The sequence below is a fragment of the Adiantum capillus-veneris genome, chromosome 28 (assembly GCF_014529385.1).
Source record: "Adiantum capillus-veneris isolate H3 chromosome 28, ASM1452938v2, whole genome shotgun sequence".
In the NCBI taxonomy this organism is placed as follows: Eukaryota; Viridiplantae; Streptophyta; class Polypodiopsida; order Polypodiales; family Pteridaceae; genus Adiantum; species Adiantum capillus-veneris.
The window spans coordinates 99,670,065-99,742,153 of record NC_140958.1 but is presented as its reverse complement, the minus strand read 5'-3'; the positions used below and the strand labels follow the sequence as shown (position 1 = coordinate 99,742,153).

The following is a 72,089-nucleotide window of genomic DNA, read 5'->3' as shown; positions in this document are numbered from 1 at the left end:
ATTATTGTTTCTTGGTGGAATAGCATGGTTTCCGTCTTCTTGTTTGCCATTAACTTCCACATAGATATCAGGGTCTCGTGCTGCTTTGCCCCGCAAAGCCTCAGCACGCTCCCGATTTGAAATTTCCAGATCTTCTCTTACTCTTCGAATCAGGTCTTCTTGCTCCTTTATCTTCTTCTCGTATCTGTCCATGTCCATAATCAACCACTTGCTTTGATACCAATTATCACAGGAACAGAATAATAGACCAATTCTCACAGGAACAGAATAATAGAGATAGACAACAAAAACAGAGGAAGAAATCTTTGTATTGATAGTGTTTGATACAACAGAGGAGCAAAATATATGGGCACACTCCATTGTACAGAGCTCGAACCTCCCGACCACCCCCGAGCTTCAATTCGCTTACATGCAGCATCTCCCTCGCACTCGCACTTGCACTCGCAGAAGAGAGATCGGTGAATGATCCCCAAAACGCACCACCCGTCCTTCTATTCTTATTTTTTTTTTCCTCCAAAAGCATGCGACCTCTCAAAATAGCCACTTTTCTATTTTTGGCGTTCGGTCGACTCGACTTGCGCGCCAAGTATACCTGCGAGAACAAGGTAAAAATGTGATCGCGAAGCGATCCATAAAGGTTAGATTTTTGAAACTTTTTTTTAAAAAAATATTTATAAGTCCACAAATTTTTCAGTTGTCTTCAACTGAACATAACTCCCAAACGGAGCCAAAATAGCCCAAGTCCGTCCCACAGAATCTTGTTGCCCTCGCTGCGCTCTTCGACGGCTATGTGATGGAAAATTTGCATAGCCTGCTCTGATTTGCTGAAAATCAACCTGCAAAACAGCATTTTCTACAAAAACGATGCAAAAACAGCAAATCCCACTTTTTTCTTAATCTTTGGCCCTCAATGAGCATCAAAACATCAAAATCTCTAAAGACTCAAAGAACCAAAGTTTTTCCTTATAACGCAAGCTTCAATCGCTTCATACATCACTTTTTCAAAATCCCACATTAACACCTTCGAAAATGCCCCAGAAAGTGCCTTCAGGATCAAAAAATTTTATTGGACGAAAACAATCCACACATCCTTCTACACAGTGGACTAACTTTAAAACGACCAAAACTTCTTAGAAAAACAAAATTTATTACTAAAACACCTCAAAATCAAGTCCTGTTACAGTGATAGTAAGAGTTGGAAGACCAATGAATTTCTTGAAACCTAGTACCAACTAAAATAGCTGTAAGATTTTTTTTTTCAATAAAGTGATGATAGAGCTTGACAAGGTGATAATGCCAATCTGTGATCAATCCAAGATTGAGTGGAACCCCTAGAGATGGCTCGAAAGTAGTCTTTTTTGGAGACCCCATTCTAAAGGCATATATCATGCATTGATGTACGGGAATAATTGGTCTAGCCCCCTGAATAGATAATGGCTGAAAGAACAGTGGGAGGAAGTCATGGAGAACTTCTGGAAGACAAAGCGGCCCTAATTTATGAATATTATTTTGTGGAAAGTGACGTGGGTGCTATATCGACGGCGAGTGCATTTTTTTAATGAGCTTTTATTTTTGTGCTTTTTAAACTTTGCACAATTTTTTGAGAATTTTTGAGCCCTTTTCTAGAGAAAATATACATGTTCTAAACAATGTCCAAAACCATCGACAAGTTTATACACAAAAGAGAAAACGGATTATCAACACAATAACTGTCATAAACCAAAAATACATACACATATATGTATAAAATGCTGCATCATCAAACATAATCAGCATTACCATGCCAACATTGTGTGATCAAAAACTTGAAAGCATGCTAGCTCACTAAATAGAGGGAGGGGCAAAATGGGGCTGCCTATTTTTGATGTAGAAACTTAAGGGTTCATAGAACGGGGAGTGCAATATGAGGTTGACTAAGTATGAAGGAAACATCCATCATGGTTAGTGCAGGCTGATGTATTACCATGTGCTCCTCAGGTTGCAGGCACAAGACATACACATAGACATGATACATGTAATGAATGAATTTTAAGGTATCACCCTTTTCTAGCATGTACAACTTGGATCACCTTTGATATGAACATCATAACAGGGAGCTCTCCTCTTGATACTTTTATCCCCCTTGCAATCCGCTAGATCATAGGGGCAATTGAAACCTCCTTCACCTGCTTTTTAACTGCCTTTGTGTGCTCCCTATCATGATTGCAGAACCATAGCCATTGCTCTATGTTGTCTTTGTAGCATCTTTCTAACTGAAAGCATGGTGTGACTAAACGTATACCATGACTATTAAGAGTGTTACCACAATTTTTCCTACCCACAACACCAAAACACATCATATTAGAATAAATCGGCATTCTACACAAGGCCCATTGTTCACATGGAACATTAGCTTCCTCTACATAGTTTCACTGCTCTGTGTTGCTTGGGAAATGATCATTTTAATGCATATAGTCCTTTTCAATCTCCTCTTCTTCACAATTTCTTGACTCCATGGTTTTCAAATTTGATATGTCATGGACGACCACAAACTTTGTGCTCTGTTTTGACTCCATTGCATATTCTAGACGATGAGAACTAATACAAATGTGTGTATCTCTCTTCTTTCATTGCATGGTTTCCTTGTCATCATGCAATGTGGGATCTTCATACATTGGGGTCCATGTGAAATCTCCTTGCACCACCCTTGCAATGAAAGTTGGACTTGGAGTTTTTTGTCTCTTGATTCTTGAGAGCATAGATCCAAGTGTAGGACCCATGCCTATATAACAAAATGTCAAGAATCCCAAATGATCTTCACATTGTATATGAGTTTAAGACATCGCCTATTACATGAATCGTATAGGAAAATCTTTCTTCTTTCCCCTTCACCAACCCACTAGCTAGCATGGATGCTCTCAAATAAGTTTATACTTGAAATTTGTTCTTGCTCCCATGGACTTTTATTAGCCTATCCATAGAACTCTAGTTGAGTTATTAGACATGGTTTTTTAGGATGACAAAGAAATAAAATATAAACTGACATTCTTTTTTATTTTTTCCCAATTCTCAATTGGTTGTTCCCACCTCTTAAACCATCATTGAAACGCCTCTAAGTTTTTTTTTGGGACATGAATCAACCACCATCTTTGGTATGCCTTGCTTGAATTGTAGCCTCTACTATAGTTGTTGAGAGTCTCCACACTTCACACATTCCAATGTGCTCATTTTGCTTGTGGTGCAGGCACAAGTTTTTCTTGTGTACTTTTGCAAGCTTTGCTCCCAATGGAAAAGGCAAGAGCGCTCTCTACCTTCCATAATATTATGTGGGCCTCCATTGTACACTATCCTCATCTGACATGAACCCTAAAAAATCAGGTGGTTCTTGCCCACATTGAGGCATGGTAGCATTCAAACTTTCCCAATACAATACCTAAGACTCCTCATCCTCCTCTTTTTCTTTACAAATTGTGATAACCTACAACATTCACATGTTCGACAAATATGAGGCAAATGTTAGGACAAACCTTTTGGAGGATAAATATTTCATATTTCCAATCATAAACAAACTTACCCTGGATCATACACGGAACATGACGTTGTTGCCCATCCATCTACCCTATGTGTATGATCATAGTGAACCCAAGAATTACTTAAGTCACCTTTCACAATTTTTCTCATTCAATTTACTAGATCCACACTTGATGGAGGAACTTTTGTAGACATCTTCAAAAGGTTACATTTTTCTCTTCCAATACCTTATCCTGATAATCTACTAACATGGAAAAAGGGAAACATACAGTGTTCTTGCAGCTGCAAAATATTGTCATATCTTTCACCCATATGAACAGATTACTTTGCCTTTTCTTTCGTTATTAGACCTTTAAATCTACATGCAATATCCATATTAATGTGAATGAAATAACATACCAAAGAAAAAACATAAGACACATGAATAGTAACTTGCTTATATTCAATCCATGCATACTTGTTGTTTTGCACCAGTGGCATTATCTCCTCCAAAAAACCAAGTAAATCTCGATCAAATGTGACTTTCTCACCTTCTCTCGTTAAAGATTCAATTAACATTTGTCGAGCTACCAACATTTTTATTTTTTGTGGTCCACCTTTCTCTATCTTTAGAACTATCCTAACCAAGTTCTGCACTTTTGCTATATTGGATCTTGAGGTACCTGGTTGAACACTATGCTCATGATTTGCAACATGAAGTACCATTCCAATCATACTCTCAACTAAAGGGAAAACATAGTAGATCACGGTCTTGCATACATCAATGCATGTCATGGTTTTTGGCAATAGTGACAGTATATTTTTTATTTGCCTTTACCTGCAGGATATCCCTTGCTTACCTGCCTATCCAAATGACCATGGAAACAGATCTTATCAAACTTCTTCTCATTGATGTGAAATGGACAAGACAACTAGTGACATTGTAGATTCCCAAGGCAATACCTTAGCCTCACTATACAAGCTATTATCATGTTTTTTTGGGATGGTCGTGTCCAGAGATGACTATTATGTTCTTTTTCCATCCCTTTCATTCTCTTCATTTTCCCAAAATTTGTAGGAAACTTTAAACACAAACAACCATTATAGGTGGTGGAATTTTAGTTTCCTATAGAGGATTTCCACACATCTTTAACAGCTTCTTAAGTGGAGGTGCCCCTTCTCCATTTTGTATCCATTGAACGATGGACATAGATGGCCTATCTTCTATGTCTTCAAATTCAACATCAAGATCCAATACTTCCACACATGCCTCACCATTTTCAAGTCTCATATCATCTAGCATTTTTGTTGTTTCCTTGTCACAATTTATCTCCATGCTCTCATTATATATACATAAGGACACTCTATAGCGCAATAATAGATATTTGACTGACAAAGGACCTTTTGGAGCTATATATGGATCACTCTACTCAACTTGGTCTCACCTATATATTTGTATATGGTGTGTCTCTTGTCTCGTCTCTCTCTCTCTTTCTCTCTACATCTCAACATGGTATCAGAGCAGTAACGATCATGCTCCGATTCAATTCGTGGTGACAAAATAGTATGTGTATGCGATTCGCATGTAAGATTCAAAATTGCTACAAATTTTATTTTTGAGCGTTGCTTCTTGTTAACTCTGGTTGTTTTGTGTTAGGAAGAATATGATTAGTGTTTTGTGTGGTGTTTATTACTAATCAATCTAATCGTTGATTACGTTTTCTTGTTGATGACACCCTGAACTTCATCTCAATTTTTGGGGGGTCTTCTCCTCAAATTTTGGAGAAACGGAAAAAGCGCAATGGAGCGCAGCGCAATGGTACCTATCATCCAAAACTTGTTCGTCAATGGTACCTATCATCCAAAACTTGTTCGTCTTCTTGAGATCTTCGATTTAAGTTATAGGTTTGCGTCAATCGTAGTTCGCAGCAGAAAGTTATGTTGTGTTTACTGCAATTGAGCTTGACGCAGCTTTCTTCGTCGTGCTTCTTCCTGAAGCGTCTGCGATCATTTTTCTAATTGGCGTTAACTTTTTTGAGAAAATTTAGCTTTTTTCTATTCATATTGTGGCCTTCAATCTTGCGTCTCACGCCACTCTATTTTAAGGACTCTTTTATTATTAACGTCTCCTTTAATACCCTTCCTTTTTTTTGGGTGATGTCTCTCACATCTTTGGACGTTCCTTGAGCATCCTTCTTGCGTTTATCGTTGATAAAATGTAGTCCTCATATTTCTCTCATTCTCAATTGCGGCCTTAATCATATATGGTGTGCAGATTCTACGATCTTATCGTATACGTCTTCTCACAATAGGATATGGCTATGACTATTCATGTCAACGGCTTTCCTTCTAGCCAGCGTTCTGTTCCTCCTTTCCAAGGCCAAGGATTTCCAGACTAGAAAGCAAAGATGTTGTTAATTCTTGAAGGCGATGAACTCTCTGATGTTGTTCTTGGAAATCGTTTTCGTTCGCCTCAGCCTATTGATACGGATAATGATAACCGGCTTATCACTGAAGGGCCTATATTTGAAGATTGGAATGTTGCCTATACGGATTGGCAACAACGTGATAAAGCAGATCGTCAGTATATTCTTTCTGCTCTTATTGATTCCCTTTTGCTTGATATGTATGAACTTCCTACTTCCCACGATGTATGGAAGTACCTTATTCTAAACTTTGAGAAGAGATCTATTATAGAAATAATTTATTTGAGAGGGTTGCTTAACAAGTTACAATATGAAGTTGGTACTATAATTTATTTGAGAGGGTTGCTTAACAAGTTACGCGACATATTGAATCTTTCAAATCTATTATTAATCAACTTGCTGTTGTGGGTGATCTTGTTCCACAAAAGAAACTGATTACACTTCTCCTTGATATGGTGAAGGAATCTTCTTATGATACCATTGTTACTATTCTCTCTAATAAATATGGTCTTGATTTCGACCAAGCCTGCATGTCTTTAATTGAATACTCTCAACATCAAGAATTTCATAATGCTAGTCACGATACAACTATGATTTCACAAGAGGAGACTGAGTCACAACAGATGGAACATGCTTTTTATGCTCGAAGGCGTCCATTTCAGCGAGGAAACCGTAGAGGTGGCCGTCGCTGTAATATTTTCTCTCATCTCAAATTTCCTAATAAGCAATGTTCTTACTGCAACAGAAATGGCCATACTGAAGATGACTGTTGGGCACGTCAATATGATGAAGAAACAATATTACCACAAAACAACCACGTTTATCTAGGGACTCTTCTTCTTCTTTTTGTGAATATTATGGACGATCTTATCATCCGACTCACATGTGCTATAAGCGTCGATTCGACACAGATCATAAAAGAGCATATGCTACTCAACATTGTACCAGAAACAAGCTGTGTCCTATGTTTAGTTGCTCCAAATAGAATACTTTATGTACGTGATGGATCACTTTTTATTGTCGATTTTGGTGCTATAGGAAATATGACATATCAGTCTAGGTGGCTCCATAACTATCATCCACTACCAGTTCAACGTGTTTCTTATCTTGCTGATGATACTACTTGTCAAGTAAAGGGTATTGGAGACTTATATCTTGGTACCTTATCTTCTTCCACTCGAATTTTGTGAGGAGTATTACATGTAGCAGATCTTCAGCGTAATCTTCTTTCAGTTTCTAGACTTGTTGATCTTGGTCTTTTTGTTGGTTTTGATCATACCAAATGCCGAATTGAGAAAGATGGACAAACTATAGCCACTGTTCCTCGAAACGGTAATTTGTTTGAACTCTCTCTCAACGATGTTGTAGAAAATTTTGTCACTGCTCTAGGTGATCATGATTGCAAAGTATGGCATCACCGTTTTGTTCATGCTAATTTCTCAAAACTCCTTGATCTTCAGCGTCATGATCTTGTTCATGGCGTGTATCTTAAAGCCCATCCCCATATGGGAATTTGTGAATTTTGTGCTCTTGGAAAACACAATCGTAAACCCTTTCCTCTTTCAAATACAACTCATTATCATGACATATTTGATCTTGTTCATACCGATATATGTGGACCTCTACCTTCTTCGAGATCACAATATCGCTACTTCATTACTTTCATTGATGATCTCTCAAGGTATGTTTCTCGAGAGTTTGTGAGTTACTGCGCTGATAGTGGAATTCATTATGAACACGTTATTCCATATTCGCCTCAACAGAACGGCGTTGCTGAACGAAAGAATCACACTATTCTCAATGCTGTAAGATGTATGTTGATTCTTTCTGGCTTATTTCGTGTTTTCTGGGCTGAAGCTACTTTGATAGCAGTATATATTCAAAATCATCTCCCTACTACTGCACCCTTTGGTAAGATACCCATCACAGCATGGACAGGTGACATTCCTTTTGTATCTCATTTTCAAACCTTTGGATGTATTGATTATATTCATGTTCCCAAAGAAACACGAACAAAGCTTGATGCTCCTAGTCTTAAAGTTATTTTTATTGTATATTATGACACTTCCAAAGGCTACAAATTCTATGACCCTTCCTCCAAGAAAGTAATTGTGAATCGTGATGCTACTTTTAACGAACAGCTTATGGGAGGCTCATGGTCCATGGATGATTCTGATGATACTAAATCATTGCTTTAGGCTTTTCCATTTCTTTCAGATGATGAAACTCTTCGTATAGAGCAACTTTCCTCTTCACAACCATCCATTCCAAATGTTGCCAATGATGATATTGATATTTTTGTTGATTTGTCTATTGATTTTGAACATGGCTCATGTCATGTTTATGATGACGATAGTGTTGATAATGCTTTTTCTACTTCTGAATACGATTCTCTTATCTCTAAAGGTACATGGATACTAACTGAATTACCTCTTGGTCATACAACTATTAAATGTAAGTGGGTGTATAAGACAAAAGTAAAAGCAGATGGATCTTTTGACAAGTTCAAGGCACATTTAGTTGCAAAAGATTACTCCCAAGTAGCCGGTGTTGATTATCAACAAGAGACTTTTTCACCAGTTGTTCGCATTACAAGTGTTCGAGTTTTATTCACATTTGCTGTTCAATTTGATTTAGAAGCTCATCAAATGGATGTGCGAACTTCTTTTCTTAATGATGACTTGGAAGAGGAAATTTATATGGAATAACTAGAAGGGTTTGTTATTCCAGGTAAAGAAGACCTTATTGCTCAACTCCATAAGGCACTATATGGTCTCAAACAAGCTTCACGAGCCTGGTATACAAAATTTGATCTTTTTCTCCCCTCTAAAGGATTCATCTCTTGCTCTTCAGACCCGAACTTATACATAAAATTCCAAGGTAGCAGTTTTGTGATTCTTACTCTTTATGTGGATGATACCATCCTTGTTTCCAATGATTTGGGATTTCTTCAGCAAGTGAAAAAGTTATTGTCTTCTGCATTTGATATGGTGGATCTTGGAGAGATTCACTCATGTCTTGGCGTTCAAATCCAACGAAACCATACAAAAGGTATTTTATTCCTTCGACAGTCAAAGTTTATTTCAGATACTATTCAAAAATTTGATATGGAATCTGCACATTCAGCCAACACACCTTGTCTTGCAAGTTGTACGAAGAACACTTCTGACAATGGCGGTCAACTTGTCACAAATCAACCTTATGAAAACTTGATTGGATGTCTTCAATTTGTTGGCATGAACACTCGTCCTGATATTCTGGTTGCTTCTAATTATCTTGGACAACATCTTGCATGTCCTTCTCTTAAGCATTGGTCTGCTGTAAAGCCTGTATTGAAATACTTGAAAGGCACGACATATTTTTGTTTAGTCTATCGACGACAACTCACATCAAATTCTATGCAATCTCTTTCTCTTTTGGGGTACACAGATGTAGATTGGGCAAGCTCACATTTATCTATGCGCTCTACTAGTGGAAATTGCTTCTTTATAAATGGTTGTCTTGTTTCTTGGACCAGCTAGAAACAACGTTGTGTTGCAGTTTCTACGACTGAGTCAGAATATGTTGCGGTATCACTTGCAGCTCGTGAGTTTATTTGGCTTCGACAAATGCTGGTTGATATTGGTCACTCTCCTCTTTCTAGCACACCCTTGCGGTGTGACAACCAAAGTGCTATTAGTCTTGCAAAAGACTATGTTCAACATAATAAGTTAAAGCACATTGCTGTCCATTATCATTATGTCAAGTATGAAGTACACAAAGGAACCATTATGGTTGAACACTGTCCAAGTGACCAGATGATTGCAGAAATTTTGACCAAAGGCCTCAACGAGTCATGTTTCATCCTCTTGTGCTCGGAGCTTGGAGTTTCTTCGGCCTCACTCATTCTAAATTAGCTTCTTTGCTATTGTAATAGCTTTGTACATATGACATTGTAATCTTTTAGGTACTGTGCACCATGCACACTCCACATTTGCGTATTGTGATCTCTGAGTCACTTGAATATTTGTACATAGATGCACAATTCACTTTCACATCATCATCGCTGGTTCATATTTTCACATTGTATAGGGGCTTGGGTTTTTCTCTTGAACTCCCCAAGGGTTTTTTCATCCAAACCTAGAGACCTTTGTTTGAGTGGGGGTGCTGGAGCTATATATGGCTCACTCTACTCAACTTGGTCTCACCTATATATTTGTATGTTGTCCTCAATATGAATCAGTCTCTTGTGTCTCTTGTCTCTTGTCTCTTGTCTCTCCTCTCTCTCTTTCTCTCTACATCTCAATAGGACCATCAATCAAGTAGTGTTTTTTGCCTTCGTGGTCACAATGTAGAGTCATAGAAAGCTCAAACGAATGGTATTTTTCTTGAATAGTTGCATGTAGTCCATGAAAAAACATGAAGGAGGTAGCAACTTTTGAAGATAATGATTGCTTAGGAACACTTTACCATTGTGCAAAGGAATATCATGTGTTGCCGTGTTACCAACAATGTGCCAATCAAGCAACATAGAGCTTGGAGCAATGGGACTCATAAGAGCTGTGGAGCACCAAAAAATATGGAAGGAGAAAAAATAAATGTGAAAGAAAACATGTCAGTTCACATTATAAAATAAATGGAGAGATCTCACATAATAAAATGAGTGATTATGTGAGAGGAATCAAAAGTAATGGGAATTAATCGTGTGGCCGTCAACTCAGAGAGTGACTCACTAGATTTATTTCTCTTGGTTAATTGAGAATTATATGGAGCTAAATTATTCGCACAGTTGATTTAATAGTTTCTTTGTGTAGGATGAAATAAATTTAATCAAATGCTCCATTCCATGGTCATCATAACATTATTGTTCCATATTGTGGTGTACCCAAATGTAGAGCAAGATTGAGACTAAAATGAGCCTGCCTTTCTCCCGTCTGGCACCTCCTTATATTAGCTTGTAAAGGTTACATTCCAAGAACACTTAGAGGTGTCCTCCCACACTAGGTGGTTGGACACACGACCACACACCACACCTCCCCCCTTAGGGAGAAAAAGATGGACATCTTTTTACAAGTTTGTACTGAGAAGGGACTCAACATAAAGGGATCAGCTCCAACGCCTCATCTGGGGGGAGTGATCATACAACAGCTTCGGGGCTAAGGGACTGAGCTTGGGGAGTGGACTCGACTAGAGAGAGAACATCATCATGCCAAACACATCAAGGCATGGAATGCGTACATCTCGCTTATGCAAACATTAGGTTGCTATCCCAATGTAATGGACAAGACGAGGAAGGACTGACTGAGGATTGGGTGGGAAATTTTTGCGACATGCATCCCTTCCCAAAGGAGCTTGGTGTGATTTTGAGTTTATTTGAACAAAAACTGAAAATTCCAAGAACTGAAATCAGTAGCAAAAGGCACCTCTGCAACCAAGTTGCAGTAACTCCTTTTGTCGGCGCAATGTGAGTGCATTGCATGTTGCACTTGGATCCCAACGAGCAACACGGGACTAGTAGCGTAGGAATGGAGAACATTATTGTTACAAGAACATGCGCTACAAGAACTGTTACAAGAGCAAGAAACACGCCAAGAAATGAGCTGCCCCGGTTCTTGATCTTATGCCCTCCCCACGAGGATTGCTGCATGAATACTCCCCACAAGAGCCTTGTTGGAGTACAAGCTGAGTTTCTGCAAGGAGGTGGGCAATTCCAGAGGAATTCTGGTGTGCTGCCTCATGATGCACTTCAAGATGAGCAGCGTGCGCAGAAATAAGAGATACGGCAGCATGGCCGGAATGGTGGCACAAAATTTGCAGATCTGTTGCATGCCGCTACCAAACTTGAGTCACGTGCATCAGATTATCGCCAAGGCCTAATTCCTTGCACATCACCATTCCCTGAAAAAGGTCCTGCGTGCAAGGGAGAGGGTGCAATGAAGTGATAGTGGGACATAGCAAGAAAGGGTGCAGTGATGGGGCTGGCAAGTGTTGCACATGTTTGCCCAAGGAAATAAAAATGAATTTACGTAAATAGTGCAGGAGCTGAGTCGAGGAAGTTGAGGCTTCATTAAGGATGTTGATGTTGCAGTTGACGACCATCTAGGTACTAAGGTAAAGCGCAGAGCAACCTTGCTAGAGTTGGTGATTTTGCCCTTGTGCGTTGTGTCGATGACACTTGGTGTCGGCAGGGACTGTAACTGTGTGACAGGAACAGGTGTGAGGACTTGTGGGCGCCTCCGAGCTCATCTGAGTATAACTGGGGTGGGCCGGTTCCATTTTTTTATGTTTTTTGTAGCAGATTTCTCCTTCTTGTGAGCAGCGAACTAGGGCGTAAGAGCTCAATCTGGCTCTGCTACTTAGCTGCAAAGATGAGCGATGCCAGAGCTGGAAAAGAATCTTAGCAGCTTGGGTTGTTCGTAGGGCCGATTTGGAGGTGAGCTTGAAATCTTCCGACTCTGGTTGTAGAGTACCACCTTCGAGAAGGTCGATGGTGCTGTAGGGGTTGGAGATGCACTTGAGGATGAGTACTCAATAGGCTGGGGTTGTGGTTCTACGTCCTTGAAATAGGACAGAACAGGTGGACATTGTTGTGGACTAGAAGATTATACTCGTACATGGCAAAGCCTACCCAGGATCAAACGTGAAGTTTGCCATGGCATGAAATCAAGAAAGTGAAAAAGAAACCCAAGAAACCCTTCTAACTGCCCGCCGCCTCCAACAATGTGGTGTACCCAAATGTAGAGCAAGATTAAGACTAAAATGAGCCTGCCTTTCTCCCGTCTGGCACCTCCTTATATTAGCTTGTAAAGGTTACATTCCAAGAACACTTAGAGGTGTCCTCCCACACTAGGTGGTTGGACACACGACCACACACCACAATATTAAAAGCATCAAAGTGGACAACATGACATGTAATCATATTCATTGACAGTTTTCTAAACTTAGAGTTTCCTTATAGTAGGATGCACTCTGAAAAAGCTTGACAACATTCAAGATACTTAGAGTTAAAGCTTTTTAAACTTCTTTCGTGACATTATGAGTTTTCTCAGGAATGACACTTACAAAGGGTCACACCATACATTAGTGGTATGTCTTTAAGAGATATTTTTCTCACTCTATTTTTTTTGACAAAGATTGACTTTACAAGGAAACTACTTGGTATAAACTTTTTCTGTAGGAAAAGATCATTTGATCTATTGTATGTGACACATGCCCTCATGATATTGAACTCCTTTATGCTCCATACATCCTCACAAAATCTGCATGAAATCAATAGTTTATCAATAAAAAGTAATCACTAAGAGCTCTTTAAATGAACTATCAATAGTAAATTTAGCTACGGTTTACTTGGTTAAATAAAGAAGACCATGGTTATTAAGAAACATGTTTATAAATTCTCTTGCACATTGATGTTTTAAATTGACTCCTTTGCAACCTAATCTCTTTGCAAGGGAAGTCAATTGTGTTGGCTTCATGCTTGGTGCAAGTTGTGCTTCCATCCTCAATACATCCTAAATTGTATTTTTTCCTTCTTTCAAATTGTATAGTACATTCATTTTACTCTTGGCACTTTTTGCAAAACATCTCTCTGTAATTGTTGTCATGATGTCTTGTACTTATTTTTTTGGTGAATCCTACCCACACTCAAATTCATTTGTGACCATTTCAAATTTTCATCTTTCCATTAGGTCTCCCCAATCTCATAAAAATAAAAATTGTTTCAAAACATAGTAAGTGCATAAGTGAAGGGTGAGTTTAGGAAATGAAAAGACACATGAAGGTGGAAAGTCAAAAGACGAACAAAGGTGGAAAGTCAAAAGACAAATGAAGATGGAAATTCAAAAGACCCTTTGTGTCCATATAAATAGGTGTTTCTCTGCTCTTTCATTTTTCCTTTAGCGTTTTCTTATAAGTTCTCTTTAGCGTTTCTCTCTCTCTTTTTGTCTCTCTCTCTCTCTCTCTCTCTCTCTCTCTCTCTCTCTCTCTCTCTCTCTCTCTCTTAATGTTGTATTCATCTTTCTTAGGTAATATTGTTGCAATTCTATGTGCTTCCTCGTTGCCTGTCGTTACGTGCTATAGATTAATGCATGGTTTAGAAGCATCCCTATCAATGTTAAATAATGGATGACCATCAATCACTGAAATTTGACTATAATAATCAGACCCAATAACAACACCCACATCATCCACACAATGGGCACACATTAGATAAGGTAAAAGGTGCCCATATGAATATCTCAAACTTTGATGGAAAGATGTAATTATTAGCAAGAGAAACCCAACATCGCTACAAGAGGTTCTTCACACTTGTGATGGCCTTAGCGGCGAAAATACATGGGGATATTTTTATCATCAACATCACTATAAGTGTCGCTATACACGCAGCAAAGAGAATGTCACTATATGCGTCTATATTTGCATCGCTATATGCATCTCTATATGCATTTCTATATAGAGATGAATATAGAAACCATATAGCAACGCTGTAGGTTCAAAAGTAGCGACGCCCATGAATAAATTTTTCTATTGGCAAGGCATACATTAGCATGCCACCCCATCAACCATTTTGAACATAAACATTCCAAAATTAAGATGCAAAACTGACAAAAGTATATCGATGGAATCAAATTGACAAAAGTAATAAACTTACAAAATTATGCACATCATAGTCAAAATCACTTGATTGTTAAGCTTTGATCAGAATGTACTAGCTACAACACAATTGTCATTATTGGAAAAATACATTGTTGGCCAATAGTTACAAAATTGACGTACACACATCATCTCCTAATACACGCTGTGAAAAAATAAAAGTACTGTTATCTAGCTACGGCTACTTTGACGTCAACTAATATGACGTCTCATCGTGTCCCAACAGCATATCTGTTGCAAAAAAACAGTAAGACTTTTTGTAAGTATAAATATATAGTGACAAAACATTCTAATTTTTATATTATTATTAAAATTTAACAAATATAAGAGTGTAAAGTTAAATACTAACCAAGCCGGAGTGAGAACTTAGAATGTCCATAAGGGGCTTTAAGTCCTTTCTGCCCGCATACTCACACTTGTATGGTGTGGGGTCACATCCAACCATCAACCACTATTCAAAACATACAAAGAAAATGTTATGTTAGAATTTAAAATTACAAATACCCATAACTACCAAACCTAAAGGGCGATGCAATAACACTTACAAAGTGGGCCTCAAATGATGCCCATTCGCTGCTCCCCAAGTGGTGTGAGCTCCCTGAATCACTTGGTGTGAGCTCCCTGCATCTACTCACGCTCTGGATGCCTTCTTTTGTTGCTTCCACTTGTCTGGATTCTCACGTGCTGCTTGCTTTTCATTCTTCCAATCTTCTTTGGCCAGTCAATCTCGCCTGCTCCACCCATGTGTTATGTGGAGTAGAGCTATCAAAGTCACGTTGCTCATGCTGGATGAGGTGAGCATAAGAGTCGAAGTCTATTAACTTACAATTAGTGGAGTGTCATAGAGTCCTACACTCACACACAGTGCATAGTAAGATGAGAGCACATATCCTCGTCAATTAGAAACATTCTTAAAGGGTTTCCCGCTTGCAAAGCCATGTCATATGCTTTTATAGCTACACCATCTTTCTCAAGAACCCATCAAAATCCTTCTTGCACAACATATTGTTTTCCATGCATTTCTGTGTATGCATAAATAGGATGTCCCATCATTGGACATACGTATTAGACACTCTTTTTGCTTCCACCTATGCACCTTGAGTGGACTACAATAGTTGAATCAATGTTCCATCATGATACCCTCTTATATTTGTTGCCTTTTTAATTCCATATCTGTCATCACAAATAATCCCTTGAGTACTTTATTAATATTTTTAATGCTAAGAAGTATCCAATAATGCGCTTATCCCAAAGGCAATTTTTTCCCACTGGGTTTTTTCGCTTTGGTCATCTAGATATTAGACCCTAATTTAGAACCTCATCGTTCTACCTCCCTTGTACATACTTTTCATAAACAAACAGCAACCTCATCTCATTATTCTATTACAACCGACAAATGCAACATCATCTCTCACATCAGACATATCTGGACCAATGAAGATACTGTAGAAAATTGAACCTCATCAACAAACTCAATCACAAACAAAGACAATTAGCCCACCAACAACCAATCAAAACCTTCCACAGCATCCATGGACACTTTTCAACAGTGCCCGAGGAAGAGCACTAAAATCAGAAGTGGGGAATGTTAACTGAGTCAATGTTAGTTAACAGAAGTGGATAAAGACCAAAGATGTAGGATACACAATGAGAATGAAAACAAAAAAAGTAGTGAAGATTGCACTTACACATTTTCCCAAAATGGTCATATATTATAAAATTCCTATTTATTTCATGTCATTGTAATATTTTAATGTGTTTACAAGCTCAATGGGAGTTCCAAGTTGTAAAGAACAGGTGAGTTAGTGTGCCTAGGTAGAAGATTCAATAAGTGGTGGAGCCCTAAAGGCCTTGGGCGCCCGGACATTGCATATTTTTACCCTAGGTATATAAGGCAGTGTGTAAAAGAAATTAGGGTTGTCAAGCTCATTTGTTGAGAGCACTCTTTGGTGAGATCTCTATGCATAAACAAAGAATGCATGCACATACACATTGAGAGAGAGAGAGAGAGAGAGAGAGAGAGAGAGATAGAACAAAAGAGAAAATATGAAATGAAATGTTATATTAAGATTTATGGTTAGGTTAGATTTAAAATTACATTTAAAATTAGGTTAGAGTAACATTTAAGGTTAAGTTAGGTTATATTTAACTTATATTAAAAAATTATGCTAAATTTAAAATTAGGTTAGACTTAAGATTAGGTTAAATTACATTTAGGTTTATATTGAGTTTAAAATTAAGTTAGATTTAGATTTAGGTTAGATTTAAAATTAGGACAATATTTAAGACTAGGTAGGTTACATTTAGGTTTAGGATTTAAGATTGAATTAGATTTAGGTTTATGTTGATCGAGTTTAAGACTACATTAGATTTAGATTTAAGATTAAGATAAGATACGTATTTAAGTTAAATTACATTTAAGTTTAGGTTGGATTTAAGATTAGATTAGATTTATATTTATGCTACATTAGATTAGATTAGATTTAGGTTAGATTTTACTGCATGTCAATAAAGGCTTTGTCCAAAGAGCAAACACTAGGTACACAACAATATGTATATTCCCATCAGAATCTGACACCTATTAACTCACCCACTAATCATGTTCAATAAGCTCAGAATCACCATATGTTCAATTAAGTTAGATTAAAGATTAGAATTTGAATTTAGTTTTTATTTAAAGTCTACCTTTGGGATTACAAACAAAAATTAATGTTATGCAAATGGTGAAGCTAGCCTTGCGTTCTTACACGACCGGTTGAAGTTTCGACCTTCCCAACTCTCTATGGATGGGCAAAAGGTGATCCCTCTCTTCTTCTCTCTACAGATAGGCAAACAGTGATCCCTCTCTATGGATACGATATTAAGTTGGAAAGATTTCAACAATATGATACTTAGATTAGAAGCCAACATGTAATGTGCTATGTAATCCCTTGAACAAGGATCTGCTATGAAGAGGTGTTGAGATGTTGTTAATTGCTACAACCAGAGAAGAGGCAAAGGGGTTTTGTCCACTATATGCACTATCATGTAGACGTGGGTGTGTAGATTTCTCGTACCAACAAATATAGGCATTGACCAATAAAGACGAGACTATAACCCGGTGGTTCTAATCTCCTTGCACCTCTAGACTGAGGTGTGCAGAGATCGGATATGACTAGAGAATGTGAGGTAGTTTATAATGTGAACAAAGGGAGAGAGAGAGAGAGAGAGATAAAAGATGGAGGATGCCAATAGAAGATTGAATTTTTGTCCAGGTTATAATGTTTTTACATTCATTACAAGTAGCGAGGAGGATGTGGGGCCGTCCAACCGAAACACCTGTCTCTCACAAAAAGGATCTTATGTCCTTGTAATTAATGCAAGCATGCTATGCGACGGACAAGACGCGTTTCTTTGCAGCACATTCACGAATTTGGCGCCTTTGATCCATCTATTATAGATCGAGTTGTTGCCAACTATAACTCGTCGAACTCTGACGCTTATCAACAGGAAGCAAACTTGCAACCCAATAGACGTGTTCGCAGGCGCTTTGGTCAAGCAGCATACATGAGGCCACAAGATGTAGCCTCTGAGAGCTCGCAGGATGATCATCCAGACCACATTTTCAACGAGGCAATGTTTGAGCCCGAGATTGATGAAATGATCGAGACGATCATGGATTCAGAAAGTCTTATCTATGATGATATGAAAAGTGAAGCCGATACGCCATTGTGTGATAGAGCACGTGTGTCTAGATTGAAGGCGCTCCTCGTTCTTCTCAATATGCAGGAAAAGTTTGGATGGAGTGACACTGGCATCATAGTGCTTTTCAAGTGATCTATTATAATGTCTTTACTTCAATAAAAAACTTTAGATGTATAATGATCTGATAGATTACTTACACAAGTGTATTGTATTTTTTTGGCTGTATAGATTGCTCAAAGAGCACATACTGCCAGCTTCTGATAATGTGATGCCATATTCCAAAGAGGAAGCAAGAAAGATCTTGCAAAACTTGGGGATGGATTACAACTCGATTCACGCTTGTCCTAACGACTGCATTCTTTTCAGAGGGGAATACATAGACATGGAGAAGTGTCCAAAATGTGATTTAGAGAGATATCGAGTCGATCTCCACGAAACAAAAAATCCACAAAAGGTTTTGCAAAATTTTCCTCTGCTTCCTCGCATCAAGCATTTCTTCAAATGTAAGTCCATGGCCACTCTAGCATCATGGCACGAGGAGAATAGATCTTCGGATGGTGTGCTACGGATTCTTGCAGATTGTGCAGCCTGGAAACATATAAACGATAGATGGCCGGATTTTGCCAGGGAATCTCAAAATTTACGCATAGACCTATCTATGGATTGTTAGGCAAAGGTGGTGTGCCTCACCATGCTTTGCATGTGTCCCTCGGCCAGTGTCCGACCTCCCACATTCATCTCCTTATTCTTTATACATACAAAGAATATGGAGTCTCACTTACATTCTCACATGGTGCTCACACAGTGAGATTTGGGAGCTCCACCCCACATCCTGTGTCTTTCTATCTCTCTCTCCCTCTCTCCCCTTTGCACTCTCTGCACGCGCACTACATACATGTACTCACAATCGGTATCAGAGCCATCTCATTCGTGAAATTGCTTCCACGCGCGTGCACACTTTCAAGAGTGCAAACATGGTTTCGACTTCGATATTGGGAAATTCAGCTTTTCAATAGCCACATGTGCATTCAGTCTAGGTCCACATGTGACACATGCTCTGTATCCGCTTGTTTGAAGCCCTGCATGTATACACACGATAATAGATAAGCTTGAGAAAAACCAAGATTTACAGTGTTTGAGTTTGAGTGTAAATCACCTGAGCATTCTGTTAGTCCGGGATAGTCATACATGGTCCACATTAGAATGCCTCTGATCAAAGCATTCCATCAACCTGTGCAACAGTCCGCTCATATCCACCACTTCTATGCCAATCCACAATTGTTGTAGCTCTTCCAATAGTGGACAAAGATACACATCCATATTCTTCAGTTTATACCGTCCTGACACAATCAAGCTTAGCCATAGGTGCCCCTTCTTCGTAGTCAACCATGGGGGAATGTTGTAGTTGACGATGACAACGGGCCATGCACTGTAAGATGTTAATCTTTGACCAAATGGATTTACGCCATCCATAGCCAGGCCTAAGTGCAAATTTTGAGCTTCCCTGGCAAATTCCGACCATGTTCTGTTCATATGTTTCTAGGCTGCGCAATCTGCAGGAATCCATAGCACACCATCCGAAGATTTATTCTCCTCATGCCATGATGCTAGGGCGGCCATGGACTTACATTCAAACAAATGCTTGATACAAGAAATCAAAGGAAAATATTGTAAAACCTTTTGTGGAATTTTTGCTCCGTGGAGGTCTACTCGATATCTCTCGGAATCACATTTCGAACACTTCTCCATGTCTATGTATTCCCCGAGTTTGAAAAGAATGCAATCTTTACGACAAGCGTGGATCGAATTGTAATCCATCCCCAAGTTTCGCAAGATATTTCTTGCATCCTCTCTGGAATCTTGCATCACATTATCAGATGGTAGTATGTGCTCTTTGAGCAATCTACACAGCAAAAAAAATGCGGCACACTTGTGTAAGTGACTATCAGATCATTATACATCTATATTCTTTTATTAAAGCAAAAACATTGTAATAGATCACCTGAAAAGCACTGTGACATTAGTGTTGGAGCTATATATGGATCACTCTACTCAACTTGGTCTCACCTATATATTTGTATCTTGTCCTCAATATGAATTAGTCTTTGGGAGCGTACATGGTGTGTCTCTTGTCTCCTCTCTCTCTCTCTCTCTCTCTCTCTCTCTCTCTCTCTCTCTCTCTCTCTCTCTCTCTCTCTCTCTCTCTCTCTCGCTCTCTCTCTCTCTCTACATCTCATCAGAGCGGTAAAAATCATACGCCAATTCAATTCATGGTGACAAAACAGTATGTGTATGCGATTTGCATGTAAGATTCAAAATTGCTACAAATTTTATTTTTTGGGAACTGATTCTTGTTAACTATGGTTGTTTTGTGTTAAGAAGAATATGATTAGTGTTTTCTATGGTGTTTATTGCTAATCAATATAATAACTCACTGATTACGCTTTCTTGTTGATTTATTTTTTGACACCCTGAACTTCGTCTCAATTTTTGGGGGTCTTCTGCTCAAAATTTGGAGAAGCGGGAAAAGCGCAATGGAGGGTAGCGCAATGGCACTTTTCATCCAAAACTTGTTTGTCTCCTAAAGCTCTTCGATTTGAGTTCAAGCTGTTGGTTGAGTTTTGGTTTGGTCAAAATTTCAAAAAATAGTTTTTGCGAATCAGACTCCGACAGCATGAGTTACATGCACTCGAAGTGGATGGCTTTTCACTTAAAAACTGGCGGCGGATGCACGTGGGAAGACAGCAAGTGGGCCGACTTGATGGTTTTTTTTAACAATGGCATGTTTAGAAATTTTGGAGCTAGCCTGGGTAATAAGATCCAATCTGTGCTTTACGGCGCTATATTTGGTGGGGGGGGGTCACCCACTACACCTCCGAGAAAATGACTCAGTTTGGTGGCAAAGTAGAAATCTAGGTTTGGACATGGGGAAGCTGGGAAAGTTGGGGAGAGCATGCCATGTGGCAATGGACTTAACCCACATGTGGGGGGTTCAGGGTATATATACTAAAGGAGGACTAGTTTATGGTGTACCAAATGGTGAAGGAATGCACTCAAGGCCTTGCAAGGAGGGCTCGTGGGCATTTTGGGGAGCTAGGGGGGCCATGTTGAGTTCCCACCAGCTTGGCCAGGTGCTTGGAATTAAATTTTGGTCCCCTAGACACTTTCCCCACTTCCCCCTTGGTCAAAATCACCGACATGGAGCTTTCCTTTCCCAAAAGAGGCCAAAAATAGCCCAATTAATAGGGGAAATGAAAGAGAAAGATGACGGCCGAGAAAAGGAAGAAGAATCCACTTCAATAAAGTGGAAAATACCCCCATTATTTTAGCTTCATTTTCCTGCACATCCTTTTTTTCTTACACAGACTTGTTTTTTGGAGCTTTTGAGAGACCTTCCATCTTCAAAAGCTGGTAACTCTCTTGCGGTTATCAAATTCAAGCATATGGATGCTCTACGGAGATCCTCACGACATAGGCTTCATCTTTATGGTCTCAATTTTCTGAAATTTTAGGCATGGTTTGAGTTAGGACTGTTTCTCGCCCATCTTCATAGGTGTTCGACTTTGGTGTATTCTACCGTCATACAGGGTTTCTTTCCAACAATGTCACTCGTGCAGAGCTATAGAGGCACTTGGTTTCCTTATCGTTTGCACGCTAACATCATTTTGGTTCCCCCACTGAGGAGAAATCCTCGTGTGCTCTAATTTTTACGAAATTCGTATACCATGCAGACATAAAATGTAAATGGGATGTGGGTCCTTATGGACAACCACCTGTATATGTGGTATTTGTGGACAGCAAGTGAGGCGGTCGTTTAATTGGATTGCAGTCTTTGTGAGGATTGTGACGTTGTTTGAAGCTGAGCACTGGGGGCCAGGTTACCCAGTGTGAGGTGGATTAGGTACTGGAGCGATCCATTGACATCCCTTGCAATTTCGATGTCACATGTAAGTGTTTGTGTGGCAATCAAACAGTAGACGAGTTTCCTAAGTTGCATGGATTGCCTAGCGAAAATGCGCACTCTTTTATTGAGAAATTGGAAGTTACTTGCTTGCTTCGGGGCATACAGGGTCTGGCTATACTATTACGGCTACTGCAATACAGTTTACAGGATGAAGCAAAAGCTTGGCTACAAAATTATGGAGAGGTGGGACATGCACAAACGCTAGGGATTGTGTTGGACTAGAATCATGTGAAGCTGGTGTTTTTGGCACAATACAAGAATGTCGAAGCACTTGATGAAGTTTGGCATGAGATTTTGGGTTACACTCAGAGGCCTAATCAGAGTGTGGATGATTTTGTCATGCATTTTACCCGCTCACGAAGGAAATTTGGAATGGCGGCCTCTACACCAAAACAAAATCCATTGCACCACAAGGGAAATGAGATGAGGGCACCACCTAGTCTTGGAAGCGTGGACTAGGACCGCTACACAAAGAGAGAGAGAGAGAGAGAGAGAGAGAGAGAGAGAGAGAGAGAGAGAGAGAGAGATCACTATGAATGAAACATTAACCTTAATGTGTGTACAAGGAATGGATAACTTCAAACACTCCCAACACAAATAGCATGTAGATTACCAAACAACCACTCAAGGATTAGCCAAGATCACGTCAAGCACTCTCACACACATATAAAAGATTTCTCTTAATTAACATAAATAAGAAGAGGGTAGGTTACTAGCATGAAACAATTTTCACTCTAGAATGTGCAAGAATAGAGTGAATGAATGAGCTTTTGGGCTCATGGTGAGTGATACAAAGACTCAATGGGGCTGAGGGAGGCTTAAAATTACAAAGGGGAAGGCCTCTTTATATAGGAAAGAGAGTGATTAAGAGTGAGGTTAAGATCCAAGTGTAATTTGTACAAATGAAGCTTGATTAGGGACATTCAACCAATGAAGAAGCTCCTTCCAAGTGATTTGTTGACCAATTTGCAACTAATTAGCTCCATCATCACTTGTGTTGTCTTCACTCCTTCCTCCATAGCTTGATTCCAAGAGCTTCCTTATTTTAAAATGTAAAGAATCTACATAAAATCAATACATATCTAGTAATAATAGAAAGGGGTTGAATGAGAACTTATGAATTGCAACAAGATTAAGCATGACTTGCGAGGTGAGGGGAGGGTGAGAAGACTAATGGCTGATTTTAGAGAAGATCTCAATGTGGAAAAGGAAGGGTGTGTGTGTGTAAAGGTAGAGGGGGTGGTCTCCACCACAGTTGAAAAAACTGGCGTCCTCCATTTTGGCCATATCTCCTAGACCGTAGATGCAAAAATTATAAAAAAAATATGGTCAGAATCTCCAGCTCATCAGCTACAACTTTGATGAAGACAAATTTTCTTGGATCGGAGTGGAAGTATTTTTTTAAAATTCAGTAAAATCATGTGTCTGGTTCCTCCCTTTACCAAGTCTTCCACTTGGGTCCCATCTGTTTGAATCATCATATGGCTCCAAAGCCATGATGATATGAGCCACTTATGACCCTTGAATCATGGGTGCATGGCTTCACAACCACATCATATCTTTTCTTTTCACATTTACATATTTTCCCTTCCCTTTACCACTAGGTTCTCCCTCTACCTTTCACCTCCGGTGAACTAGTTAAGAAAAAATTCCTATCAAATCATTTTTTTTAATTTTTCCAAGAGGTTGCTCCCACTCCTTCTTTTATTGTAAACCTCTAGAAGCAAGGAAAACCAACAATAAATTTGTGATAGACTCGGATCATAGCCCCCCCAAACCTGGCTAGGGGTATTTATGCCTCTAGCCTACTTTCTTTGATCTTGAGCTTTAGACGCCATCCATTTGTCCTGATCTTGTGCACTTTACCATCAATGTCTTGAAGTCTGTAAGAGCCATTTTTGAACTTTTTGGTGACCAAGAACGGGCCTTCCCATCGAAAAAGAAACTTTCCATCCTTACGAGTGTCAAAGCGATTGTCATATCGAAGCACCAGAGATCCCTTTTTGATGTCTTTGGATGCTAGCTTTTTGTTAAACTTTTCTATGCGCTTCTCTGCTTCTTGAGAATAGTGGTTGATGGCTTCTTCACAATCCAATTGCAGCCTCTCTAGATCCATGATCCTTTGATGTACTTTCTCCTTTTGAGAGCCTACCTGGCTACCCAATATTCGAAGACTTCTTAACTTCACTTCAATGGGCAAAAGCGCCTCCTTTCCATAAACCAAATGAAAGGGTGTGTACCCTAATGTGGTTTTGAAGGAGGTTCTATAGGCCCATAGAGATCCATTCAGGTGTTTGTCCCAATCTTGGCGCCTGGCATGTACCTGTTTGGTGAGAATTTTGCAAATGATTCCATTTACCTTTTCCACCAGACCATTGCACTGAGGGTAGTAAGGAGTAGAGTGTTGATGCTGAATATTTAGCTTCTTCATCAGTTCTCCTACCAAGTCTTCTCTAAACCCTGGTCCTCTATCAGATAGTATATCAAGAGGGGTGCCAAACCGGCAACAGATGTAGTCAAAGATGAATTGACTCACATCCTTAGCAGTAATTCTATTGGTCGGCATAGCCTCAGCCCATCTAGTCATGTAGTCTACTCCCATGATGATGTACTCTTTACCTGACTGAGTGCGTGGTAGAGGCCCTATGGCATCAATTACCCACTTCTCAAAGGGCCCATATACCTTTATTGGGTTCTGAGGTTCAGTTATGAGCCGTCATGGTCCTGCTTTCTGATATTCATCACATGTTTGACACCAGTATTTGACATCACGATGAAGACTTGGCCAAGTAAACCCAGCTTGTAGAACCTTTCTACTAGTGACGTCGTGTGCAAAGTGTCCTCCGCACATATCATCGTGACAAGCTTTTAAAATCTCTTCAATTTCACTCTTCAAAGGCACTCTTCTAAGCACACCATCCTTACCAAGACAATACAAGTCATCATTTACTATGCGATACCTGGTAGCCTTCCTAGCTAACCATCGCCTTTCCCCTGCATTCAAGTGTTTAGAAGCCTCTCCTTGCTCCAGAATGTGCATAATATCTTCTAATTTCTCCTTGCCTTGCTGAAGTGGACGTTTGATGGCCACTGCTCCCACTATTGACTCAGTTAACATTGATGATGCTAGGTGGTCTGCATCCTTGTTCTGGTCTCTTGGCACATGATGTACTTGTGCCTCCCTAAATCTCCTCATAAGAGCTTTGGCTTCTCTCATTTTAGTAGAGAGACGGGAATTTTTGCAAGCCCATGTACCTTGCATTTGCCTTACCAAAAGCATGGAGTCACCAAAAGCGTTTAATCTCTTAATTGAATTATCGAGGCACCAACAAAGGCCATGAATTAGAGCATGATATTCTACTTCATTGTTGGAGTGGACATCTTCTAGAGTGATCCCTTCACCATGGATCCTCTCTCCCAATGGAGATAAGACCACGATGCCTGCAGCTGCCTTATCCTTGGTTCTCTTGTATGCTCCATCAAAGTAGAGGCTATAAGCATTGACCAAAGCCTCTGGAGCAGGAGGTGGTGGAAGTTCCTTTCTCTTCAAATGGAAAACTTTTTCTTAGCACTTGTTTGTTAAAATGTCGGCTAAGCATGCTCGAGTTGTTCTTTCAACCTGTATTGTATAATCAAACTCTTGAAGTCGCACCACCCACTTTGCTATTTTGTCAGAGATTTCCATATGTTGTAGTGCATAGGGAAACATATCCTCCACAGTGATAATTACAAACCTCTTCGGCAGCAAGTATGGCCGAAACATGGTTACCGCAAACATGAGAGCTAACACTAGCTGTTCCATCAGGGTGTAGGCCTTCTCTGTGTTTTCCATGAGGCGGCTAGCAAAATACACAGGCCTCATAAAGGATGTTTTTGGATCTTTTTGTAGGAGGGCAGCACCAATGGCCTCTTCTCCCACACTAGGGTTTACAAAGAATGTTTCTTCCCAACAAGGTTGGAGGATTAGAGGGAGTGACCCTAACATTTTTTTAATCTCTCTAAAATGCCCATCACTTTCTTCACTCCAAACAATCGTCTCTTGACGAGTCAGCTGTTGTAGAGGAAATATCACTTGGGAGAGTAAGTGTATGAATCTACTCAAATATCTTAGCTTTTGCAAGAAAGAGATTAATTGTTTGATGGAAGTTGGGGAAGGTAGATTTAGCAATGTTTCTATCTTTTCAGGATCTACCTCGATTCCATCAATGGACACTACATGCCCTAAGAGTGTATCCTTGCTTTCCCCAATGTGACATTTGTCCTTGTTTAGTTGTCCACCCATCTTAGCTAAACGAGTAAATCCTTCATCAATCTTGCCGAGATGCATATTTTTGGAGCTGTAAATACAAAAGTCATCTATGAAAACCCTTATGGACTTACCAAAGTAAGGTTGGAAGACCATGTTCATGAATCGTTGAAAGGTGGCTGGAGCGTTGGTGAGACCAAAAGGCATGACTCGAAATGCAAAACAGCCCCATGGTGTGATGAAAGTAGTCGTTTTCTGGTCCTCCTCTGCAATGCGTATTTGAAAGTAGCCAGAGTAGCCATCACACACTGTGTATCTCTCATGGCTTGCTACTTCATTTAGAATCTCATCTTGAAATGGGAGAGGGAAGTGGTCCCTCTTTGTTGCAGCATTTAGTGGCTTGTAATCCACGCACACTCGCCATTTACCATTCTTCTTTGGCCTCACCACTACTCGGGAGACCCATTCTGAATCTTCTACTGGGTATATGAATCCTGCTTCTAAGAGTCTCTTCACCTCGGACAACAGTGCATTTTGTTGCACAACTCCTAATATTCTTAGTTTTTGTACTACTGGCTTGCTCCCTTCTTTTAGATGGATATGATTCTTCACTGCAGTGACACCTGTAATGTGAGTGTAATCAGAAATGAACAATGATGCATGCTTCTTGAGAACATTTACATAACCCTCCTTTTCTTCTTCCTTTATATCCTTGGATAACATCTCCTCTAGGCTGGCATCCCACACATTCTCCATTTGGATCCTTGGGTTGTCTTCTGATGAGGTAGTTTCCTTTATGGTGACGCCCATGACTTCGAGAGTGCTATCACTCTCTTCACTTGAACTCTCTTCCTCGTCCATGGATGAGGAGCATCCACTTGAGCTCCACTCATCAGCTGACGTCTCTAGTTCAAGGTTCTCTTGTTGCCCATTCTTCAAGTTATAAACCACCTTCCGACTATGGCCACCCATGCGAGGCCTCTACTCTAAGTTCATGTTTCCCAATCTTGCCTAGCTCCTATACTCATGAGCCAAGGTCGTCCTAAAATAAGGGGGTATCCTTCTCCCTTTACTGGAATCACATAAGCATCAACCTCTGTAGTGATTCCAAAAACAGAAACTCTCAAAGCTTTCACTACACCCACACAAGTGACAGAGACATTATTGGCCATTTTTGCTCTAAAGTTTGATGATTCCATTACTTCTAAACCCAATTGATGCATTAGCTTTTCTGTCATGACACAAACCTCTGCTCCACTGTCAATGTAAGTTTTTGGAATCCGTTGTCCCTTGATTTGAGCCTCCACCAAAGGCACTATATCCTTGAGACCATATGCTTTGATTACACTTACTAGCTTACTTCGCTTTGCCCTCGTGCTCACCATTTTTTACCATTGTCGTCGAAGCTTTGGGGAGATATGAAGTAGTTGTGGCCAAGTAATGTTTGGTCCTTGAGAACTCACATCAGCTGTCAAGTCATAAGGTTGTGTCCGAGATCCCATAGGGAAATCAGAGATGTCAATTTGAGACCTAGTACGGGTCTTTCTCTTCTTGGCTTCATCTTTAGTTTCCCGAGATGTACTTGCTTCATTGCTTTCATCCTTGCTTGTTTCTTTACCTACTTCATCTTGGACACGCACACGTTTGATAGGCATTGTAGCCACTTCATCTATCTTCATCTTCCCTTTAGCTATTTCTTCCTGGTTGCTTCTGCCCTTGAGGACCTCCTCTATCCTTATGATGCTCACATTTGGTTGAGTAGCAGGGGCTTAAGCTTGAGCACGCGGTGGCTACAAAATTTGAGGTTGCTGTTTCTCTTGTGCTTGAGCTCTAGCACGAGGAGGACTTACTTGTTGTCGAGGACCTCTGACAGGGTAGTCATATCTTCTGGGATGAGGGCAATTATACATGCCGTGGCCATTTTCCCCACAATTGTAACACAACATTTGCCTTACTTGACGTCGCATTGGTGGCCGATTCCCACCATTTCCCTCAATAGGCCTTCTTGCACCCTGCACAAGGTTTACTCTCAACCCCTCTAGCTGGTTTGTGAGATTGTTTATTTGTTGGAGCATATCTTCTTGTTGACCTCTATTGAGGTCTGGTGCATTAGGCACATTTGGAGGTATGTGAGAATCTTCCATAGTTGTGATATTGCCTCCCAAAGCTAGCTGACCAGTTTGGGCTTGATAGAGAATCTTTCTATTCTTTTTCCTAGCAATTCTTAAGGCATCTTCAAAAGCATTTGGAAATTTGCTCTTTACCTTCTCCCTTAGCAAGGGGTACAAACCTGAGATAAATCGATCCTTTTGGAGGCAATTGGGAGCTCGCTCACCAGGGTTTAGTGAGTCTGACCATTGCCCCCAAAGTTTCAGAAAACCTTCCTCATAGGTTGCATAACCATGAGGGTCAACTTGATGAACGGCCAGAAGCCGTTGCCATAGTTCTTCTGCCGAATTGGCTCGTTGAAATCTTTGTAGGAAAGCCGCCTTCAATCCCTCCCAATCAATTCTTTGGGTTGGATCTAGAGCATGGAACCATACCCTAGCTTCTTCTTTGAGCACCAAAGGAAAAGCTCTCAATTTCAATGCTTCGTCATCCCTCCTAGAGACAAGGAAAGCCATCTCCAAGTTATCCAAAAAATCCCCAGCATTTTCCCCACTACGCCCAAAAAAATTTGGGAAAGCCATCATAAAAATGGGTTGCCTTCCTCTCAATACAACACAAAGATGAAAATGTCTAGGCCCAAATCATATCTTATTAAGGGTAGAATAAATGGATTGATAGATACATTAATCTCAGCTAGACGACGAGGGCCTAGTAAGTTCCTTATGATGTTTTGGAACCTAAGCTTTGTGCTAGCTATTATATGCACAGTTTGTCTAGCAAGAGGTTGGAGAGGTCCATATAAATCCCTATGATTCATGGAGTATGCTTAAAGCAAGATGAAGATGTGAACATCAAAAGATACATTATACTCCAAAATAGGAAATATTATAGGGTCAGGGGACAACAATATCTCTCTCAACCTCTCAGCTCCAAAATAGAAGACCAGTCTTTGTTGGAAAAAAATCTTTCTATCAATGCGCACATTCACCCTAATATTCTGAACTGATTGAAAGTTGTAGAAAATGGGATTATTCATTGGTGCATTAAATACAAACTTCCATGAAGCACTTCATTGAAGTTGAGTTCTCTTGGATCCCACCATTTGAGAGATGCGAAGAATTTGCTCACCAGTGAGCCTAGCTTTGGTGTGACCATCTTCAGCTTTGTAGAGTTCGATCATCGGGTTCAATGGCTACCCTCTCAACCACCTTGATCCTTCTTGCTAGTAGTCGTTGGAGTGCATCACCATATGTAGCCTCTTGCCAATACGGCACCCCATTGATGTGTAGCTCCCCCTCCAAAAATTTGTTAATACCCGATTTTGAGAGTGCTTTCACCACCTGGAGTCAAGGCTTCAAAGGAAGTGTCTTCACACTAACCACAAAGCACTCAACACAATGCTTTGACCTAGGGACTTGATGACTACAAGATTTTCCTTGAAGCAAAGAAGGGTGTGTGTAGTTAACTCTCTTTACCCACATACGTGCCGTTTGTCGATAAAGACGTTTCTTTTCTCGAGCTTCTTGGGGAGACCATAGTGGAAGTCTCGGAGAATTTGATGGATCTTCCTTCATAGGATTCACAGAGCGCTGCTTGAGAACTCCTCAGTGGGAGCACCAATTTATGACAAAGGAAATTTGGAATGGCGGCCTCTACACCGAAACAAACTCCATTGCGCCACAAGGTAAATGAGATGAGGGCACCACCTAGTCTTGGAAGCGTGGACTAGGACCGCTACACAAAGAGAGAGAGAGAGAGAGAGAGAGAGAGAGAGAGAGAGAGAGAGAGAGAGAGAGAGATATCACTATGAATGAAACATTAACCTTAATGTGTGTACAAGGAATGGATAACTTCAAACACTCCCAACACAAATAGCATGTAGATTACCAAACAACCACTCAAGGATTAGCCAAGATCACATCAAGCACTCTCACACACATATAAAAGATTTCTCTTAATTAACATAAATAAGAAGAGGGTAGGTTACTAGCATGAAACAATTTGCACTCTAGAATGTGCAAGAATAGAGTGAATGAATGAGCTTTTGTGCTCATGGTGAGTGATACAAAGACTCAATGGGGCTGAGGGAGGCTTAAAATTACAAAGGGGAAGGCCTCTTTATATAGGAAAGAGAGTGATTAGGAGTGAGGTTAAGATCCAAGTGTAATTTGTACAAATGAAGCTTGATTAGGGACATTCAACCAATGAAGAAGCTCCTTCCAAGTGATTTGTTGACCAATTTGCAACTAACTAGCTCCATCATCACTTGTGTTGTCTTCACTCTTTCCTCCATAGCTTGAGTCCAAGAGCTTCCTTATTTTAAAATGTAAAGAATCTACATAAAATCAATACATATCTAGTAATAATAGAAAGGGGTTGAATGAGAACTTATGAATTACAACAAGATTAAGCATGACTTGAGAGGTGATTAGAAGAGGAATTTTGATGGGTTTTTGAGCTTGAGAGAGAGAAGGAAGGAGGGGAGGGTGAGAAGACTAATGGCTGATTTTAGAGAAGGTCTCAATGTGGAAAAGGAAGGGTGTGTGTGTGTAAAGGTAGAGGGGGTGGTCTCCACCACAGTTGAAAAAACTGGCGTCCCCTATTTTGCCCATATCTCCTAAACCGTAGATGCAAAAATTATAAAAAAAATATGGTCAAAATCTCCAGCTCATCAGCTACAACTTTTATGACGAAGACAACTTTTCTTGGATCAGAGTGGAAGTAGTTTTTAAAAATTCAGAAAAATCATGTGTCTGGTTCCTCCCTTTACTAAGTCTTCCACTTGGGTCCCATCTGTTTGAATCATCATATGGCTCCAAAGCCATGATGATATGAGCCACTCATGACCCTTGAATCAAGGGTGCATGGATCCACAACCACATCATATCTTTTCTTTTCACATTTATATATTTTCCCTTCCCTTTATCACTAGGTTCTCCCTCTACCTTTCACCTCCGGTGAACTAGTCAAGAAAAAATTCCTATCAAATCATTTTTTTTAATTTTTCCAAGAGGTTGTTCCCGCTCCTTCTTTTATTGTAAACCTCTAGAAGCAAGGAAAACCAACAAAAAATTTGTGATAGGCTCGGATCACCGCCTTTGGGAAAAATGGGCCCGAGCATTGGGAAATGAAAGCCCTCCCACCATGTTAGAAAAGGACCATTTTGTGGTAGTCTTGAAGGAGAGTTTGAAGTTTAAAGTTGAGTTGAAGTGGCCTACCACTTTTGAAGAAGCAGTTGTAATTGCCTGCAGGACAAAGTGGAAAGCTCAAAGACTTAACGAGTATGGGAGAGTGCTCTATGGACAGGTTCATGGTGGCCAAAATGAGGAGGGCCAGGTAGAGGCTGAAGTTCAACCTTTGCGAAGGGCTGCAGACACGGAGCAATTGCAGCGTAATATGTAGGACATGATGACCATGATGCAAGAGTTACGGCTCAATGTCCTCGGAGGTGGTTGTGGTCGTGGTGGTGGTAGAGAGGTGGCCCTACCATATGAAGCTCAACCTAATGCCAATGCGGGTCGTGGACAAGGTGCTCCTCATCCAGCAAGAAGATTTATCCCTACTTATTATAATTGTGGTGAACTGGGACATATCAACACTCATTGTACAAAGCCAAAGAGAATGGGAGGTGATATGTACCCACTTCCCCAGCAGGTTTGTGACAGGTCTAATGATTATGCCTTGGATATATGAGAGGATCGTGGTGTTGAATAAGAGAATCAAGCTTCAACATCAGGTGGTCACGTGGGTATTGTGCAAGTTGAGAATAAAGAGGCATATATGATGCCATTGGGGAAGCGGGAAAGGGCACCAAATGGTGCTGGCCCTAGCAAGAAGAAAGGGAAGGAGAAAGAGGGTGAAGATGCAAAGACCAAGAAGAAAAGGAGACCTCATAGGAAGTTTCAAGTAGCGGATTTTCCATTGGGAGAAGGTCACACAGCTTATAGTCTCAAGGAGGGTCTGATTGGGAGGAAAGTAAATTGTACTTTTGGACAGTTGATGAACATGGTACCCAAATTTAAGAGGCAGTGGAAGTTGTTAGTAAGTCGTTAGTGTTTGGGACTAGTCAAAGGTTTGGAGATTATGTTTTTAATGATGAAAGTTATGGGGGAATTTCATGTTATGCCGGCGGGTTTAGGAGCTTTTCCTCTCATATTGGGATGACCATGGTTAAGAGTTGTTGGTGATGTACAAGATTGGGGCAAGGGCACAATCGTTGTGTATAGCAAAAAGGGAGAGAAGAGGTTGTTTGATATGATTATCAAACAGCCTCTCGCATTAGAAGAGGTGTCTGAAGACGATGAATCTGAAATCACCAGTGAGGTAAGTTCAAAGGATTCAGATAACAGCGCTACTTCAAGTTCCAGTGACAAGGGTGAGGTGTCTTTTTTGTTACTAAATGAAGAGGAGAAAGAAGATGGTGAAGTGCTGCAAATTTCAGAGGATATAAATGCATTAAGTCGATTGGAGCATCTTGAAGAGTTAATGCAGCCCAAGCAGGAGCTATCAGTGAAGAAAGAACTTGTTCAAAATATGGTAAGCATAGATTTGTCACAAAAAGAAAGAGCAGAATACCTGATGATGTTGGATAAGTTTTCAAATCTTTTCATTTCATCATATCAAGAAATAAGGGGTTTTGTTGGGGACCCAATGAAGATTGAGTTGATAGAAGGAGCAAGGCCAGTGAGACATAAACTAAGAAGAATGGGTAAGGATCAAATGAATGCTTTAAAAGAAGAAGTGGATAAGATTTTGAATGCAGGGTTTATTGTTCCAGTAGATAATGCTGAGTGGGTCAGCTCTGTAGTGGTCACTCCCAACAAGGATGGGTGTTTGAGAGTTTGTGTTGATTATAAGCCATTGAATGCAGTGACCAAGAAGGATCCTTACCCGTTGCCTTTCATCGATTAACTCTTGGATACAGTAGTTGGTTTTGAAAGGTATAGCATCTGTGATGGTTATTCAAGATAATTTCAGCTTATCCTTGCTCTTGAAGATCAGAAGAAGACTACCTTTATCACTCCATGGTGTTGTTTTTACTTTTGTTGCCTTCCCTTTGGGTTGACAAACGGGCCTGGGGATTTTGAGAGAAAGGTAGATTGGGTTCCTACCCCGTTCCTTGGGAAGTTTGTCAAAGGTTTCATAGATGATTTTTGTGTGTACAGGTAACGCAAGGAGCATGTTCAAAAGCTGGAGATGACTTTTGCAAGGTATGATGAATGCGGGGTCAGTTAAACCCTAAAAAATGTCATTTGGCACAGCCAAGGGTGAAGCTTCTTGGGCATATGATCTCTGAAAATGGAATTGAAGCAGATCCAGGGAAGGTAGAATCTTTTCTAGAAAATCGAGGGAAGGTAGAAGCTTTGCTATTGCTGTCATCCCGAAAAGTTCATACCTTTGGCATCACAACTGCTGTATCCTTTACAGCAAGTGGTAAAAAATGATCCTTTGGAGTGGACACATGACTATGAGGATGTTTTTGACAAAGTTAAAGAAGTGTTGAGCACCTTACCTGGCATGCAAGCCCCTGATTGGGAGAAGGAGTTTTATTTAACCCATCAGTTGGAGAAGATGTTATTGGAACTGTGTTGTTGCAAAGAGGGAAAGAGTGTCTGTATATGAATCCTATTTAAATGCTAGCAGGGTGAAAACTCCTCATGAAAGAGAGTACTCAGAGGTTGAATTGGTGATTATTAGCATGGTCTATGCATGTAGACGGTTTAGACATTACTTGTTGCAAAAATTGTTCACCTTTCTCACCAGTTTTTCATTGCTTCCTCAATTGTTCAATAACTCAAATATATCAAAGGCAGTGATGAAATGGGTTATTGAGCTGCAAGAGTGACAATTCACTTTTCTAGTGGAAGAGAGTACTGGGGCTACTTGGCATACTTACTCACTTATAAAGAGACTCCTGTTTTGGTTAAAGAGGAGGTGGTCCAAAGGAAAAAAGTGAAAACCCCTGCTATATCAAATACTTCACTGCTATATTTTGATGGCTCTTATCGAAGAAGTCATGATGCTGCTTCTGGTGGGGTTGTTATTTATGATGCATAGGGAAATCCTCTAAGGACACAAGGGTTAAAAATCAATGCAAAGAGTAATAATGAAGCGGAGTATATGGCTCTTGAAGGTGGGTTACACATTTGTCTACAATTGGGAATCAAATGTTTGCAAATCAAGGTGATGCGCTCCTAGTGGTAAAGCAGGTGTTGGAAGTATGGAAGAATAAGAATCCTAGATTGAAGAATTTATGCTTCAAAGTGAAATCGCTACTCAAAACGTTTGAGGCATGGAGCTTGCAGCATGTTGAAAGGAATCAAAATGAAGAAGCGCATGAGGCCGCGCAAGCAATGATTACTTGTGTGTTTGTGTTGAAAGCGGATTCCCCTTTGTATCATGGAAGAGAGGTGGTGTCAAAAGAGGTGGATTTCTTATTGACCGGTCTCTTGCCTGAAGATTTTCCTTCATCTAAAAAGTATGCTTTTATGAGAAGAGCAAGGAAGTACAAAATGATTGGTGATATGCTTCACATGAAAGGAAGTGATCTGGTGTTGCGTCATGTGCCTTGGAAGGAGGAGATTGACCAAATTCTAGAAGAAAACCATGAAGGGTCTTGCGGAGGTCATTTTTCTATGAAGATTATGCTTCACAAGATCTTGCAAGAAGGCTATGTTTGGCCTAGTATTCAACGGGATGTCAATCACTAGTGTAAATCTTGCTTAGCTTGTCAAAAAATGGGAAAAAGGGTTCTTAAACCCGAGCTACGGAAGACAATCATGTCTAATGAAGTGTTTGAAAAATGAGGCCTCGATGCTATTGGGCCATTACCCACTACAAGTAAGAGGAATGTGTATATTTTGATAGCGGTGGATTATTTATCACATTGGGCAGAGGCCAAGGCTGTGAGGAGATGAGAAAATTTGTGTATGAGCACATATGCTGCAAGTTTGGGGTGCCATTGGAGTTACTATCTGACAGAGGGCCAGGGTTTAGAGGTGAAATGTTCGATTTCTTATGAAAAAAGCTTGGCATAGAGCATAAATACAACACCCCTTATTATCCGCAGTGCAATGGACTTAATGAGAGTTTTAATGGAGAATTGGTGAAGATTATGACAAAAATGACTTTAACGCATGCCAAAACTTGGGACTCAGAGTTGCCTTGTGCGTTATGGGCATATAGAACGGCAATAAAAACTAGCAGGGGATTCTCACCATATCACTTAGTTTATGGAGAAGCCTTGATGCCTATTGAAGTGGAAATCCTTGCACTCAAGGTTTTTTCATTGCAAGATGAAAAGCAACAAGATGCTTGGCAACAAAGGTTTTTGGATTTACAATGTCTGTAGCTAGACAGGCTTTTGGCCTTGGATTACTAGCAAGAAACATGTAAAAGGGTGAGAAAAGAGTTAATGAGTGCATGAAAGATAAGAGAATTGAGAAAAGAGATCTTGTTTTGTGATACAATAGTAAATTGGACCACACTTTCCAAAAGAAGTTTCAGATCAAGTGGGAGGGTCCTTTTACCGTTGTGAACAAGTTTGATAATGGGACATATCAGCAGGCTGATTTAGATGGTACACTACATAGCTACCTTGTTAATGGTTATAGACTAAAGAAGTATTTAGCATGGTTCATGACTATTGTGACAAATGAGATTCTATCAATGGAAACAAAGAGTGTGAATGCACCACAAAATGTGGATGAGGTTTCTGGGGACGAGCTGCAACAATTGTTCACTTTGGGAACCTCTGCTTGTCATGAATGATCAAGCAGGCTAGGGGGGGTTGACATGTTATGTCAGTCATTTTTTGGATGAGTACAAAGGCCATAAAGGATTCTAAAAGAACAGCTTGTTGACCACCCTCATGTATATATATGTACATAGTGCTTCCAGCTTTGAAAGTGTCCGTGTAAAAAACCCTGTGCAAAGGCTTGGTTTTGGTCAAGCTGCTGGTTGAGTTTTGGGTTGGTCAAGCTTTCAAAAAATAGTTTTTAATGAGCATTCCTAGAAGTGTACATTGTAGTGTGTTTTCATTTGCAATAGATGTTAAGAGAAAAAACCATGAAAAGCAACAAATATAATGAATACAAAATTAAAATAAACCAATTGTTTCAATGTAATGTCAAAAAACAAATAGCATTTGTCTTGTAAACTGATACAAATCTCAATCTCAAAACATATGATACTAGCCACCTACTTAGTAAGCTTCCCACATGGGATTTAAGGCACACATATGAAATGGATTGTTCTCTAAATAACAAATAATGCATACTCTCAAACCACCATAAGAACTTCTCATTAAATCAAAACACATCCATTAAAAGATTAATCTTTTTGAACAAAACAATTATATGTGATATGAATGCACGTCTATGCTTAAGCAAAATGCAACTTTTAAAAAAGCACCATCAGTATTTAATTTTGAGTTTGCACATAAAATATAAATCCTAAAAATTTCGCCAAAGTCTCTTTTGTACAGAGACCTCTTTCCAAAAAAAAATCAATACACCCTTTTCTTGGGGGGATGTTCGCAATATTAGCCTGTGCATAGTTTTTTTCATACTCATATGGTAAATTTACCACACTTTCATACTCAAACATTAATATGTGTAAGATATGATCAAATATATTTACCATTCTTTCTGTCTACGACAAATTGAAATTTAGACTCAACAATAGCCAAAGAGGAGCGCAAGTTTCTCAAGGGAGTGGCCGGCCAATTTCAAGCTGCAAATAATACTTAAAGGTCACAAGAAGCATGTTCTTTTTTTCCCCATCAAGTACAATCCATATTAGCTAAACAAGAGCTCAACTCAGATTGAACAAAATCTTTTAGACTCTTTAAGTCCTTTTTGAGCGCAGGTTGGCCTCAACAAGTTGGACACATTACTCTGACCTTACAGCATAGTCAACGTCAAGTATGGTATCCGTCATATAGAATGCCTTGGGGATCTAAATCATACTATATTCCAAAGTCTGATAACCGTATGCATCCCCCATGTAGTTTCCATAAGGAAAAGTGTAGTGATTGTCTCATCTAAGGGCTATGGAGTGCCTGGCGAGTAGCATACATGAGAAAACAAGGTAGGGGATGGGGCAAAAAGATCATACTTGAGAGCCTAGCATGACAACGTCCTTGTCCAGAAACAGTGTAAGATGACTAATGAGCTTGAAGCTTCCCGTTAGCCATCGTCCAGCAGGAACATAGAGTTGGGCACCCCCCTTATCCTCAAAAGAGTTGAGGTCAAAGATGGTATTTGTAAATGCATGAGTATTAATGGTAACTCCATCACCAACTGCACTGAATTCGGTGATGGTGACGCTATGAGGACCTACATTTCCGCCCAGCTCACTAATGCACACATCAGTAGTTATGTCACTACGAATTCTTGGAAAGCTTGTTGTGACCTCGGATATGTGCAAGCAGGCAAAGGAACTAGTGGTGGCCCCAAAGAGAAGTAAAATCTAGGCAAGGGAAACCCCACCAACACCCTACAGTGTAACATTATTTGCAACTCAAAGATTCATTAAAAGGTGTACACTATAAACCAATATTAGGCTCTTGGGAGGTGCGCCTCCTTTTCAGCGTAAGAAAACCATCCTAAAAACTTTTCAAGTTCAGCCATCTGAATTTTGAAGCTAATTGATTAATTTTATACACCTTCACAAGTTCAAAATGAATCACAACTGCGCACCACAGTACATCGTTGCAAAAGTAATAGGTGAAAGGCATTTCTCTAGGAACACAAACATTCAAGAAGACTAATGTATTTAAGGTATCTTTGGTTTAAGGAGATTACAAAGCATGTACATGTACAGAGTAAACTAAGGCCAAAAGCAATCACCTGCAGATATGAGATTGCTTTTGAACCTTGCTCAGAAGATGTATTCGTAAGAATATCCTCCATGGCTCGAACCATGATTCCGCGGTCGGCAGCATCTTCCTCCCCAAGCTTGCCAAGGGTGAATGTTTTACCTGTGCCTGTTTGACCATATGCCATGACAGTGCCATTATACCCCTCTAGCACACTCTGCAGGCAAAAAGAAGAGGGATGCCAAGTATATACAATCAAATAGAGTTTTAAACATAACATACAAAATATCTTGCAAAACAGGCCACTATCACAAGCCAAACCAACATCTAAGCAAATATCTTTAGACACGAAGAACAAGCACCCAAAGACTCTATTTCCTTGTCTATAACACTATCTATTGAAAAAAATGGGTTGAAAATGACAGGGGGAAATGGCTTTGCCACTACTTCATAGACTCGTTTTTGAGGCGCCGTAGGTATGGCCTTAGGGCGGGGAGTCGTTGGAGATGAATTGGAGTTCAAAGAAGGAGGCCTTTCTAGTCACACCATTCCTGTTCGTGCAGATCCTCTTGAAACGTTACCACTGGAAGAAAATGCCATTTACATCTTAGAGAGTGCAAAAATACTTCCACATCCCTACTAAACAAAAGAAACCTTATTGCTAGAGTGTGAAGAAACTCTCTCTCTCTCTCTCTCTCTCTCTCTCTCTCTCACCAATTAGCACCGAAGGCTCATGCTAAATCACATCATTGATGGAGACTCGAGAGCTAATTTACAAGAATAGATTAGTTGAAATAATGGAAAATACTCCAGTCTGGAGAGTGGATGTAAAATCTTGTACTTCTTGTTGTAGCCACTACCAACCACCCCGTGAGACCAATCACCCACCTTCCCCTGCATTCATGTCACTGAAGCCCAGAATGTATAATCCTTACCTTCTTTCTATTGCAACTGCTATCAACATTGATTCAACAAGCCAAGAAGACCGAATCACAAGGAATCCACATCATCTATTCATTGAGGTAGGCTGACGACAATTTTTCAAGAGGGGATAACACAGGAATAAAAAGCAAAGAAAAAATAAATGTACAAATAAGAGAAAGGGACGAATGAGGTTGCTACCCTCAAATACCAATGACCTAGTATTGACAAGTGTGTTGCAGAGGGTAATATACTGATACATAGCAACACTGAAGCTAGCTTTGTGCAAACAGTTGATGAGTACCTTGTGTGTCGTGCCTCAAAATGCAATAGAAAACTTGTCTTCAATCCAAACTTTTCCCGAGTGAGAAACAAGTCATCCGACCATTTCCAGTAACAACACGTAACAGACCTCATAGAGAAAGACCTTATCGATGCAAAATCCCCTCCAAGCCTACAGTATGTACTGCAGTTGTATCCCCAATACCATCTGAACCTTGCTTGACCTCGTCAGAGCAAGCCCCTTGCATACAGTGTACTAGATGTTTTATCAAGCCGAAACCTGAAAAGTAAACAGATTGATCAAGCACGGAGCACATCTATTTGTTGAGCATAATGTTCAATCACTTACAATAGTTGTCCAGACTCGCTTTCCATTACTCCGTAGCAATCTCTCACAAAAGCATCACAAGGCTTGCCAATTGTAAAACATAAAACCACATATGGCCCATAATTAAAGCTTCCTCCATACATCAAGAAAGGAAGAATCACAGAGAACTCGATGGGATAGCAAAAGCCTAAAACTCATTATAAGTCCTTGATCTCTACATGTAGGCTCTTGCAAACTAGCTATGAGCTACAGATTTATTTCAGTGATTATGAATCTTCATTTTTTAAACTATGTAAAACCAAGAAGGTCACAAATTTGATAAGATGTAAAATGCGTTGGCTTTGAAGCCAGTATGAAGCACATGTATTCTTCAATCAGCATAAAGCTGTGCCCGACAGGTTTGTTAGGTCCTACATCCACCTTAGCACTAGAAGCAAGCTGACCCCAAGCCGATCCACGTGGTGCAATCTACATTTCTTCTTTGCGATTACCACACAGACGATGCAAAGCATCCGCAGCCACATAGAAGGCTCCTAGCCTGCACGCTGTCCCCTAAGCCACTCTGCGGAGATGGAGAGGCGTGACCCATCGGTGGCAAAAGCGCCAAGTGTGAAGACAGCAGACCCCAATACTTGCGTAAACTGGTCTCTGTCAAGACTCAAGAGTGAAGCAGCACACGTAGACCACTCCAGAGTCCAAGCACCAGAAATTGCAAGGCGCACGAGGAGGCGTGAACTCATGATCATGAAGCAACAACATAATTTTAAGAGCTATAATATACAGATACCTGTAGAAATCGTGAGGAACTTGGGCCAGCCTCCCCGCTTCCCTTCCCACATCTCAGAAGAGTGCCGCTTGACTTCTTGTATCGCTGCTGCCTGGACAGAGAACCTCTGAACTCACGTAGGTCGGACACAGTGGACAATGACACCGCTGCCACGCAGCTCTAAGCTCGCATAGGTTGGAGACTCAGACCACAACATGTTGGCGACGCCGCTGATACACTCGACGATGGACAGTTTTGAGGTCAAGGCAGCGACAGCAAGTAGGACGACGGCAAGTGCGACTCCTCACTCCTCTGGATTCAGACTTCAAGCAATAACATCACCAGGCCTTGGGCACAAAGCTAACCGGCAACACAATAAATTTCCAGAGTAAGCAACATAGAGGAAAAAATGGTTATTGAATCAATTATGCCCGCATTCAAGTAGACACGATAGTCGTCTTCACCAAATGCTAGTGCACAGTGTACAACGCCCGTGCCACTGTCGTCTTTGACATATTCATCCGATAGTAATTTAAAGGCTATACTGGAAAGTTCCAAAAAATAGTCAAAAAGAGGCTGGTACCTGCAAAAAAACGGTGCCTTGTTAGTGCTATACAATATAAGGATCAATCACACCACTAACTTCAACTTAATGCAGTGTACCTTTTTCTAGCTAGTTCTGAACCACTCATTCGAGTCAAAATTTTATAGCTACCCAAATCAGCCTTCTTTTTGCCATACTTTTTATCAGAAGACTTGGGATTGTCACGGTTGACAGATCTGTCCATGACCTTAGAGACATCACCATTTGGCACCTCCACTTTGCCTTTTCAAACAGGTAGCTGAGATAGAAGACTCTCTGCAACAATGTAAATAGCCCTAGTCACCTTGCATTGAGCCTAGCAGGCAAAAAGACACAACTATAGATCTCATTATTTAGCGATTAGAAATAGGATTAGTATCAAAGTGTTATATTGCAGTACAAAGCACTTATGTACAGCTCACTATACTTCTCATTGTGCACTGCCAGCACAAAGAAACCTGGAAGAGCCGCAGAAGCACAATATAGGAAGCCCATAAAATCGTGAATGGAACAATGGATTTCAAAATGATAGCAATTATTGAGCACTTGCAGTTTGAACCAGCAAGTAGGAACTTCCAAGGCCACAAGGGATTGTGCATAAACAAGTGAATAACTGCTATAAAAAACATATATTTCATATGGACCAAATACATGGTGTGTGCTCATGAAGTGAATGACGAGAAAGTTGACGTCGGGCAAAGCTAAGCTCTAAGGCTTGCCAATGACTATAGGAACACATTATGCACATAAATACTTCAAAAAAAGTTTCTAAGAGTAAGGAAATCTCAACACAATGCCATCATCTTGACGAACTGACAATTCAAGAGAAACAATATAGACGGTATTTATAACGACCAATTATTTGCATGGCTGACCTTAACATAAGTAAAGTTCGGATTAACATACATGGCTAAATTGCTTGGTAGAGTCCATGGTTTCGTGGTCCAAGCTACCATTGCTGCTCCGTCTACATCATCCAGCAATGGAAAACTGATCATGATCGAAGGATCAGATACATCCTGAAAAGGCAGGGAGAAGCGGCCATTTATAGTGAAACAAGAGCAAGACCCTGAATTTGCAGCATTGAGTGCAAGGATCATACCTTGTAATTTAACCCCACCTCAAAGTTTGAAAGGGCTGCGTTACAACCTACGCTGTAAGGCATTACCTGCATCAAAACACATAGAAACGCTTACATTAAAATATAAAATTCACAAAGTTCCATGATACACAAAAAAAAGGATTTATTAAAATTTGGTAATAAAGGCCTAGACTTTTGATAAACTCGATCTTAAACTTCAGTTAAATATTATTGTTAATAACAATGCAAAAGACAGTTCTGCAGAATGGCCTTGAGTTGGTAACATAATACTTATTCTAAATTCACGCTGCAATATGACAAAAAACGAGGCAGAGATTGGTAAGGGAAAAGAAGGCATACAAAACTACCCCCTCACACTATTAAAAACAACCACAGATTATTTAAAACACTCTTCATTCTCCACTCGGTAAGGATTGCAGACATTAATAACTAAATGCATACCTTGAAGCCTCGGTACACAAGCCCTTTATCAAAGAGCTGTTTGAAAACCCAAACACTTTCCATAAACTGGGGATCTAAAGTTTTATAGTCATTCTCAAAGTCAATCTAACATCCCATACGTGTAACGACAGTCTCCCACTCTTTACTATATCTCATCACAATGGCTCTGCATTCTTCATTGTAGACATCAATTCCCATATTCAGCACATCCTTGATGCTCTTGCTATTAAGCTTTTGGTTGATTTCAAACTCAACTAGGAGTCCATGGCAGTCCCAGCCAAACCGGCGAGTCACATGGCAGCCATTTGCTGTTTGAAACCGTGTAACAATATCCTTTATTGTCCCAGCTAGTGAGGCGGTCTGGGGCGGGCAACAAGAAGAGTGGCCTCCAAGCACTCTTCTAGGCTCCCATGCTGCTCAATTGGGTTGGGGTTGGGAAAAAACAACAAACACACACACAAACCCGCAACCTAACCCTACACAAATTTGGGGCACCACCTAGTTTTAGATGCGAACTAGGACGCGTAGAGAGAGAGAGAGAGAGAGAGAGAGAGAGAGAGAGAGAGAGAGAGAGAGAGATAGTGCTCGGGCTGCTTTGAAACGTATCGGCAATGATCAAGCAAACACAACTATATATTTAAGAAAGAGAGAGAAAGGGGGAGGGGGTGCTTGTTGCATTAATACCTTCTTACAAATCTGTCATGACAAATCAAAGTGAGATTAGTATTTGTTCAACATAGCTTGCGTAAATTTCACCACAACACATCACAAGAAAAACCACCCCAAGCACTGTCTTAAAGCCAGGGGAGTCCTCTCCACCCTGTCGCCCTCTTACAGTATGTGGGATTTATGGCTAGATTGATGACAACACCAGAGACAAGCTATCAAGAACTTAACAAAAAACACCAAGACACTTATGCATCATTGTTGTCCATTACTTCACGTTGGAAGGGAGACAAAGTATCCAAGCTTACTTCAAATCCACCCTCCTTGATTCAGCGAATGTTGGGCTTACACTAGTAGGAGAAATGATAGATTTCCTACTCTCAATTGAATGATCACTCTCTCTCTTACAATGGCATAGAGTTCCCTTGCTAATCCCCTATTACAACACATCCACATGCATAAGACAATGAGCTTCCACTCAAGAGCTCCTTCTAGAGAGGTTGAGCTTCGCTTCTCAAGCTATAGCATAGTGCTCTTGCTTATGGCTCCCCCCTTTGTGCTAGCTACACCCTCCTTTTATAGCAATTTTGAAGGCTAGGGTTACTCCTCTAACCATGGTTGGGTTAGATTTTCAGCAATTTATCTAATTTCTTTTGCTTGGAATTATCAAGAAGTTGGTGGGGAAAGAGAGAGGAGAGAAATGGAGGTGATAGGACTTTTCATAGTGGGTTAGTGTTAGTAGAGTTAGTATTAATTTACAAATGGAATTGGATATTTACAATGGGAGTATCCATGTAGGATACAAATAAGGAAGAAAAACTCTTAAGAGGTAAGAAAAGGTGGATTTCTTACAAGGTTGATGCTCCAAGTGTCTTGAGTAGGGTCAATTTTGACGCTTGTTGACGGTCCACTAGCTTTGACGGTACATTTTTTCTCCACTCTTGACCTTCCTTGAGAGACAAGGTAATTGAAGCTGAGTAATCAACCACCATGATGCTGTCTTTTAAGAGAAGAGGCTGAATTTTGTGGTTTTTTTATAGATATGGGTAATTTGGAGGAGGAAAAATGAGACTAGGTGGTCAATTTTGGAATGGAATTGTGTGTGGGAGGTATGAGTTCACCATGGTTTCTCTTATTCTTCAAGGTTGAGGAGAAGGTGAGTAGGGTGCAGAGAGGAGTGGTGAGAGAGGTGGGGATGATGAGTGGAGAAGTGTGTGTGAAAGAGGAAAGTGATAAAGTGGAAGAGAGAGTGTGGCTGCATAGCATGGGAAAACTGGGGTCCACTAATAAAATCATAGCTCACAGCTCGTAGCTCAAAAAAATATGAAAAAATTTGAGGCAAAAGTTCAGCCCACGAGATACAACTTTTGTTTGTATCACCTTTTCAAATTCGGAGAGCAAGTGATCTTTAAAAATTCAGCAAAACCGACCATGTTTTTCCAGTGCACAAGGTCCTTGTGGGGTCCTTCTTTGGATGATTCTTTTGAATACCTCCAAGAGTGAGCCCTCCATAGTGCATGTATGCATGCCACCTACCCTTGACCTTATTTGGTAGGTCTATAATTTAAGATATTGTTGAGATTATGATATAAGTGAATAGTACAACTAAGAAAATCAAATATTGAGGGGTCTAAAAAATATGTACATGTCAAATATAAATAATATAAATGGAAAAAATATAAAGGGGTCAAAAGAAATCTCTCTCATTATGAGGCTACCATAAAAATATAAATATTTTTGGTGTTTTAATTTTTTAGAAAAAAAACAAAATAGATGTAGGAAGGGAAAAATCACAATAGTGAAAAAATATACACATAAATAAAACTAGTTTTTTTGGATTTTTGTTGGGATGGAGTTACACCAAAAATAAGAGAAGCTTGCATGAAAATATTTCTATATGGAATAAAGAGTATGAAAAATGGTAAGAAAAATTGTGGTAATGGTGAGGCAATGTACAGAGCATAAATAACACACACCTCGGTAGAAATATTTAAATAAATATCAAAATAATTATGAAAAAAATCTTTTATTTAGGCCCTATATACAAAGAAATATTTACATACGCATGGGCCATAATATACTTATTTTTTTATTATTATTATTATTTTTGGCTCAACTAGCCCAATGACTAGCTAATTGAGGGTTTTTTAAGAAGATATGGGAAAAGTCCTGTGACTCACGCACGCCTATGTACAGTGAAATGGTAGGGATAGCCACAGTGTTTGGGTGATTTTGGTAGGGTGAGGTAACTCACTGTGGCAATTACAAAGAGCCAAAAAATGGCTATCATTAGCCCTCCCCCTGGATGATGGTATATTCATGTATCATCATAGAGCATCTTTTCCAAAGAGAGTGCTTCAGAGTCCTTGACGAGATCTTTATTGTTTGGCCCCTCTGAATTTTGGCTAGAGTTACACTCAAGCTTCATGTAACAATACTTACATGAGACAGTGGCCTTTTGACAGATCTTTGGTAGATCGTTTGGTAGAAGGCGACTCAAATAGGGCTTCAAGCGATACCCGTTTACTTTCCTGGAGTGCTCTTTACCATTCAAGTCCATAAGCTCATAGTAACTTGAATTGAAAGCCTTCTTGACTATGTATGGCCCTTGCCATCTTGTTTCAAATTTGGCATCAAAACGATTATTGAGTCGATTGTCATACCTTAGCACAGGATCTCCTTCATTAATGCCTTTGTCCTTTAGTTTCTTGTCAAGCTTCTCCTTCGCCTGCGTAGCTTTCCTCTTCTAGCACTTGTATGCTGCTTCTCTTTTCCACTCAAGCTCAGCTAAGGTAAGAAGTTGATCCATCCATGCTTCTTTATCATCTTGTGCTGATTTGCCATGAAGTCGCATTGTTGGAATGTTTAGTTCAATTGGCTGTAAAGCCTCTTGACCATAGACCAAGTGAAATAGTGTGAACTCCGTGGCTTCCCTATATGTGGTTCGATATGTCCACAAGGCACCATCCAAGAAGTCATCCCATAATTTTGTCTTGTTTTGCACCATCTTTCTAATGGTTCCTACAATGACACCATTAGCCTTCTCCACCAAACCATTTGACTGTGGGTAGTATGGTGTGATATGATGATGTAGAATGTGAAGCTCTTCACAAACTTCTGTGAGCAAGCCCTTCCTAAACCCTGGACCATTATCAGAAACAATCTCCAAAGGTGTGCCAAATCTGCAACAAATGTAATTGTACACAAACTTGCTAACTGTCCTCTCATTCACTCTTGCCACACTTTGAGCTTCCACCCACCTAGTCATATAGTCTACAGCCACTAGAATGTAGAGTTTACCATTTTTTGTCCTAGGCAGAGGACCCATAGCATCAATGCCCCACTTTTCAAACGGTCCATTTGCAAGCACGATTTGCCTTGGACCATAAACCAATCTTCTATTCCCATTTACTTGACAATTGTGACAACTTTTACACCAATGTTGGACATCCACATGCAGACTTGGCCAAACATACCCCGCAAGCAAAATCTTCTTCACAGTTAATTCTTGGGCAAAATGACCACCACATGCTTCTTCATGCAAACCTTTTAGAATGGCTGGAATTTCCTCAATAGTTGGTACTCTTCTGCATACTTGATCCCTCCCTCTTTGATAGAGGGAGCCTTCTAGGAAGAGATATGCGCTTGCCTTCTTCATGAGTCTCCTCTTCTGAGCCTTCGTGAAGTCTTGTGGAAACTCGCCCTCCAAAATGTAGCTAATAATGGGAGTCAATGACTCCAATCCCTGGTATCTCGGTTGCTTGACATTTGCTGCCACCATGATGACCTGCACTTCTTTCTCAACACATGTAACTACTTGGTGTGCAAGTAAATCGGCATCTTCATTCTGTTTCCTAGGAATATGATATAGTTGCACTTCTTCAAATTGATTAAACAATCTACGAATGGCATGAACTTTTGTCCGTAAGCTTTCATTCTTGCATGCCCAAATGCCTAAAATCTGTTTAACAGTGAGAAGTGCATCCCCTTTTACCATGAGACGTTGTATACCATGGCCAATGCATATTTTTAAACCATGAAGTAGTGTGTCATATTCTGCTTCATTGTTGCTAGCTGAACTTGGTAGATTGAACTTCTCTTTCATGACCACCTCTCCACTTGGGTTGAGCAACACTAGCCCTCCCCCTGCTTTTCCTGTGGCTCGACGAAAAGCTCCATCAAAGAACAAGGTAAAAGCATTAGGAATACTTTTTGGTGGTGGCAATGGTAGGGTCTTTACTTCAGGCACCTTAATCTCCTTTTCATGCACCCTATAAGTGAGAATCCCTACCAATTGTGCATGCACACTATCTTCTACCTTGAAAGAGTATTGAAACTCTTGCAACTCCATAATACACTTTGAGATCCTAGTACTAAGATTCATTTGAGATGACACCCAAGGGAACAAATTCTCTGCGATGAGGATTACAAAAGGTTTTGGGAGCAAGTAGGATCTAAACTTTCTCACCGCAAACATGAGAGAAAGCATCATGAGTTCTGCTTCTGTGTAGTCTCTCTCCAAAGCATTCATGACCCTACTAGCAAAGTAGATGGGTCGCATCCTTGTACTGTGGGGATCTTGTTGTAGCAACACGGCACCAATTGTTTCCCTTCCAACACTAGAGCTAACAAAGAATGTGTACTCCCAACAAGGAGGCATGAGTGTTGGTAGCTCTGACAAAATGACTTTAATGTTACAAAAATACTCTTCAAGCTCATCAGACCATGCAAATTCTACTTGTTGTGTCAACTTTTGCAAAGGATGAAGCAATTGTGAGGCTAAGTGAATGAAGCGTGACATATACTTCACCTTCTGAATGAAAGAGATGACCTCCTTAAGACTCTTCGGTGATGGGAGCTCAATAAGAGCCTTTGCCTTTGAAGGATCCACCTCAATGCCTTTATAGGAAACCTTGTGACCGAGCAAGATCACTTCATCCTCACCTATGTGGCACTTGTCGGGGTTGAGTTGCCCTCCCATGTCATAGAGCTTCTTTAAACCTTCTTCTACCCTTTGTAGATGCAATGATTTTGAGCTATAAATGCAGAAATCATCAATGAACACCCTAATTGACTTTCCAAAGAATTCTTGAAACACCATGTTCATGAAACGTTGGAATGTTGCAGGAGCATTTGTCAGACCAAATGGCATGACTCTAAAAGCATAACAACCCCAAGGAGTGATAAATGTTGTTTTCAATTGATCTTCCAATGCGATACCTATTTGAAAGTAGCCTGAGTAGCCATCACACACAGTGTACTTCTCATGACCAGCTACCTCATTTAGTATCTCATCCTGAAATGGGAGGGGAAATTGATCTCTTTTTGTTGCCTCATTGAGTGGATGGTAATCCACACACACCCTCCAATTGCCATTTTTCTTAGGAGTGACAACAATAGGAGAGACCCACTCTGAATTCTCCACTGGATAAATGAAACCTGCTGCTAGAAGCTTTCTTACCTCCTTGAGTAGAGCCTGTTCCTTTATAACTCCTAGCCTTCGTAGCTTCTGAGCTTTAGGTGTGGCCTCAGGCTTTAACTCAATCTTGTGTTGAATAAAATCTACCCCATGCACGTCGGTGTAGTCTTTAGCAAAAAGCATAGGAAACTTCCTTAGCACACATTTGAACTCCTCTCTTTCATCCTTTGTAAGTATTGTTGATAGCATACCTTCCAGCATCCCTTCATCTTGAACACCTTCGTTCTCTTGAGGACCTACCTCCTCCAAGCCTTGACAAGAGGTCTCTTGGTTGCTTGGCTTAAACCTTACCCCCATGACTTCGATGGAAGACTCCTCTTCAGTAATGCTGCCGCTACTTTCTTCTTCTGAAGTGCTATCGGTCCAACCTTCTTCCGTCTCACTTTGAGATGATTCTTCATGGAGCTCCTCTTGGCATTGCTCCTTCATGTCAAAGACAACCTTCTGATGATTGTCATTCCTGCAAATTAATTTCCCACTCTCCCAATCCTTCAAAGCTCGCATTTTCATTAGCCATGGTCTTCCTAGGATAAATGGATAACCACTTCCCTTGGTCGACATAACATAAAAATCCACCGCTTTCTTAATGCCAAAGGCCTCTACAAAGACATTTTTACAAATGCCTACACACCTAGCCTTGCTATTGTTTGCCATCTTGACTTTGATTTCAGGTGTCTCCTGGATGTGCATGCCTAGTCTTTGCATGAGTCCCTCTGTCATGATGCAAATTTGTGCACCCCCATCCACTAGACCTTTCCTAACCAATCTTCCTTTGATGTAACAGTATAGCACCGGTGTAATGTCCTCATTCATTTCAGCTTGTGCAATTTTTACAACAGGAAAACTCTCTTTTACCTTTCTCCTAGTGCTAACTACCTTTGTTAAATCCCTCCTAACTTGTGGGCATAATGCAAGAATTTGAGGCCATGAAATATTAGGACCCTTACCTCTCATGTCTTCTAACAAGTCGTACGGAGCCATACCATGTCCAAGAGGGAAGTCTTGGAGGTTGATACAATGTCGAGTCCTCTTGGTTTCCTTGGTTTCCTTTGCCTTCTTGCCTTGTCCATGGTCACTTTGTGATGTGACTCCTTCTTTCCCTTTACCTTTTCCTCGGCCACGCTTAATGCCATTGGCTTCCATGTCAACCTCATTTGAATTTGTCACCTCTACCACATGCACATTTGGATCTGGCAAAGGTGGAACTCCTTCTACCCCTTGTGGAGGTGGTCTTGGTCCATTTGGCCTTTGTAGAAGCCTTGGTTGTTGACCAACTCCTTCTCCTGCATTCATCACTGGGTAATTCAAGTTAGGTCTCCCTGGCTCTCCACGGGGCCAAGGACAATTATACATCCCATGTCTAGACTCTCCGCAATTCCAACATTGCAAGACTCTCCTAGGTCGTGGATCTCGCTCTTCAGACTTCTTTGCTTGTCCCTTTGGACCTACAGCTTGTGCAAGGTGAATTGACAGGCTGCTTAAAGATTCATTTAACTTCTCAATCACTTCAGCCATCACCTCAGGAAGCTCCATAGATGTTGATGCTTGTGACTTACCTTTGGGTCTAAGACCTTCTATTGGAACCTCTCCCCTTAAGCACTTGAGTTTCCTATACTTCTCAGCAGCCCTAGTTTCAGCTGCATCAAAAGTAGTAGGTGCACCCGCCTCAATTTTTACCTTAAGGTCATGAAAGAGTCCGGCTATGAACCTCTCCTTCTTTAAAAATTGTGCACCATCACCAGGGTTAGCAACATTTCGTATCCATAGAGCCCAAAGACGTAGAAACTCTTGCTTGTACAAGTAGTAGTCATCTAAGTCTTTTTGCTTATGAGAAACAATGTCTTGCCATAGTTTTTGAGTGTTTTGGGGATCAAAGAAGTATCTCTTAAAACGATTCAAAACTTCTGTGTAATTCCCCTTAACTTCCTCAGGCAAAGAGTCAAACCAAGTACTAGCATCTTTCCTAAGGACCACCTCAAACATTTCTACACGTTCTTGATCGGTTACTATCCTCTTGATACGGCAAGACATCTTGAAATTTGCTAAAAATAATTCTACATCCTCTCCAGGCTCTCCAAAGAAAAGAGGATATCCAGACATTTGGCGTTGGCTCTCCATTATTATGAAAGATTACAACACGAGTTACAATAAGGGATACAATAGAGATTTAGAACCACTCGCCTGCAAATGAAGAAGTAAGAAAATACCACTCTAGGTTTTCTTCTTCAGCTATCCAAGCTTCAATGAGGTCTTGATTTGTTTGATCAAAACAAAAAGGTAGACTGTTGATGAGCTCTAAGAAGGGTTGAAATTCTTCAAAGCTAAGGCGATAAACAGAAATCTCTAAAACTTCATTTTCTGGATCCAAAAGAGCAACCACGTCCCAAGTGATAAATTGCACTTGTTCTACAATTCCCAACGCACAAGCGGTTTGTATAAAAACTAGATCTTCATGCTCGTCAAAGGCCGTGAGAAAGTAGCAATTGACTAGGAGCTCCTTTCCTTCGAGTTCCACACAGTCGGAGTGAGGCAACCTTCTCACAATTTCATAAAGAACATCCTCATCAAGTCCAATCACTTTTGCAAGATTTAAAGACTCCACTTGTGCTACAAAATTCCTGGACAAAAACTCCTTAGGATTATGGTTAAATCATTCAAAAGCATAAAGAGATTTACAATGTCTCTATGAACAAAGTGTCATAGAAAGTAGAGAAGGATGAGAATTTATACAAATTTGCAATCTTCTCTATGCTCTCTTTATTAAGACAAGCTCTGAATAGCTCCCTATCTCCTTTGTTGAAAGCGAAAGGAAGACTATTAATAAGACGCAAATGAGGGAAAAATTCACCAAATGTGAGTCTATGAAGCATGAACTCTGGCCGCAAGTTTTCTGAAGAGTCTTCCTCAATGGTGAAATGCACTCGCCAAACGCCAAATTTCACTCTATTTACCAATCTTAGGGCACACACTAGTTGGATGAATGCGCGGTCTTCCTTAGTGCCCAACAACAAGAGGAAAATGGAATCCACGCGTAGGACCTTCCGTCTTAACTTCACCACCCTCTTGTTATGAGGGAGACGCCTTACTACTTGCTTCTGCAACTCAATTGGTAATAGAGCTAGATCTCTAAGGATTGAACTTTCACTGCACACACATTCCCAGTTGGAACAAATGATTGTTTTTTTGTTTCAACTTGGACAAAGAAAAAACAAGCATACACACTATTTTGCCGGGCTGCACTTCATTTTAAAATAAAATGAACACATGTACATCAAAAGAAGTGTGGTAGTTGATGAGAGGTAGAATGACAGGGTTTGTTGATGCAAGAATTTCTCCAACTCTTTGGGCACCAAACATGAACACCATTCGTTGTTGAAAATGGATCTTTCTACTAATTGCAATGTTTATTCTAATGTGTGGAGTGAAATGGAAGGCGAAAACCTCTATTCCTGGGCCATTATCCATGGTCTATGCATGACCTAATGCTTAAAACAAAACAAAAATATAGACGTCCAAACTAAGGTCGTACCTAATGAGAGGCAAAATAAAAGGATTTACTGAAGCGTTTATCTCGGCCAACCTAAGAGGACCTAAAATTCTACGAATGACATGTTGAAATTGCAACTTAGAACTAACAATTATGTGTACCTTTTGCCTTGCAATGGGAATGAAGGGATCATACAAATTTTCGTGATTCATGCAAACTACTTGACTATGCTAAAGGTTGATTTTGCAACAAAATACACAAGCCTTCCTCAGTGGGGGCACCAATTTGAGGCGGTCTGGGGCGGGCAACAAGAAGAGTGGCCTCCAAGCACTCTTCTAGGCTCCCATGCTGCTCAATTGGGTTGGGGTTGGGAAAAAACAACAAACACACACACAAACCCGCAACCTAACCCTACACAAATTTGGGGCACCACCTAGTTTTGGATGCGAACTAGGATGCGTAGAGAGAGAGAGAGAGAGAGAGAGAGAGAGAGAGAGAGAGAGAGAGAGAGAGAGAGAGAGCTGCTTTGAAACGTATCGGCAATGATCAAGCAAACACAACTATATATTTAAGAAAGAGAGAGAAAGGGGGAGGGGGTGCTTGTTGCATTAATACCTTCTTACAAATCTGTCATGACAAATCAAAGTGAGATTAGTATTTGCTCAACATAGCTTGCGTAAATTTCACCACAACACATCACAAGAAAAACCACCCCAATCACTGTCTTAAGGCCAGGGGAGTCCTCTCCACCCTGTCGCCCTCTTACAGTATGTGGGATTTATGGCTAGATTGATGACAACACCAGAGACAAGCTATCAAGAACTTAACAAAAAACAGCAAGACACTTACGCATCATTGTTCTCCATTACTTCACGTTGCAAGGAAGACAAAGTATCCAAGCTTAGTCCAAATCCACCCTCCTTGATTCAGCGAATGTTGGGCTTACACTAGTGGGAGAAATGATAGATTTCCTACTCTCAATTGAATGATCACTCTCTCTCTTACAATGGCATAGAGTTCCCTTGCTAATCCCCTATTACAACACATGCACATGCATAAGACAATGAGCTTCCACTCAAGAGCTCCTTCTAGAGAGGTTGAGCTTCGCTTCTCAAGCTATAGCATAGTGCTCTTGCTTATGGCTCCCCCCTTTATGCTAGCTACACCCTCCTTTTATAGCAATTTTGAAGGCTAGGGTTATTCCTCTAACCATGGTTGGGTTAGATTTTCAGCAATTTATCTAATTTCTTTTGCTTGGAATTATCAAGAAGTTGGTGGGGAAAGAGAGAGGAGAGAAATGGAGGTGATAGGACTTTTCATAGTGGGTTAGTGTTAGTAGAGTTAGTATTAATTTACAAATGGAATTGGATATTTACAATGGGAGTATCCATGTAGGATACAAATAAAGAAGAAAAACTCTTAAGAGGTAAGAAAAGGTGGATTTCTTACAAGGTTGATGCTCCAAGTGTCTTGAGTAGGGCCAATTTTGACGCTTGTTGACGGTCCACTAGCTTTGACGGTACATTTTTTCTCCACTCTTGACCTTCCTTGAGAGACAAGGTAATTGAAGCTGAGTAATCAACCACCATGATGCTGTCTTTTAAGAGAAGAGGTTGAATTTTGTGGTTTTTTTATAGATATGGGTAATTTGGAGGAGGAAAAATGAGACTAGGTGGTCAATTTTGGAATGGATTTGTGTGTGGGAGGTATGAGTTCACCATGGTTTCTCTTATTCTTCAAGGTTGAGGAGAAGGTGAGTAGGGTGCAGAGAGGAGTGGTGAGAGAGGTGGGGATGATGAGTGGAGAAGTGTGTGTGAAAGAGGAAAGTGATAAAGTGGAAGAGAGAGTGTGGCTACATAGCATGGGAAAACTGTGGTCCACTAATAAAATCATAGCTCACAGCTCGTAGCTCAAAAAAATATGAAAACATTTGAGGCAAAAGTTCATCCCACGAGCTACAACTTTTGTTTGTATCACCTTTTCAAATTCGGAGAGCAAGTGAATTTTAAAAATTCAGCAAAGCCGACCGTTGTTTTCCACTGCACAAGGTCCTTGTGGGGTCCTTCTTTGGATGATTCTTTTGAATACCTCCAAGAGTGAGCCCTCCATAGTGCATGTATGCATGCCACCTACCCTTGACCTTATTTGGTAGGTCTATAATTGAAGATATTGTTGAGATTATGATATAAGTGAATAGTACAACTAAGAAAATCAAATATTGAGGGGTCTAAAAAATATGTACATGTCAAATATAAATAATATAAGTGGAAAAAATATAAAGGGGTCAAAAGAAATCTCTCTCATTATGAGGCTACCATAAAAATATAAATATTTTTGGTGTTTTAATTTTTTAGAAAAAAAACAAAATAGATGTAGGAAGGGAAAAATCACAATAGTGAAAAAATATACACATAAATAAAACTAGTTTTTTTGGATTTTTGTTGGGATGGAGTTACACCAAAAATAAGAGAAGCTTGCATGAAAATATTTCTATATGGAATAAAGAGTATGAAAAATGGTAAGAAAAATTGTGGTAATGGTGAGGCAATGTACAAAGCATAAATAACACACACCTCGGTAGAAATATTTAAATAAATATCAAAATAATTATGAAAAAAATCTTTTATTTAGGCCCTATATACAAAGAAATATTTACATACGCATGGGCCATAATATATATATTTTTTAATTTTTTTTAATTTTTTTGGCTCAACTAGACCAATGACTAGCTAATTGAGGGTTTTTTAAGAAGATATGGGAAAAGTCCCGTGACTCACGCACGCCTATGTACAGTGAAATGGTAGGGATAGCCACAGTGTTTGGGTGATTTTGGTAGGGTGAGGTAACTCACTGTGGCAATTACAAAGAGCCAAAAAACGGCTATCACTAGAATGTGTCCATAATGTGGGAGACCTGTTGCAAAGGGCGGTCCATCATAAAAGATGTACTCGGGCTTGCCCTCAGACAGCTCCAGCTGTCTTTTGAATGCATCCAACTTCTTCCAAAGGGCTAGGACCTTCTCCTCCTGTAGCGGAAAGTTGAAGTCCTTGCCCTCACACACATCCTCCATGGAGATGCTGCTACTTGCAGCACAAAGTTTTTTGTTGTGTGTGTATGCGTGCGTGCACGCGCGTGCGTGTGTGTGTGTGAGAGAGAGAGAGAGGCTCAAAGAGCGAAACTATGCTTGCACAAGAGTAGGGGTCCGGCGATGGAGAAACACCGACAGTGCGTCAGTCTACGTAGGGCGGGGAGAGGAGAACTTGCACCCCTCCCACAAATGGAGAACCTTGGGAAATGGTTTTAGAGCCGAGTCACACACACTGTGAGTAGGGGCAGTGGGGGGAAGAGAGGGATTCAGGTCGCACCCAACGGTAGAATATCATAGGTCAAAATTGATAGAAAATATTGGGCCATTTTGATTGGGTGAGATGGTTTGAGAAACAAGGAGAAGCGAGAGTCTGCAGAAATATAGCGTATCCCCTCCCTTTCTCGTAGCTCTAACAGAATTGTAGCAGGGCTTCTACAACCGAGGCAGAGAAAGCGGCTTTACTAAGCTTGGGTAATTGCTTCATCCCACTCCCCCCATTCGCACAGGGTGTGGCTCAGCTCTTACTTTCAGTGTCACCCACGCAAAAAAGGGTACTACTCAAAGTTACATCTACTAGCTCTTGCTCTCTCTTACCACCGATACATGTGTATGTGTGTGTGATGGTTGTGACAATTGCCGACATGCGTCTTTGCAGATAACTTTTTGGATATTTGCCATGTTCCCTTATGCATACGGTACGATCATGAAATAATGGGGGGCTACCCCTATTGCATACGCTTATGTCTAACCTCTAAAACCCCCCCTCTTGTACACTCAAGTGTTACCATACGGAAATCCATAGTGAATCCCCCGGGGGGTCACCCGCTACGCCTCCGAGAAAATGGCTCAGTTTGGGGGCAAAACAGAAATTTCAGGTTTGGACATGGGAAAGTTTGGGAAGTTGGGGAGAGCATGCCATATGGCATTGGACTAAACCCACATGTGGGGGGTTGAGGGCAAAGTGGAGAGTATATACACTAAAGGAGGACTAGTCTATGGTGTACCAAATGGTGAAGGAATGCACTCAAGGCCTTGCAAGGAGGGCTCGTGGGAATTTTGGGGAGCTAGGGGCGCCATGTTGAGTTTCCACTAGCCTGGCCAGGTGCCTGGACTTAAATTTTGGTCCCTTGGACACTTTCCCCACCTCCCCCTTGGTCAAAATCACCGACATGGAGCTTTCCTTTCCCAAAAAAGGCCAAAAATAGCCCAATTAAAAGGGGAAATGAAAGAGAAAGATGACGGCTGAGAAAAGGAAGAAGACTCCACTTCAAAAAACCCTTGGGGGATCAAGGGAAAAACCCACAGCTCTATATACACCCACCGTTATATTATAAAAATCATTGAATATACAAATGTTTACGAGGAGCTACATCACTCCTTTTACAATGAATGTTTTATGAGGAGTTACATTACTCCTATCAAATACAATAATGAATACAAAGGTTCAATAAAGAGGTGTACGTAAAAGCTATCGATTAGCTTGTAATCAAAAGTGTCTCCGTGAATCTGCTGTGTAGCTTGTCATCAATATCGCATCACCAAACATGTCTTCATGTTGTCATCAATATGGCATCACCAAACATATCTTCATAAATATTTTATTGTCACCAAGTTTGTCTTTATAAAATCAATTCTTTGATCAATCCTACATAGATCATAGACTCCAAAAAAAAACATGTCATTAAAATTATTAGCATCGTTAATGAAATAATTACGTTCACAATGCCATAAGAGATGGTTCGGGACGCCACTCTTTTGACGACATATATACGCACGACAACATATGGTACATAAAGTATAAACGTAAAAGTACAAAATGTGTGATTACGTGATACAAATGATATGTGTATATACTACATAAAACAACATTTATCAATGTAGTGATCAATGAATACCATCAAAGTATTAACAAAATATCATCATTATGTCAATAAAAATGAATAAATGATCATGGTATCAACGAAAAGCATCATGATATCATCGAGAATAATCATTGTATCAACGAAACAACATCATGGCATCACCGAGAATAACCATGGTATCAACGAAATATCTTCATGGCATCACCGAGAATAACCATGGTATCAACGAAACAACATCATGGTATCACCGAGAATAACCATGGTATCAACAAAACATCATCATGGTATCAATAAAAATCACCATGGAATCAACGAAATATCATCATGGAATCACCGAGAATAACCATGGTATCAACGAAATATCATCATGGCACCACCAAGAATAACCATGGTATCAATGACATATCATCATGGTATCAACGAAAATCACCATGACCAAAGTATTAACAAAACATCATCATGGTACCATCAAAATCACTATGGTATCAATGAGAAATTATCAATAAAACGACGTAAACTATATCTCTAAAAGAATAATTATACGAGAATCAATGAACGAGTATATCATATAACAAAAGATCATGTACCAACAGTAGCTCGATAGAATTTGGACGATCATCAACGGCTCGACTGAATCGGAACGATGTGTAACTGGCTTCTGCAGCAAAGTTACGTCAGTAACAAATATATGATTGATGAAGAAAAATATAATTGAAAAGTTTTCAATTATGAGAAAAATCAAAAGCAAAAAGTAAAATTTTGATTTTCAAACATATTCGCAGTCCGAGACGATAACCCAAAATTGGTGCAGAATTTAGAGAAACTTTCTTCTGCAAAGTTATAGACCACATCGACTCCAATCCCCATCGCGGGTAGTTTCTTCTGCAAAGTTGTAGAACACATCGATTCCGGTCTCTCACGCAGGTAGTTTCTGCAAAATCGTTTTCAATAAGCAGAAAATTAAAAAACAAAAAACGGAAATTGCTTTTTAGGTATGTACGCAGTCTGCGAACGATAACTCAAAATCGGTGAAGAATTTGAAAACACTTCCTTCTGCAAAGTTGTAGACCACATCGATTCCTGTCTCTCTAGCAGGTAGTTTTTGCAAAATCGTTTCCAATTAGCAGAAAAATAAAAAACAAAACGTGGAAGCTGTTTTTCAGGTATGTAAGAAGTCCGTGAACGATAACTCAAAATCGGTGCAGAATTTGAAGAAACTTCCTTCTGCAAAGTTGTAGACCACATCCATTCTCCCTTTAGCGGGTAGTTTCTGCAAAATCGATTTTGATCAGGAGAAAAATCAAAAACAAAAACGTACTGCTCTGATACTATGTTGAGAGAGAAGGAGAGAACACAGAAGTAGAACCCCAAAGTGTGTAGAATACACACATGAGATGATGTATATATAGAGGGGACCTGGGTGCCATATATAGAGAATCCATATATTGAGTAGCTTCACATATAAGCTCAACAATCATTAGGGCCAAAAACGGCTAGAACAGGGATGTTTGTTAATCTAATGATTAAGGAATAGTCCAATAGTCATTTGACACGTATACAAAAGTATGGTACTCTTGTCTCCTCTATCTTGGGTTTTGGTAGTCCTATTTTGATGGAGAGCGGCTAAATGTATTGTTCATAAGGCTCAAACTGCTAAATTTAGGTGCTTTTGGCCACTAAGCTCATTAACACTAAAATGGTAATAGGACACTTTTATGTCCTTGGACACTTTTGTGTCCTGTTAAGTGACCATTTTTCTTGAATTACTTGAAGAGTACGAAAATGAATTTTTAGGTGCTATATGTCCACAAAGTTGCCTTATGAGCTGAAAAAAACTTAGCATTTTTTTTAATGTATCGATCTCACCATTAACCTTACTTTTGCACAACATTTTTGAACCTAAACTGTGTGAAAAAACGGGTCCTGTTTTTGGCTTTTTTTCAAATTTTGGCAACTACACCACTCTAAACTTCATGTTTGTGAGGTTTAGATGGCTAGAGGTTAGGCCTTCATTGTTCTCAACATGTTTGGATGCTTGTAGGGAGAGCTAAGTGTTAAAATTGAAAGTTATGACCAATTTACAAGAATTGCATAATCCTGTTTTTGGCCAAAATTAGCACTTTTATTATTTTTTTGGTGGTTTTCTTGATATTCAAATTCAATTTTGATTGTGTAAGTGTAATGTATAACATAAAGCTAATCTTCCTTGAGTTTTGGGGGACCTAATATGCTATATAGCATAGTATATGATGATGGTTGAGTTTTTTGATTGCTGAAGAATACGATACATTTTAGAGTAGCAAGTATAACTTTCTCAATATTGCCAATTGTGTGTATTTTGTAGGTAGTAACCATATCTAATCATAGACTACAAACTTGGCTAGATATTGAGTAGTTTCTATGGGTTTCTAGAGGTCATAATGCTAAACCCACTTTTTTCATGTTTGCTGTATTTAGCACTTTATCATTGCCCCCAAGGTTCCAATTCTAAGAGATCCATTATCCTTTTGACATTCTCCATGGCTCCTTTTTAATCCAAAGGCCCAAAGGGAACCAAGAAAACATGTATATAGTATCTATATTGAGCGTGACTATAGACTCTTTGATGATAGGTCCGCAAAATGGCAAAAATGCAACTTTTTTGTACCTATTTTTTTTGCCCAAAAAGAAATTAGTGAGGTAAAAGCAACCATATGTTTTGGTCACCAACCCATTGAAGTTAATGGGGCATTTTATCTCATGTACTACAAAACTCCCCACTTTTATTTATATGCAATCAACCGTAAGAAATTGCTGTTTTGGGCAAAATGCAGTGGTCCATCAACTTTGGAGGCTTGTAATGACCAAATGATGAGAAAAATTACAAGTCTCTCATTTTTTCCATATGTAGTAGTTATTGAACTATAATCTCATGAAAGGATTTTTCAAAACGAGTGAATCTACTATGTTTTGGAAATTATTCCCAAAACCCTGAAAGGACACTTTTATGTCCTGTTAGTTTACCATTCTAGTATTAATTTGTGGCCCAAAGTAATGAAGTACCATCTTTTATTCTATTTTATCTTTCAAAAAATCGTTGTCAAAAGATACAAAATCTATGTGAGAAGGCTCTCAAAACAAGGCCATCAATCACCTACTTTTTTCAAACGTATACCTTTTTCACTTTCCCTCTATTTTTTGAGAGGTTTAGGTCTTTCCGTCTCTGTATTTTCTTTCTTCTTCTCTAATCTCTGAGTTTACATGGTGTCTTCTACATGTCGCCCTTCACATAACATAACTTCTTATGACTTTCATAACGTGAGAGAGGACGGTCTTTGGAAATCCATATCTTTTCGTGTGAATGACTGGGTAACAATGCTTCCTTCATGCAAATGTGTACACAGAGTGAAGAGAAGTAAATGTGATAAAGTAAAAAACCATTGGAAAGGTCATATTCTTTCTTTCAAAGTGACCAACAATGGCTGGCTAGCTAAGGTTCAACATGTGTACATGGCCAAGGATATGGGGTTAGACTTGGACAAACATCCCACACTACATTCTTACTATAAGTAAAAGAAAAACTTATCTATTTGATACCATGAATTTTTCTTTCAACCATTTTTTTTCTTATTTTTTGATTCCATTCTAGATATATTTCCTTCAACAGTTGTGGAATGGTAGCGTGTGGAGAGTCTAAGTGGGACGTTCAAAGCAGTGCATAAAGGGATTGTAGATGCTATGTATGTTGAAAAACCACCTTCTTTTTACAAAACAATGGATTTGCTTGTCTATTTGGTAGAATACAAGGTTCCGTCACGAGAACGTGCATATGGAGAACTACATGAGTTACCCGTTCCCACCATAATTTCACTTGACTGGGAAGCTCCAGATGCATGTACTATATCAAGCTTCAAATCCAAGATCAAAGAATACATCCTTAAAGCTATTTCTACGGGTAGGATATCAAGAAGGATTAAAGTTCAATGGTTCTTGTCTATACATGTCTTTGTGGCATGTTTCAAAACAATGGACTTGCAGAGGACAAAGACGATGTGGCTTAGTAGAAGACTTTCTATGACTGAACTGGATAATTTACTTGGAGATGAATGGAATACCAAAGAAACTTTCCATATTTGCGATAATATTAGATGTAGAGTAAGTCCAAATTCTATGTCTATCTCATATCAACTATGTCATCAATCATTAGTTTTGGGCTATGACTATAGGAGATGGAGAATAAAATTAGGTAGTTGGATTCCTCTTGACTCTAACGAAAATTGTCCAGAGTTTGAATTAAAGGTTACAGTCCATCCACACACTCAGCATAGAAGCCTTATAGTAACAACAAATTGGAGACTACAGGATGTTAGAGAATCTTGGACGGTACGTTTTTTCTCCACTCTTGACCTTCCTTGAGAGCCAAGGTGATTGAATATGAGTAATCAATCAACATGGTGCTATCTTTCAAGAGAAGAGGCTGAATTTTGTGGTTTTCTTGATAGATATGGGTAATATGGAAGAGGAAAAATGAGACTAGGTGGTCAATTTTGGAATGAAAGTGTATGTAGAAGACATGAGTTCACCATGGTTTCTCTTATTCTTCAAAGGTAGGATGCATAGAGGAATGGTGAGAGAGGTGGCGATGATGAGTGGAGAAGTGTGTGTGAAAGAGAAAAATGATAAAGTGGAAGAGGGAGTGTGGCTGCATAGCATGGGCAAACTGGGGTCCACCAATAAAATCATAGCTCACAGCTCGTAGCTCAAAAAAATATGAAAAAATTTCAGCTAAAATTGAAGCCCACGAGCTACAACTTTTGTTTGTATCACCTTTTCAAATTCGGGGAGCCTATGATCTTTAAAACTCAGCAAAACCAACTGTTTTTTTCCACTGCACAAAGTGCTTGTCAGGTCCTCCTTTGGATGATTCTTTTGAATACCTCCAAGAGTGAGCCCCCCATAGTGCATGCATGCATGCCACATACACTTGACCTTATTTGGTAGGTCTATAATTGAAGATATGTTTTAAGATAATGATATAAATGAATCGTACAACTAAGGAAATCAAATATTGAGGGGTCTAAAAAAATATGTACATGTCAAATATAAATAGTATAGGTGGAAAAATATAAAGGGGTCAAAATAAATCTCTCTCATTATAAGTCTTACCATAAAAATATGAATATTTTTGGTGTTCTAATTTATGAGAGTAATAGAGAATAGATGTAGGAAGGAAAAAATCACAATAGTGAAAAAATATACACATAAATAAAACTAGTTTTTTTTGGATTTTTGCTGGGATAGAGTTACACCAAAAATAAGAGAAGCTTGGAAGAAATTATTTTTTTATGGAATAAAGAGTATGCAAAATGGTAAGAAAAAATATGGTAATGGTGAGTCAATGTACATAGCATAAATAACACACCATAGGTAGAAATATTTAAATAAATACCAAAATAATTATGAAAAATCCTTTTATTTAGGCCCTATATACAATGAAATATTTACACACAAATGGACCATAATATACTTATAATTTTTTATTTTTTTATTTTTTAAAATTTTTGGCTCAACTAGCCTAGTGACTAGCTAATTGAGGGTTTTTAAGAAGATATGGGAAAAGTCCTATAACTCACACACACCTATATATAGTGAAATGATAGGGATAGCCATAGTATTTGGATGATTTTGGTAGGGTGGGTTAACTCACTATGGCAATTACGGAGAGCCGAAAAACGGCTATCATTAGCCCTCCCCCAGGATGATGGTATATTCATGTACCATCATAGAGCATCTTTTCCAAAGAGAGTGCTTCAGAGCACTTGACGAGATCTTCATTGTTTCGCCCCTAAGAATTTTGGCTGGAGCTACACTCATGCTTCATGTAACAATACTTACATGAGATAGTTGCCCTTTGACAGATCTTTGGTAGATCCTTTGGTAGAAGGCGACTCAAATAAGGCTTCGAGCGATACCCCTTTACCTTCCTCGAGTGCTCTTTCCCATTCAAGTTCATAAGTTGATAGTAACTTGAATTGAAAGCCTTCTTGACTATGTATGGCCCCCGCCATCTAGTTTCAAACTTGGCATCAAAACGATTATCGAGTCGACTGTCATACCTTAGCACAAGATCTCCTTCATTGATGCCTTTGTCCTTCAGTTTCTTGTCAAGCTTTTCCTTCGTCTGTGTGGCTTTCCTCTTGTAGAACTCGTATGTTGCTTCTCTTTTCCACTCAAGCTCAGCTAAGGTAAGAAGTCGATCCATCCATGCTTCTTGATCATCTTGTGCTGCTTTGCCATGAAGTCGCATTGTTGAAATGTTGAGCTCAATTGGTTGTAAAGCCTCTTGACCATAGACCAAGTGAAATGGTGTGAACTCCGTGGCTTCCCTATATGTGGTTCGATACGCCCACAAGGCACCGTCCAAGAAGTCATCCCACAACTTTATCTTGTTTTTCACCATCTTTCTAATGATGCCTGCAATGACACCATTAGCTTTTTCTATCAAACCATTTGGTTGGGGAAAGTAGGGTGTACTATGATGATGTAGAATGTGAAGTTCTTCACAGACTTCTGTGAGCAAGCCTTTTCTAAACCCTGGACTATTATCAGAAACAATCTCCAATGGTGTGCCAAATCTACAACAAATGTGAGTGTAAAAAAATTTGCTCACTGTCCTCTCATTTACCTTTGCCACACATTGTGCTTCGACCCACCTAGTCATATAGTCTACAACCACTAGAATGTAGAGTTTACCATTTTTTGTCCTAGGCAAAGGACCCATAGCATCAATGCCCCACTTTTCAAAGGGTCCATTTGCAAGCACGATTTGCCTTGGACCATAAACCAATATTCTATTCCCATTTACTTGACAATTGTAACAACTTTTACATCAATGTTGTTCATCCACATGCAGACTTGGGCCAAACATACCCCGCAAGCAAAATTTTCTTCACAGTTAACTCTTGGGCAAAATGACCACCACATGCCTCTTCATGCAAACATTTTAGAATGGCTGGAATCTCCTTGATAGTTGGTACTCTTCTGCACACTTGATCCTTCCCTCTTTGGTAGAGGGATCCTTCTAGGAAGAGATACGCTCTTGCCTTCTTCATGAGTCTCCTCTTTTGAGCCTTCTTAAAGTCTTGTGGAAACTCACCCTCCAAAATATAGCCAATAATGGGAGTCAATGACTCCAATCCCTGGTATCTCGGTTGCTTGACATTTGCTGCCACCATGATGACCTTCACTTCTTTCTCAACACATGTAACTACTTGTTGTGCAAGTAAATCGGCATCTTCATTCTGTTTCCTAGGAATATGATATAGTTGCACTTCTTCAAATTGATTAAACAATCTACGAATGGCATGAACTTTTGTCCTTAGGCTTTCATTCTTGCATGCCCAAATGCCAAAAATTTGCTTCACAATGAGAAGTGCATCCCCTTTTACCATGAGACGTTGTATACCTTGGCCAATGTATATCTTTAAACCATGAAGTAGTGTGTCATATTCTGCTTCATTGTTGCTAGTAGTTGAACCTGGTAGATTGACCTTCTCTTTCATGACCACCTCCCCACTTGGGTTGAGCAACACTAGCCCTCCGCCTGCTTTTCTTGTGGCTCGTTGAAAAGCTCCATCAAAGAACAAGGTACAGGAATTAGGAATACTTTTAGGTGGTGGCAATGGTAGGGTCTTCACTACACGCACCTTAATCTCCTTCTCATGTACCCTATAAGTAAGGATCCTTGCCAATTGTGCACACACACTATCTTCTACCTTGAAAGAGTATTGGAACTCTTGCAATTCCATAATCCACTTTGAGATCCTAGTGCTAAGATTCATTTGAGATGACACCCAAGGAAACAAATTTTTTGCAGTGAGAATTACAAAAGGTTTTGGTAGCAAGTAGGATCTAAACTTTCTCACGGCAAACATGAGAGAAAGCATCATGAGTTCGGCCTCCGTGTAGCCTCTCTCCAAAGCGTTCATGACCCTACTAGTGATAGCCGTTTTTCGGCTCTTTGTAATTGCCACAGTGAGTTACCTCACCCTACCAAAATCACCCAAACACTATGGCTATCCCTACCATTTCACTGTACATAGGCGTGCGTGAATCACGGGACTTTTTCCCATATCTCCTTACTGAAATAAAAAACCCTCAATTAGCTAGTCATTGGGCTAATTGAGCCAAAAAAATCAAAAATAAATAAAAAATATAAGTATATTATAGCCCATGCATATGTAAATATTTCTTTGTATATAGGGCCTAAATAAAAGATTTTTTCATAATTATTTTGGTATTTATTAAAATATTTCTACCTAGGTGTGTGTTATTTATGCTCTGTACATTGCCTCACCATTACCACAATTTTTCTTACCATTTTTCATACTCTTTATTCCATATAGAAATATTTTCATGTAAGCTTCTCTTATATTTGGTGTAACTCCACCCCAACAAAAATCCAAAAAAACTAGTTTTATTTATGTGTATATTTTTTTCACTATTGTGATTTTTCCCTTCCTACATCTATTTTGTTTTTTTTTATAAAAAAAAAATAGAACACCAAAAATATTTACTTTTTTATGGTAGCCTCATAATGAGAGAGATTTCTTTTGACCCCTTTAAATTTTTTCCACTTATATTATTTATATTTGACATGTACATATTTTTTAGACCCCTCAATATTTGATTTTCTTAGTTGTACTATTCACTTATATCATAATCTCAACAATATCTTCAATTGTAGACCTACCAAATAAGGTCAAGGGTAGGTGGCATGCATACATGCACTATGCAAGGCTCACTCTTGGAGGTATTCAAAAGAATCATCCAAAGAAGGACCCCACAAGGACCTTGTGCAGTGGAAAAAAACGATCGGTTTTGCTGAATTTTTAAAGCTCACTTGCTCTCCGAATTTGAAAAGGTGATACACACAAAAGTTGTAGCTCGTGCGCTGAACTTTTGCCTCAAATGTTTTCATATTTTTTTGAGCTACGAGCTGTGAGCTATGATTTTATTAGTGGACCCCAGTTTTCCCATGCTATGCAGCCACACTCTCTCTTCCACTTTATCATTTTCCTCTTTCACACACACTTCTCCACTCATCATCCCCACCTCTCTCACCACTCCTCTCTGAACCCTACTCACCTTCTCCTCAATCTTGAAAAATAAGAGATCAAACCATGGTGAACTCATACCTCCCACACACAATTCCATTCCAAAATTGACCACCTAGTCTCATTTTTCCTCCTCCAAATTACCCATATCTATAAAAAAACCACAAAATTCAGCCTCTTCTCTTAAAAGACAGCATCATGGTGGTTGATTACTCAGCTTCAATTACCTTGTCTCTCAAGGAAGGTCAAGAGTGGAGAAAAAATGTACCGTCAAAGCTAGTGGACCGTCAACAAGCGTCAAAATTGGCCTTACTTAAGACACTTGGAGCATCAACCTTGTAAGAAATCCACCTTTTCTTACCTCTTAAGAGTTTTTCTTCCTTATTTGTATCCTACATGGATACTCCCATTGTAAATATCCAATTCCATTTGTAAATTAATACTAACTCTACTAACACTAACCCACTATGAAAAGTCCTATCACCTCCATTTCTCTCCTCTCTCTTTCCCCACCAACTTCTTGATAATTCCAAGCAAAAGAAATTAGATAAATGGGTGAAAATCTAACCCAACCATGGTTAGAGGAGTAACCCAGGCCTTCAAAATTGCTATAAAAGGAGGGTGTGGCTAGCACAAAAGGGGGAGCCATAAGCAAGAGCACTATGCTATAGCTTGAGAAGCTCTTGAGTGGAAGCTCATTCTCTTATGCACGTGCATGTGTTGTAATAGGGGATTAGCAAGGGAATTCTATGCCATTGTAAGAGAGAGAGTGATCATTCAATTGAGAGTAGGAAATCTATCATTTCTCCTACTAGTGTAAGCCCAACATTTGCTGAATCAAGGAGGGTGGATTTGGACTAAGCTTGGATACTTTGTCTCCCTTCCAACGTGAAGTAATGGACAACAATGATGCGTAAGTGTCTTGGTGTTTTTTGTTAAGTTCTTGATAGCTTGTCTCTGGTGTTGTCATCAATCTAGCCATAAATCCCACATACTGTAAGAGAGCGACAGGGTGGAGAGGACTCCCCTGGCCTTAAGACAGTGATTGGGGTGGCTTTTCTTGTGATGTGTTGTGGTGAAATTTACGCAAGCTATGTTGAACAAATACTAATCTCACTTTGATTTGTCATGACAGATTTGTAAGAAGGTATTAATGCAACAAACACCCCCTCTCCCTTTCTCTCTCTTTCTTAAATATATAGTTGTGTTTGCTTGATCATTGCCGATACATTTCAAAGCAGCCCGAGAACTATCTCTCTCTCTCTCTCTCTATCTCTCTCTCTCTCTCTCTCTCTCTCTCTCTCTCTCACTCTCTCTCTCCCTCTCTCGTGTTTTAGTGTGTGAGAGTGTTTCATTGGTGTTAGGGTTAGTGTAAATTCCTTGCTTGTTTGTGGGTTGCTCTAACGATTCTCCTCTTTTGCATCCTAGTTTGCTCTTAAACTAGGTGGTGCCCCTTGTGTAGTTGGGATTTGGCTGTGGGTTTGTTGTTTTGGTTTATGTTGTGTTGTGCCCCAGCCCCATTGAGCAGCACGGGAGCCTTGAAGGGTGTCTAGAGGTTGTTCTTCTTGTCGCCCGCCCCGGACCGCTTCAAATTGGTGCCCCTACTGAGGACAGGCTTGTGTATGTTTTGTGAAGGCTCAACCTTTAGCATAATCAAGTAGCTTGCATGAATCACGAGAATTTGTATGATCCCTTCATTCCCATTGCAAGGCAAAAGGTACACATAATTGTTAGTACGAAGTTGCAATTTCAGCGAGTAATTCGTAGAATTTTAGGTCCTCTTAGGTTAGCCGAGATAAACACTTCGGTAAATCCTTTTATTTTGCCTCTCATTAGGTACGATATTAGCTTGGAAGTCTATATTTTTGTGTTATTTTAAGCATTAGGACATGCATAGGCCATGGATAATGGCCCAGGAATAGAGGTTTTTCCCTTTCATTTTACTCCACACATTAGAATAAACGTTGCAATTAGTAGAAAGATCCATTTTCAACAACGAATGGTGTTCATGTTTGGTGCCCAAAGAGTAGGAGAAATTCTTGCATCACCAAATCCTTTCATTCTACCTCTTATTGATTATCATAGGTCATTTGATGTGAATATTTTTATTTTGTTGTAGAATAGATTGCAATTTAGAAAATATTATTGTGTAAATCTTTTAAAGAAAGAAAAAACAAAAACGCATCACTTTGAAATCAATTCAATGGAGAGCCAACGCCAAATGTCTGGATATCCTCTTTTCTTTGGAGAGCCTGGAGAGGATGCAGAATTATTTTTAGCAAATTTCAAGATGTCTTGCCATATCAAGAGGATAGTAACCAATCAAGAACGTGTAGAAATGTTTGAGGTGGTCCTTAGAAAAGATGCTAGTACTTGGTTTGACTCTTTGCCTGAGGAAGTTAAGGGGAATTACACAGAAGTTTTGAATCGTTTTAAGAGATACTTCTTTGATCTCCAAAACACTCAGAAATTATGGCAAGACATTGTTTCTCATAAGCAAAAAGACTTAGATGACTACTACTTGTACAAGCAAGAGTTTGTACGTTTTTGGGCTGTATGGATACGAAATGTTGCTAACCCTGGTGATGGTGCAGAATTTGTAAAGAAGGAGAGGTTCATAGCAGGACTGTTTCCTGACCTTAAGGTAAAATTTGAGGTGGGTGCACCTGCTACCTTTGATGCAGCTGAAACTAGGGCTGCTGAGAAGTATAGGAAACTCAAGTGCTTAAGGGGAGAGGTTCCAATAGAAGGTCTTAGACCCAAAGGTAAGTCACAAGCATCAACATCGAGGGAGCTTCCTGAGGTAACGGCGGAAGTAATTGAGAAGTTAAACGAATCTTTAAGCAGCCTGTCAATTCACCTTGCACAAGCTGTAGGTCCAAAGGGACAAGCAAAGAAGTCTAAAGAGCGAGATCCACGACCTAGGAGAGTCTTGCAATGTTGGAATTGCGGAGAGTCTGGACATGGGATGTATAATTGTCCTTGGCCCCGTGGGGAGCCAGGGAGACCTAACTTGAATTACCCATTGATGAATGCAGGTGAAGGAACTAGTCAACAACCAAGGCTTCTACAAAGGCCAAATGGACCAAGACCACCTCCACAAGGTGTAGAAGGAGTTCCACCTTTGCCAGATCCAAACGTGCATGTGGTAGAGGTGACAAATTCAAGAGAGGTTGACATGGAAGCAAATGGCATTAAGCGTGGCCGAGGAAAAGGTAAAGAGAAAGAGGGTGTCCCATCACAGAGTGACCATGGACAAGGCAAGAAGGCAAAGGAGACCAAGGAAGCTAAGAGGACTCGACGTCGTATCAATCTCCAAGACTTCCCTCTTGGACATGGTATGGCTCCATACAACCTGTTGGAAGACATGCGAGGTAAGGGTCCTGATATCTCATGGCCTCAGTTTCTTGCATTATGCCCACAAGTTAGGAGGGATTTACCAAGGGCAATTAGCACTAGGAGAAAGGTGAAAGAGAGTGTGCCTGTTGTAAAAATTGCACAAGCTGAAATAAATGAGGACATTACACCTATGCTAGATTGTTACATAAAAGGGAGATTGGTTAGGAAAGGTCTAGTGGATGGGGGCTAACAAATTTGCATCATGATAGAGGGACTCATGCAAAAACTAGGCATGCACATCCATGAGACACCTGAAATCAAAGTGAAAATGGCAAACAATAGCAAGGCTAGGTGCGTAGGCATTTGTAAAAATGTTTTTGTGGAGGCCTTTGGCATTAAGAAGGCAGTGGATTTCTATGTCATGTCTACCAAGGGAAATGGTTACCCATTTATCCTAGGAAGACCATGGCTAATGAAAATGCGAGATTTGCAGGATTGGGAGAGTGGGAAATTAATTTGCAGGAATGACAATCATAAGAAGGTTGTCTTTGACATGAAGGAGCAACGCCAAGAGGAGCTCCATGAAGAATCATCTCAAAGTGAGACAGAAGAAGGTTGGACCGATAGCACTTCAGAAGAAGAAAGTAGCGGCAACATTACTGTAGAGGAGTCTTCCATCGAAGTCATGGGGGTAAGGTTTAAGCCAAGCAACCAAGAGACCTCTTGTCAAGGCTTGGAGGAGGTAGGTCCTCAAGAGAACGAAGGTGTTCAAGATGAAGGAATTCTAGAAGGTATGCTATCTACAACACTTACAAAGGATGAAAGAGAGGAGTTCAAATGTGTGCTAAGAAAATTTCCTAGGCTTTTTGCTAAAGACTACACCGATGTGCGTGGAGTAGATGCTATTCAACACAAAATTGAGTTCAAGCCAGAGGCCACACCTAAGGCTCAGAAGCTACGAAGGCTAGGAGTCATCAAGGAGCAGGCTTTACTCAAGGAGGTAAGAAAGCTTCTAGCAGCAGGTTTCATTTATCCAATGGAGAATTCAGAGTGGGTCTCTCCTGTTGTTGTCACTCCTAAGAAAAACGGAAAGTGGAGGGTGTGTGTGGATTACCGTCCACTCAATGAGGCAACAAAAAGAGATCACTTTCCCCTCCCATTTCAGGATGAGATACTAAATGAGATAGCTGGTCATGAGAAGTACACTGTGTGTGGTGGCTACTCAGGCTACTTTCAAATAGGTATCGCATTGGAAGATCAATTGAAAACAACCTTTATCACTCCTTGGGGTTGTTATGCTTTTAGAGTCATGCCATTTGATCTGACAAATGCTCCTGCAACATTCCAACGTTTCATGAACATGGTGTTTCAAGCATTCTTTTGAAAGTCAATTAGGGTGTTCATTGATGATTTCTGCATTTATAGCTCAAAATCATTGCATCTACAAAGGGTAGAAGAAGGTTTAAAGAAGCTCTACAACATGGGAGGTCAACTCAACCCCGACAAGTGCCACATAGGTGAGGATGAAGTTATCTTGCTCGGTCACAAGGTTTCCTATAAAGGCATTGAGGTGGATCCTTCAAAGGCAAAGGCTCTTATTGAGCTCCCATCACCGAAGAGTCTTAAGGAGGTTATCTCTTTCATTCAGAAGGTGAAGTATATGTCACGCTTCATTCACTTAGCCCCGGAGTTGCTTCATCCTTTGCAAAAGTTGACACAACAAGTAGAATTTGCATGGTCTGATGAGCTTGAAGAGTATTTTTGTAACATTAAAGTCATTTTGTCAGAGCTAACAACACTCATGCCTCCTTGTTGGGAGTACACATTCTTTGTTATCTCTAGTGTTGGAAGGGAAACAATTGGTGTTGTGTTGCTACAACAAGATCCCTATAGTACCGGGATGCGGCCCATCTACTTTGCTAGTAGGGTCATGAATGCTTTAGAGAGAGGCTACACGGAGGCAGAACTCATGATGCTTTCTCTCATGTTTGCGATAAGGAAGTTTAGATCCTACTTGCTCCCAAAACCTTTTGTAATCCTCACCGTAGAGAATTTGTTCCCTTGGGTGTCATCTCAAATGAATCTTAGTACTAGGATCTCAAAGTGGATCATGGAGTTGCAAGAGTTTCAATACTCTTTCAAGGTAGAAGATAGTGTGCATGCACAATTGGCAGGGATTCTCACTTATAGGGTGCATGAAAAGGAGATTAAGGTGCCTGAAGTAAAGACCCTACCATTGCCACCACCAGAAAGTATTCCTAATGCTTTTACCTTGTTCTTT

The 72,089-nt window shown here is 39.9% G+C and overlaps 2 pseudogenes; one reads left to right on the top strand and one right to left on the bottom strand.

Annotated features, from left to right (window-relative positions):
* Positions 1 to 37,588: 37,588 nt before the first annotated feature.
* On the bottom strand, positions 37,589 to 55,494 carry LOC147420972 (isoleucine--tRNA ligase, cytoplasmic-like; annotated as a pseudogene).
* Positions 55,495 to 60,614: 5,120 nt separating this feature from the next.
* LOC147420971 (uncharacterized) lies at positions 60,615 to 61,769 on the top strand (annotated as a pseudogene).
* Positions 61,770 to 72,089: the final 10,320 nt, after the last annotated feature.